The following is a 72,089-nucleotide window of genomic DNA, read 5'->3' on the forward strand; positions in this document are numbered from 1 at the left end:
ACGGACCTGAGACAGACCAGAGACAGACCAGAGACAGACCAGAGACAGGCTGGAGACGGACTGGAGACGGACCAGAGATGACCAGAGACAGACCAGAGACAGGCCAGAGACAGACCAGAGACAGACCGGAGACAGACCTGAGACGGACTGGAGACAGACCTGTGACAGACCTGAGACAGACCGGAGACAGACCTGTGACAGACCTGAGACAGGCCAGAGACAGACCAGAGACGGACCAGAGACAGACCGGAGACAGACCGGAGACAGACCTGAGATAGACCTGAGACAGACCAGAGACAGACCTGATTTTACAGATATATAAAACGGAAAAGAGTGACTAAAGTAAATGTTGGTCCCTTAGAAGATGTGAAGTGGGATTTAATAATGGGAAATGTGGAAATGGCTGAGACCTTAAACAATTATTTTGCTTTGGTCTTCATAGTGGAAGACACAAAAACCATGCTAAAAATTGCTGGTCACAGGAATGTGGGAAGGGAGAACCTTGAGACAATCACTATCGCTAGGTGGGTAGTGCTGGACAGGCTAATGGGACTCAAGGTAGACAAGTCCCCTGGTCCTGATGAAATGCATCCCAGGGTAGTAAAAGAGATGGCGGAAGTTATAGCAGATGCATTCGTTATAATCTACCAAAATTCTCTGGACTCTGGGGAGGTACCAGCGGATTGGAAAGCAGCTAATGTAACGCCTCTGTTTAAAAGAGGGGGCAGACAAAAGGCAGGTAACTATAGGCCGGTTAGTTTAATATCTGTAGTGGGGAAAATGCTTGAAACTATCATTAAGGAAGAAATAGCGGGACATCTAGATAGGAATAGTGCAATCAAGCAGACGCAGCATGGATTCATGAAGGGGAAATCATGTTCAACTAATTTACTGGAATTCTTTGAGGATATAATGAGCATGGTGGATAGAGGTGTACCGATGGATGTGGTGTATTTAGATTTTCAAAAGGCATTCGATAAGGTGCCACACAAAAGGTTACTGCAGAAGATAGAGGTACGCGAAGTCAGAGGAAATGTATTAGCATGGATAGAGAATTGGCTGGCGAACAGAAAGCAGAGAGTCGGGATAAATGGGTCCTTTTTGGGTTGGAAATGGGTGGTTAGTGGTGTACCACAGTGATCGGTGCTGGGACTACAACTGTTTACAATATACATAGATGACCTGGAAGAGGGGGCAGAGTGTAGTGGAACAAAATTTGCAGATGAAACAAAGATTAGTGGGAATGTGGGTTGTGTAGATGACACAGAGAGGCTGCAAAGAGATTGGATAGGTTAAGCGAATGGGCTAAGGTTTGGCAGATGGAATACAATGTCGGAAAGTGTGAGGTCATCCACCTTGGGAAAAAAAACAGCAAAAGGGAATATTATTTGAATGGGGAGAAATTACAACATGCTGCAGTGCAGAGGGACCTTGTGATGAATCCCAAAAAGTTAGTTTGCAGGTGCAGCAGGTAATCAGGAAGGCAGATGGAATGTTGGCCTTCATTGCGAGAGGGATGGAGTACAAAAGCAGGGAGGTCCTGCTGCAACTGTACAGGGTATTGGTGAGGCCACACCTGGAGTACTGCGTGCAGTTTTGGTCACCTTACTTAAGGAAGGATATACTGGCTTTGGAGAGGGTATAGAGACGATTCACGAGGCTGATTCCAGAGATGAGGGGGTTACTTTATGATGATAGATTGAGTAGACTGGGTCTTTACTCGTTGGAGTTCAGAAGGATGAGGGGTGATCTTATAGAAACATTTAAAATCATGAAAGGGATAGACAAGATAGAGGCAGAGAGGTTGTTTCCACTGGTCGGGGAGACTAGAACTCGGGGGCACAGCCTCAAAATACGGGGGAGCCAATTTAAAACCGAGTTGAGAAGGAATTTCTTCTCCCAGAGAGTTGTGAATCTGTGGAATTTTCTGCCCAAGGAAGCAGTTGAGGCTAGCTCATTGAATGTATTCAAGTCACAGGTAGATAGATTTTTAACCAATAAGGGAATTAAGGGTTACGGGGAGCGGGCGGGTAAGTGGAGCTGAGTTGACGGCCAGATCAGCCATGATCTTATTGAATGGTGGAGCAGGCTCGAGGGGCTAGATGGCCTACTCCTATTCCTAATTCTTATGTTCTTATGTTCTGAGACAGACCTGAGACAGACCTGAGACAGACCAGAGACAGGCCGGAGACAGACCTGAGACAGACCGGAGACAGACCTGAGACAGACCGGAGACAGACCTGAGACAAACCTGAGACAGACCAGAGACAGACCTGAGACAAACCTGAGACAGACCGGAGACAGACCTGAGACAGATTGGAGACAGACCGGAGACAGACTGGAGACTGACTGGAGACAGACCGGAGACAGAGCGGAGACAGACCTGAGACAGACCTGAGACAGACCGGAGACAGACTGGAGACAGACTGGAGACAGACCTGAGACAGACCGGAGACAGATTGGAGACAGACCTGAGACAGACCGGAGACAGACTGGAGACAGACCGGAGACAGACCGGAGACAGACCGGAGACAGATTGGAGACAGACCGGAGACAGACCGGAGACAGACCGGAGACAGACCGGAGACAGACCGGAGACAGACCGCCAGATTAGCCATGCGGCGCTGAATTCACTTCGCCCCACTCTCCTGCATCAATACCCCATTACCGCCCTCTGCAGGTTGTAACGGGAGGCGCTTACCGACCGAATCTTAACCCCATTGTGTTTTATTGTTAATAAGACCAATTGTTGGAAAAGTTTAAAGCCTTGGCTGCTCTTAGATGTGGATTACCCGCAAGAATAAAGATAGATTTGAAGAAAGCCGATGGGCTTGAGGGGCTGAATGGCCGACTCTGGTTCCTAACTAGTGGTTCCCAGAATTGTGTAAATATATGCATGTGGTCTTCAGATGGAATAGATTGTGTATGTTTGTCATAGAAGGACAGGATTCAGAAATGAGTGACCATTTCCCGAATCAACGGCTGAGAAATTGATTCTTGCTGGCCTAGCCAGCGCAAACTGCATTCAGGGAACAATCATTGACCACAATGGCTAGACCGGAAGCACAATCGATATTGGGGCTCAGGGGTTGTTTACAAGTGGTCAGCGAGCTACAGGCACCTTTTGGGCATCACCCAGGCAGCTAACCATCCTCTTGTGGGTGTGCATGCCACCCGCCATATTGGAAGCTTTTGCGCCCAATTGAACTCCTGTTTGTAAGGATTCAGCGAAAACATCAACAGCTAAAGCATAAACTTTTGGACTCAAACTTTTGAACTTTAAGTTTTTATACATTGCTTTAACTTGGCTGCAGAAAGGCAGACAGAATGATGTGGGACAGGTCTAACCATACACTTCAGGTGGGCAGGAATGGATCAGTGGCTGAAATGGCAGGAAGATGGATGATTGGGGGCCCTTTGTCATGTAATGGGAACCCATCAGTGAGAGATCAAGAAGATTTGTCGATGCTCAAGACATAAAGGAAGCTAATCGACCACCCAGACTTGTTGGAGCCTTATCCCTAGGAACAGGACAGTTGACAAAGCCACCCTCTGAAAAACTGTTTCATTTGCTCTTTCAGTTGGACTGCCTGAGGCGAAGGACTAACTTTTGGCATGAGAAGAAGCAATTTTGCAGGTATAAGAGAGGCATTTTTGGCTGCCATCTCTCTCTCTCTCTCTTCTATGCCTGCTTGCTTCATTCAACGCATTCAAAGGCCGAGCACTCCGTCTGGGATGGAGAGAAGAAACCACCATCTATGAGCAAAGTGAGCCTCGCTACTTCGACTGGGAAGCTGACCTTGAGACTGTGACTTGGAAACCAAAGATTGGTACAGGACCAGAAGATACGCCTCATTGGGAGAAGCAGCGAGTAAGCCAGAGGGGTAGTTGGTGAGCATTTATCCCAGCCCACACATCTTTAAGACCATCGCATAATGTGAAGGGGTGTCGTGTGTCCCAACCAAGCCTTAGGGGTTTAGTGGGGAGGTTTCTGCATGAATCATAGGCGTACGCACAGTCTGTTGGACAGATTCGGTGGTGCCCTATTGAGCCAAGCAGGGGTGTTTTAGTCATGGGTACTTTGCGATAGGGGCCTGTTTAGATGGGCCAGTGTTGTGTGTCGTACTGTGTTTGTTTTACACCACCAGGGTGTGTTTTAGTGGATGCAGGTGTGTGCTTTAACTTGAATAAAAGTGATACGTCCTTACTATACAGCATAAATGCACACGAGGCCCATGCTTGAGAGAAGGTCAGTCTGTGACCTGTCCTTTATTTCATAGCACTCAAGTGAAGGAAGTGGGTGGAGCTTCCCCTTTTATATCTGAAGGTCTAGGTTAGGAGTGTCTCCCACAAGTTCACCACCTAGTGGTCAGTGTTCTCACAGTGCACAACTTAGGTCAGATTATACATGGGTTACAATGCTGGTTGAATACATGACAAAAAGCATTGTTACGGTTGAGACCGAAAGATTTGTCTATAACTGTGTAATGCTGTTCACTACTATAATTCCGGTGGCTAGAACTGTTGCAAGGGGAGTAATTCGAAACTACCAAGGGCAAAACCACTTAAAGTTAAACAGGCACAGTGTCAACGAACATCAGGGCCAGTGAGCTCCTGGTTTTAGTCATGTCACAGTTGGCAGTTGCCATGTGTAGCCCAAATACTTCTCTATAGATAAAGAAGAGAAACATTTTCGTGCCAATGGTTCTTTATGTCACTAATATAAAGCATTTCCTTGCCTTAATTTTCTGGCATGCTAATAGAGGAGAAGGAGAGATTCTCAACCCCATCGCACAGTGAGCAGGTTGTTACTGCAGGCTCAGAAGGAGAAGAAGCATTAAGCCTACTGAGGATCATAGTCGATTAGGCAAATGGCCCAAGAACCACATTATAACCACAGGTCCTCTGCTACAAACGACAGCCACTCACACAACTACTGAGGGCTTATAGTGTGGCTAGGGCTTCATAGCCATAAAGGGCTGCCGGCTAATGCAATTTTATTCCTTCTAACACCATTTGCTTTTGATGTGCATCAATCAGGTAGAAGAAGTAATGTCTTAGTTTCAAGTGACATGCATATTCCTGGCTCATCTTTCAATGTTAACTGGAGTATGTATCTCTATCTCTGTAACCTCCTCTAGCCTGACAACCCTCCAAGATCTCTGCGCTCCTCCAATTCTGGCGCATCCCCTGATTTTAATCGCTCCACCATTGGCGGCCGTGCCTTCAGCTACCAAGGCCCTAAGCTCTGGAATTCCCTCCCTAGACCTCTCCGCCTCTCTCTCCTCCTTTAAGATGCCCCATAAAACCTACCTCTTTGAACAAGGTTTTGGTCGGGTCTCCTAAAATCTTTTTATGCAACTCGATGTCAAATTTTAATTGATAACGCTCCTGTGAGACACCATTACTGATAGGAACTTTTAAAAAACTTTTTACTGTGACTCAGTGAGGATTCTTCAATTTAATTTTTAAAACATTTGTTCACGGGATATGAGCGTTGCTGGCAAGGCCGGCATAAAAACATAAGAACATAAGAATTAGGAACAGGAGTAGGCCATCTAGCCCCTCGAGCCTGCTCCGCCATTTAACAAGATCATGGCTGATCTGGCCGTGGACTCAGCTCCACTTACCCACCCGCTCCCCGTAACCCTTAATTCCCTTATTGGTTAAAAATCTATCTATCTGTGACTTGAATATATTCAATGAGCTAGCCTCAACTGCTTCCTTGGGCAGAGAATTCCACAGATTCACAACCCTCTGGGAGAAGAAATTCCTTCTCAACTCGGTTTTAAATTGGCTCCCCCATATTTTGAGGCTGTGCCCCCTAGTTCTCGTCTCCCCGACCAGTGGAAACAACCTCTCTGCCTCTATCTTGTCTATCCCTTTCATTATTTTAAATGTTTCGATAAAATCACCCCTCATCCTTCTGAACTCCAACGAGTAAAGACCCAGTCTACTCAATCTATCATCATAAGGTAACCCCCTCATCTCCGGAATCAGCCTCGTGAATCATCTCTGTACCCCCTCCAAAGCTAGTATATCCTTCCTTAAGTAAGGTGACCAAAACTGCACGCAGTACTCCAGGTGCGGCCTCACCAATACCCTATACAGTTGCAGCAGGACCTCCCTGCTTTTGTACTCCATTCCTCTCATAATGAAGGCCAACATTCCATTCACCTTCCTGATTACCTGCTGCACCTGCAAACTAACTTTTTGGGATTCATGCACAAGGACCCCCAGATCCTTCTGCACCGCAGCATGTTGTAATTTCTCCCCATTCAAATAATATTCCCTTTTACTGTTTTTTTTCCCAAGGTGGATGACCTCACACTTTCCGACATTGTATTCCATCTGTCAAATCTTAGCCCATTCGCTTAACCTATCTAAATCTCTTTGCAGCCTTTCTGTGTCCTCTACACAACCCGCTTTCCCACTAATCGTTGTGTCATCTGCAAATTTTGTTACACTACACTCTGTCCCCTCTTCCAGGTTATCTATGTATATTGTAAACAGTTGTGGTCCCAGCACCGATCCCTGTGGCACACCACTAACCACCGATTTCCAACCCGAAAAGGACCCATTTATCCCAACTCTCTGCTTTCCGTTCGCCAGCCAATTCTCTATCCATGCTAATAAATTTTCTCTGACTCCGCGTACCTTTATCTTCTGCAGTAACCTTTTGTGTGGCACCTTATCGAATGCCTTTTGAAAATCTAAATACACCACATCCATCGGTACACCTCTATCCACCATGCTCGTTATATCCTCAAAAAATTCCAGTAAATTAGTTCAACATGATTTCCCCTTCATGAATCCATGTTGCGTCTGCTTGATTGCACTATTCCTATCTAGATGTCCCCCACTTCTTCCTTAATGATAGTTTCAAGCATTTTCCCCACTACAGATGTTAAACTAACATTTATTGCCCATCCCGAATTACTGTCGAGCAGGTGGTGATGAGCCACCTTCTTGATCCACTGCAGTCCGTCTGGTGAAGGTACTCCCACAGTGCTGACTTTGTCACAACTGAGTGTCTCGCTGGGCCATTTCAGAGGTCAGTTAAGAGTCAACCACATTGCTGTGGGTGGGTCTGCTGGTGTCACATATAGGCCAGACTGGGTAAGGGTGGCAGATTTCCTTCTCGACAGGACATTTGTGAATTGGTTGGGTTTTTCCTGACAATCCAGTAGTTTCATGACCACTATAACTGATATCCGCTTACTTCTTAATTCCAGATTTATTTCATTAACTGAATTTAAAACCCCCAGCTGCTGTGGTGGAATTTGAACTCATGTCTGGAATTATTAGTCGAGGCCTCTGAATTACTCGTCCAGTAACAATACCACTATGCTACCATTCCCAATCTGATTGGTTGAAAAAGAGACATTCTGTTACTTGCCCTGTTCACACAAACATCCCGGATTCTCTGTAGAGGCGCCGCACTGAAATGGCTCTCTAATAAGTGTAATTTGCCGCATATTCTGTCTGAGGCTGAACGAGATTGTTCACACCCTTAGTGTCAAATTTGACCCCGAAATGAGCTTTCAACCACATATACGCAGCATAACCAAGAGTGCCTGTTTCCACCTCTGTAACATCACCCATCTCCGCCCTGACCTCAGAACATCTGCTGCTGAAGCCCTCATCCATGCCTTTGTTACCTCTAGACTTGACTATTCCAAAGCACTCCTGACTGGCCTCCCACACCCTACCCTACGTAAACATAGAAACATTGAAACATAGAAAATAGGTGCAGAAGTAGGCCAATTCAGCCCTTCGAGCCTGCACCACCATTCAATAAGATCATGGCTGATCATTCACCTCAGTACCCCTTTTCTGCTTTCTCTCCATACCCCTTGATCCCCTTAGCCGTAAGGGCCATATCTAACTCCCTCTTGAATATATCCAACGAACTGGCATCAACAACTCTCTGCGGTAGGGAATTTCACAGGTTAACAACTCTCTGAGTGAAGAAGTTTCTCCTCGTCTCAGTCCTAAATGGCCTACCCCTTATCCTAAGACTATGTCCCCTGGTTCTGGACTTCCCCAACATCGGGAACATTCTTCCCACATCTAACCTGTCCAGTCCCGTCAAAATCTTAAACATTTCTATGAGATCCCCTCTCATCTTTCTAAACTCCAGTAAATAAAGGCCCAGTTGATCCAGTCTCTCCTCATATGACAGTCCCGCCATCCCCGGAATCAGTTTGGTGAACCTTCGCTGCACTCCCTCAATAGCAAGAACGTCCTTCCTCAGATTAGGAGACCAAAACTGCATACAATATTCCAGGTGAGGCCTCACTAAAGCCCTGTACAACTGCAGTAAGACCTCCCTGCCCCTATACTCAAATCCCCTAGCTATGAAACATAGAAACATCGAAAATAGGTGCAGGAGTAGGCCATTCGGCCCTTCGAGCCTGCACCGCCATTCAATGAGTTCATGGCTGAACATGCAACTTCAGTACCCCATTCCTGCTTTCTAGCCATACCCCTTGATCCCCCTCGTAGTAAGGACTACATCTAACTCCTTTTTGAATATATTTAGTGAATTGGCCTCAACAACTTTCTGTGGTAGAGAATTCCACAGGTTCACCACTCTCTGGGTGAAGAAGTTTATCCTTATCTTGGTCCTAAATGGCTTACCCCTTATCCTTAGACTATGACGCCTGGGTCTGGACTTCCCCAACATTGGGAACATTCTTCCTGCATCGAACCTGTCTAACCCTGTCAGAATTTTAAACGTTTCTATAAGATCCCCTCTTATTCTTCTGAACTCCAGTGAATACAAGCCCAGTTGATCCAGTCTTTCTTGATAGGTCAGTCCAGGCATCCTGGGAATCAGTCTGGTGAACTTTCGCTGCACTCCCTCAATAGCAAGAATGTCCTTTCTCATGTTAGGAGTCCAAAATTGTACACAATACTCAGGTGTGGCCTCACCAAGGCCCTGTACAACTGTAATAACACCTCCCTGCCCCTGTACTCAAATCCCCTCGCTATGAAGGCCAACATGCCATTTGCTTTCTTAACCGCCTGCTGTACTTGCATACCAACCTTCAGTGACTGTTGAATCATGACACCCAGGTCTCATTGCACCTCCCCTTTTCCTAATCTGCTGCCATCCAGATAATATTCTGCCTTCGTGTTTTTGCCCCCAAAATGGATAACCTCACATTTATCCACATTATACTGCATCTGTCATGCATTTGCCCACTCACCTAACCTGTCCAAGTCAACCTGCAGCCTCTTAGCGTCCTCCTCACAGCTCACACCGCCACCCAGTTTAGTGTCATCTGCAAACTTGGAAATATTACTCTAAATTCCTTCATCTAAATTGTTAATGTATATTGTAAAGAGCTGGGGTCCCAGCACTGAGCCCTGTGGCACTCCACTAGTCACTGCCTGACATTCTGAAAAGGACCCGTTTATCCCAACTCTCTGCTTCCTGTCTGCCAACCAGTTCTCTATCCACGTCAGTACATTACCATGCGCTTTGATTTTGCACACCAATCTCTTGTGTGGGACCTTGTCAAAAGCCTTTTGAAAGTCCAAATACACCACATCTACTGATTCTCCTTTGTCCACTCTGCTAGTTCCATCCTCAAAAAATTCTAGAAGATTCGTCAAGCATGATTTCCCTTTCGTAAATCCATGCTGACTTGGACCGATCCTGTCACTGCTTTCCAAATGCGCTGCTATTTCATCCTGAATGATTGATTCCAACATTTTCCCCACTACTGATGTCAGGCTGACCAGTCTATAATTACCCGTTTTCTCTCTCCCTCCCTTTTTAAAAAGTGGTGTTACATTAGCTACCCTCTAGTCCATAGGAACTGATCCAGAGTCGATAGACTGTTGGAAAATGATCACCAATGCATCCACTATTTCTCGGGCCACTTCCTTAAGCACTCAGGGATGCAGACTATCAGGTCCCGGGGATTTATCGGCCTCCAATCCCATCAATTTCCCTAACACAATTTCCCGCCTAAGAAGGATATCTTTCAATTCCTCCTTCTCACTAGACCTACTGTCCCCTAGTACAAACTAGAATGATCCAAAACTCGGCTGCCCGTGTCTTAACTCATACCAAGTCCTACTCACTCCTGTGCTCACTGACTGGCTTCCGGTTAAGCAATGCCTCAATTTTAAAATTCTCATCCTTATTTTCAAATCCATCCATGGCCTCACCCCTCCCTACCTCCAGCCCCACAACCCCACGAGAAGTCTGCGCTCCTCGAATTATGCCCTCCCGAGCATCCCTGATTATAATTGCTCAACCATTGGTGGCCATGCCTTCTGTTGCCTAGGCCCTAGGCTCTGGAACTCCCTACCTAAACATCTCCACCTCTCTACCTCTCTTTCCTCCTTCAAGACGCTCCTTTAAACTTGCCTCTTTGACCAAGCACCTGCGCTAATTTCTAATTATGCGGCTCGGTGTCAAATTGTTATTGCACAATGCTCCTCTGAAGCACTTTGGGATGGTTCACTAGCTTAAAGGCGCTGTACAAATACAAGTTGGTTTTGTTGCTGCTGGTTAATTGACACCTAGACCAATTCAGATTGCAGATTTCAATGAGTGGTTATAATTCATGCAGACAGCGATTCTGTGCTAACCAATGATTGACACTGTCATTAGGGCTTATTGTGATGAAGCTTAAGATGAGGGAAGGCTTTGTTTATGTTGAATACTTTCTGTTATACATATGTATGTATATATATATGGAGATAAAAGAGATTTGATTCGGCACTGGGTTGTCGCCGGGAGCAATAGCTATTGTTGAAAGGCAGTGCAGCCTTTTGAATGAAATGATTGCCATTTTGTTCCTGTTCCTGACTCACTAACCCGTGTTAAGCATGCATCAACATCCCCCCAATCTTGCAAAGGTCTATTAAAACTCACTTGGCAGAAGACGGGATTTGTTAGAAATGTTGTCCTTTCATCTCTGGAAGCCGAAAGCAAAGTCGAGCCTCGACCACTGAGATGATAGAACTCCTCTCGCTGACAGCAGTCCAAAGGGAAATGGGTTTGCTGCCCTTCTGAACCCATTTCCTGGTGATTGTGAGGCAAGAACTAATGCTGCCCACTGAATCTGCATTAACTGGGATTAGACCGGAGCCTTATTCGCAGCTCCCAGGAGGATAGCTGGCGGACGAAATGAAAACCGTGCCTCCTTGCCGAGTAAGTAGTGCGCTTCCAATACTGAGATTAAGATAAAGCACACAGAATTTTGGGCTGGATTGTCGGATTTGCTGATTTCGGGGCGGTAATGGCGGCGGGGCGGTAAAGTTTGCGCCCGGGAACAGTTTGAGCCTCAGTCAGCAAAATTCACCAGCTGGGCCCTGAGTGTGGGGTGGAGCGCTAAGGGGGGCGTTGTACACCTCTCTTAGGGCGCTAGGCCAGCTGAGCGACTGAAAATCCCGAGCTAAACAGCCGGCCTCGGAGCGCTCTGAGAGAGGCCTGGGGAGAAAAAAAAACCTGGAAAAAAATAACCAAAAACATTCCCAATACATAGCCCACGCCATGACTACATAAATCGCAAAAAAAAAACTAATCACACTTACCTGAGGTGGACATTACTTATCTCACAGCAACCGGTATAGGTCGGACCATCCGTTTTCTCAGGCGATCCCAGCAGGAGGCGCTGCAGGGCGCTACAGGTCGGGCGGGAGGCATAAATCGAGCCGGTGTCACAACCAGGGGCGTTGTCCACTGGCTTGCCTCTCCCGGACAGTAATGCTCCGCGGCCCTGCCGAAACCGGACCCGAAAACCCCAGCGTGGCGCTGGAAGCTGTCCGCCCGCCTGGAAGAGCTCACCGCCGCAATTGCCGCCACTCCGGGATAAAACAGAAGCAGACAAGACGGGAAAATCCGGCCCATGATCTTGCAACAAATTCGTATTGGGAGTCTTCCCGTTGTGGCTCACTTCGTAGCACTCGCGAGTCAGAAACTTGTGGGTTCATGGTCCACTCCAGAGGCTTGAGCACAAGAACCTAGGCTGACCCTCCAATGCAGTACCGAGGGAGTGCCGCACTATCGAAGGTGCCGGCTCCCTCTGATGAGCAGTGGTAGACATTTAAGGAGACATTTCATAACTCGCAACAAAAATATATTCCAATGAGAAGGAAAAACATTAAGAGAAGGGATAACCCTCCATGGTTAACTAACGAAAAAGGATGGCATCACATTGAAAACAGTGGCATACAAAGTGGCCAAGATTAGTGGGAGGCCAGAGGATTGGGAAACTTGTAATAACCAGCAAAGAACGACTAAAATAAATAATAAAGAGAGGGATGATAGATTATGAAAGAAAGCAGCAAGAAATATAAAAAGAGATAGTTAGAGTTTCTACAGGTATATAAAAAGGAAGAGAGTGGCTAAAGTAAATATTGGTCCCTTAGAGAATGACGGAGGACAGGGAAATGGCAGAGATATTGAACAAACATTTTGTATCGGTCTTCACTGTAGAAGACACTAAAAACATCCCAATAATGGATAATTAAGGGGCTAAAGGGAAGGATGAACTTAAAACATTCACAGTCAATAAAGAAGTATGTACTCAGAAGGCATTCGGTAAGGTGTCACATGAAAGGTGCTGACCCTGGGAGTCCCTGGCCCAAGACCACCCGAAGTAGATGAAGAATATCCGGGAGGGCGCTGAGCATCTCGAGTCTCGTCGCCGAGAGTATGCAGAAACCAAGCGCTGGCAGCGGAAGGAGCGTGCGGCAAACCAGACTCCCCACCCAACCTTTCCTTCAACGACTATCCGTCCCACCAGTGACAGAGACTGTAATTCCCGTTTGGACTGTACAGTCACCTGAGAACTCACTTCTGTTTTAAATGCGCAACCCCTTATTCTGAAACTATGCCCCCTAGTTCTAGATTCCCCATGAGGGGAAACATCCTTTCTACATCTACCCTGTCAAGCCCCCTCAGATTCTTATATGTTTCAAAAAGATCACCTCTCATTCTTCTAAACTCCAATGAGTATAGACCCAACCTGCTCAAGCTCTCTTCATATGACAACCTCCTCATCTGAGGAATCTACCTCGTGGACCCTCTCTGAACTGCCTCCAATACAAGTATATCCGTCCTTAAATAAGGAGACCAAAACTGTACGCAGTATTCCAGGTGTAGCCTCACCAATACCTTGTATAATTGTAGCAGGACTTCTCTGCTTTTATACTCCATCCCCCTCTGCAATAAAGGCCAACATTCCATTTGCCTTCCTGATTACTTGCTGTACCTGCATGATAAAAGGGGTCGGAGGGTCTAGTAAGGAGGAGGAACTGAGGGAAATCCTTATTAGTCGGGAAATTGTGTTGGGGAAATTGATGGGATTGAAGGCCGATAAATCCCCAGGGCCTGATGGACTGCATCCCAGAGTACTTAAGGAGGTGGCCTTGGAAATAGTGGATGCATTGACAGTCATTTTCCAACATTCCATTGACTCTGGATCAGTTCCTATGGAGTGGAGGGTAGCCAATGTAACCCCACTTTTTAAAAAAGGAGGGAGAGAGATAACAGGGAATTATAGACCGGTCAGCCTGACATCGGTAGTGGGTAAAATGATGGAATCAATTATTAAGAATGTCATAGCAGTGCATTTGGAAAGAGCTGATATGATAGGTCCAAGTCAGCATGGATTTGTGAAAGGGAAATCATGCTTGACAAATCTTCTGGAATTTTTTGAGGATGTTTCCAGTAGAGTGGACAAGGGAGAACCAGTTGATGTGGTATATTTGGACTTTCAGAAGGCTTTCGACAAGGTCCCACATAAGAGATTAATATGCAAAGTTAAAGCACATGGGATTGGGGGAAGTGTGCTAACGTGGATTGAGAACTGGTTGTCAGACAGGAAGCAAAGAGTCGGAGTAAATGGGGACTTTTCAGAATGGCAGGCAGTGACTAGTGGGGTACCGCAAGGTTCTGTGCTGAGGCCCCATCTGTTTACACTGTACATTAATGATTTAGACGAGGGGATTAAATGTAGTATCTCCAAATTTGCGGATGACACTAAGTTGGGTGGCAGTGTGAGCTGCGAAGAGGATGCTATGAGGATGCAGAGCGACGTGGATAGGTTAGGTGAGTGGGCAAATGCATGGCAGATGAAGTATAATGTGGATAAATGTGATGTTATCCACTTTGGTGGTAAAAACAGAGAGACAGACTATTATCTGAATGGTGACAGATTAGGAAAAGGGGAGGTGCAAAGAGACCTGGGTGTCATGGTACCTCAGTCATTGAAGGTTGGCATGCAGGTACAGCAGGCGGTTAAAAAAGCAAATGGCATGTTGGCCTTCATAGCGAGGGGATTTGAGTACAGGTGCAGGGAGGTGTTGCTACAGTTGTACAGGGCCTTGGTGAGGCCACACCTGGAGTATTGTGTACAGTTTTGGTCTCCTAACCTGAGGAAGGATATTCTTGCTATTGAGGGAGTGCAGCGAAGGTTCACCAGATTGATTCCCGGGATGGCGGGACTGACCTCTCAAAAAAGACTGGATCAACTGGGCTTGTATTCACTGGAGTTCAGAAGATTGAGAGGGGACCTCATAGAAACGTTTAAAATTCTGACGGGGTTAGACAGGTTAGATGCAGGAAGAATGTTCCCAATATTGGGGAAGTCCAGAACCAGGGGACACAGTCTAAGGATAAGGGGTAAGCCATTTAGGACCGAGATGAGGAGGAATTTCTTCACCCAGAGAGTGGTGAACCTGTGGAATTATCTACCACAGAAAGTTGTTAAGGCCAATTCACTAAATATATTCAAAAGGAGTTAGATGAAGTCCTTACTACTCGGGGGATCAAGGGGTATGGTGAGAAAGCAGGAATGGGGTACTGAAGTTGCATGTTCAGCCATGAACTCATTGAATGCCGGTGCAGGCTAGAAGGGCCGAATGGCCTACTCCTGCACCTATTTTCTATGTTTCTATGTTTCTATGATAACTTTTTCCTTTTCAGGTGCAAGAACCCCCAGATCCCTCTGTACGACAGCATTTCGTAATCGCTCCTCATTTAAATAATAATTTGCTTTTTTATTTTTCAGTTCCTCCATGGCAAGGAGACCAAAACTATATGAAAGTGAAAGAAAGACAGAGTGAGAGAAAGAAAATGACTTAAAATGTTGAGTGAAAGAGGGAGAGAAAGAGACAGAAAGGAAAAAAGATGAAGAGGACAGCAGAAAGGAGCAAAGCCCCAAGTTTAAACATGCCTGTGCAGCAGGAGCTAGGCAGGAAGGGTGTTAAAATGGCATCCGGATGCTACCCACTGCATTCCCGCCATGTTCGTGCCCTCCAGCCGTTCGATCATCCTGCCGGCTGCAGGGGTGTGTTTGTTTTACACTCTACCCTCATTCTTTGACCTCCGAACTTATAGGGAAAAAGGACAACACGTGGCATAAAATTTAGGCTTAACCCAGTGTCAGTTTTATTACGCAGAAAAACTAACCAAAACTACAGAACTGGACTTCTGGGAGAAATTGACTAGAGAAATACAATCACCCTTCCCGGTTGTAGCTTGTAAGTTTGTGGTCATTGGTTCCATGACTGGTTGATTATCTTCTGGCATTTCTCTGCAGTGCTGTTCCTTCCGTGTACATTCTTCTTACATGTCCTTCTGTGCGTGCACGCATCCTTCTACTTCTTCTGTCTCTTCCGACTTGTGTCCAACTGCTGTGTTGAGCTGCTTCAGCTCGCATATTTATATCCAGGTTTTTGACTGATCTCCCGCCACGGCTGATAACAATGTTTGTATCGATACGTTGCTTTGTGGTGACCCTGGTTGATTGACTGCAATAATGGACTCTTCTGTTCCCAGTTTGCACATGGAGTCTGCGAGACTCAAAATGACTCCTCATCTTAACACCTCATTGCCCAAAAATGTGCACCTGTGGTGAATCCCTTGTTGTCCGGTCTTTTTACAGACTTGGCGTCTCCTGTGAGCTTGTTTTCCCCACCTTGGTCAATCAGTTTCAGGGCCTCAGATAACAACTCATGTTGTTATGCATAAAGTCATTTTTGATCCCTGACCACAGAATGTTGTTAATTGGGGTGAGTCATCACCTGCTCTAAGGCTGGAGCCTTTTTGCTCCTACTGTCCAGTTTAATTCCAAAAGCTTGTATTAAAGTCCAAAAGCTTGTATTAAACACATTTTTAGTTCATGGACTCCTTCTGTGCCTTTTCTGAAGATTTATACACAGCTTCGGGCTTGAGTCAGTGTTGGGAAAATTAAATTCTGCCCGTGGATGAAAATTGCCCAGGCCTCATGCTGGCACCATCAATGGGTGCTTCCCATCTCTCTCCGGCCCCCACACGTCATACCCACACCTCAGGCTAAAATCATAGGCACAGGCCCCTCGAGCCTGTTCCACCGTTCAATTGGATCACGGCTGATCTGTACCTTAACTCCATCAACCCTCCCTCGGTTCCCTAGCCGTTAATACTCTTACCCAACAAAAAGATATCAATCTCAGTTTTGAAATTTACAATTGACCCCCCCCTCCGCCCCCCAGCCTCAACAGTTTTTTGGGGGGAGAGATTTCCAGATTTTAACTACCCTTCCTGACATCACCCCTAAATGGCCTGGCTCTAATTGTAATGTTTTGCCTCATTGTTTCTGGACTCTCCCCACCAGAGGAAATAGTTTCTCTCTATCTACCCAACAGATTCATTTAATCTTAAATATCTCAATTAGATAGAAACATAGAAACATAGAAAATAGGTGCAGGAGCAGGCCATTCAGCCCTTCTAGCCTGCACCGCCATTCAATGAGTTCATGGCTGAACATGAAACTTCAGTACCCCCTTCCTGCTTTCTCGCCATAACCCTTGATCCCCCGAGTAGTAAGGACTTCATCTAACTCCCTTTTGAATATATTTAGTGAATTGGCCTCAACTACTTTCTGTGGTAGAGAATTCCACAGGTTCACCACTCTCTGGGTGAAGAAGTTTCTCCTCATCTCGGTCCTAAATGGCTTACCCCTTATCCTCAGACTGTGACCCCTGGTTCTGGACTTCCCCAACATTGGGAACATTCTTTCTGCATCTAACCTGTCTAAACCCGTCAGAATTTTAAACGTTTCTATGAGGTCCCCTCTCATTCTTCTGAACTCCAGTGAATACAAGCCCAGTTGATCCAATCTTTCTTGATAGGTCAGTCCCGCCATCCCGGGAATCAGTCTGGTGAACCTTCGCTGCACTCCCTCAATAGCAAGAATGTCCTTCCTCAAGTTAGGAGACCAAAACTGTACACAATACTCCAGGTGTGGCCTCACCAAGGCCCTGTACAACTGTAGCAACACCTCCCTGCCCCTGTATTCAAATCCCCTCGCTATGAAGGCCAACATGCCATTTGCTTTCTTAACCGCCTGCTGTACCTGCATGCTCCCCTTAATCTATTCTCAAAGGAATATAAGCCTAGGGCCTAATTTTCCATCCGGGGCACTTTTAGAGCGTTGCACGATGATTGATGTCATGATCTCAGTGAAACTAGAAGGCGGGACGTTAAGTTTTTGAACCAAATTTGCCGACCGGGCAGTAAAAGCTAGCCGCCTGCCATTACGCCTTAAAAGACCCTTTAATGGGGCGCTAGCAGGGACGCAAGGGAGCCAAAAATCTGGCCCGAGCTAGTCTTTTATTTTACCCCTTTTAGCCCTGTGGCTCAAGAGAGAGAGACGCATACAGAGGAATGCGGAGAGGAAATTATTTTCTCTCATACTTCCACCGGGTCCCTCATCATACTGAAGCTAAATTACTCTCTCCAAATATCTGGAGCTTAACTCTCCAAAGGATGCACAATAGTTTCTATGTGCACAGATCCTCACTTCAGGAGAGCAGGTCACCTTGAGGGCGATTCTTAAGACTCATGGGATCAATGTTGCCCTTAATTTTGAACATACTAAGACATGATACGAGCAACTAAGGGCCTCTCGGTTCCATAAAGATGTCTGGGCTCCTGTGAGATTCAGTAGCTTTGTATGCTGCCGCGAAAATGTTATTAAGGCAATCTGGTGCGTAAAACGAAATCTGACTACAGGCAGCAGACTGCGACAGACTTAAGAAGAAATTTATAACCAGACTCGCACACAGAACAAGACATTTATGTCCTTTCTGCAAGGTACGCTCAGTTAAATGTATTATTTGTAGCTGACAACCTTCTGCAAGTTTAAAACTGGAGTGTTTCAGGGGGAAAGCACATACATACAGCACTCGCTGTACAAAGATATCTTGAAATTAGTGCGAGCATTAATGAGCACAGTAATGGCCCAGAAATCACGGTTTCTCCTTCCCGCGGGCGTTCGACTGGAATCTGGAAAAAAGATGCGCATCTACCTGCAGCTGTTGTACCCACGCGAGATCCTGGTCCGGAGGCCTTTCGTGACTGCGCGGCTCAGCACGTGCTCGTCGGGACGTGCGCAGGCCTGGAGCTGGAGTCACATGGCTCTGGGCAGCCAATCAGGTGCAGTATATTTTCATTCAGAGTAATAGGAGTTTCATAAGTCTGAAACTCCTATTACTATGAATGAGAAGCACCCCCAAACACCCAAACACTACATAAAACATTAAAAAAAACACGATAGAAATTAAAGTTTTTGAAAAAAAAAATATATGCCGACTTTTAAAAACAGTTTTAATTGTGGTTTAAAATAAAATTACCTGAGTGGGCAGGGTTTTTAACATACCAGGCGCAAGAGTTTTAAGGACATTCGCAGGGCAAGAGATGGGCAAATAGCCCAAACTTTGCCGTGGGAATGTCCTCGCTCCCGATATGCGCGAGATCTGTCAAGCCAGAAACTTGACAGATCGGAAAAGCTGGTTTTCAGCGCATGCACATTGCACGCTGAAAACCAGCTTTTCTTATGCCTTCCCGGGTCCGTAGAAACCGGGATTTCTGGGCCAATGTGTCCCGGTGAAGTTCCTCTGCTGGCTCTTAGTGGGAAGCACCTTTGAAACATAAAGGTTGATGCACTTCATCGACAAGGCAATTTCATACAAACACAATAATGCATTCATTGCCAATATTGCACAGCAGGATGACAATCCGAAAGATTGAAACCTCTTGCACTATATGTAAAATGTGGCTGCATTTCTTCTGGAGTTGCTCCATTCACATTGTGAGGCAGATTGACATGCTGCCTATGGCTTTGGCGGAACCGCCATATACCGACCTGCACACAGGCAATTGCTCACGTTCCGCACACGCAATGCCCTGGCCAACATCCCACCCTCAGCCACGACCACTGAACGCACATTGACGGGTCATTCAGCTCATTGCTGATTGTGGACTCTTGCTGTGCACATACCCGCTGCGGCGTTTGCCGACACTGATGTGAGTGCAATAACGCATGAATTTGTTTAAAGCACTTTGAGATGTTTCACTAGGAGTAGAGAGAATCAAGCCTATCTTCCCTTGTGCGTCAGGTTGTAGACCTTGGCGTGTCACAGGAGAAGACTTGTATGTTCACATTAACTCTACGGGACTCTCCATCAAGCGAACCATATTGTCCTAGTCCGGGGTAAACAAGCACACAGGAATGTGTAGGACCGAGAAAGACAATGCAATCCATCTGACTGAACGCAAAAACAATTACCTCGAGGAACGCATGAATTGCTATATGAAAAAAGACCAGAGGCCATCTAGTTTTCCTTCTACCATCCTGATAGTCATGTAATACAATGATAATGAGGTTGTTGACTAATCTTAGCAATCAATCACTGAGTCATCAATGAGTCTACAACAGACCCAGGCTTGCTGGAATATTTTATCAGGAGCTCATGCTTTGCTTATTCATTGATTTCTTTGAGGAGATGATAGTTATAGTAGATAGGGGAGAGACAAGGGATGTTATCCACTTGGATTTCAGGAAGGCATTTTACATTGTTCCACATAGTAGGTTTTTATGCATAAGGCCCAAGTCCATGGGATAGATGGGGAAGTATTAAAATGGATTATCAAATGGTTGGTTGGTAGACAACAATGAACAGCAGACAATGGGATGGTATCTGGTTGGCAAATTGTTACCAGTGGAGTGGCGCAAGGCTCAGTGTTGAGCCACTGTTGTTTATACCTTTCATAAATGATTTAGAGGAAGGAATGGCATCCCGTGTGTCCAAATTTGCAGACAATACCAAACTGTGAACAGTGGCAAAAATGATGAATATCAATGCACACAAATACAAATGCACCTTGATAAGCTCGATCAATGGGCAGACCAATGGAAGAACCAATTTAATACAGAGAAATGGAAGGTTACCAGATTTGGCAGAGGGGAGATTGATGTGAATTATGTTTTAAATGTCGAGCTGGTCTCCAGTCGTCTTGGTTAATCCTTGCCACTGGACCAAGACCTCGCTCTGTCAAGCCCGTGTGGTGGCTGGTGTGCAACGGCCACCACACGTTAAAAAAATCCACGCACAGGCATCTTCCACCCTTCGACATGTAGTTCGGGACCTGGAATATTAGGTCCTTCATTGAAACACCTGTGAACTCATCCCTTTTTGGCATGGAAGCAAGTCAACCTCGATACGAGGGACCGCCTATGAAGATGATCAAAATGTTAATGTACCTGAGGTATCGGAGCAGGAGAGAGATTTTATACATTTCCAGCAAGGGTGATGGAACAAGAAACCTTAATGGGTTTCAAAAAGGAACGAGACAGATTGTTCCCAACAAATGGGATTTAGGGTTATCAGAAATACACCAAAGGAATTCTATGGATCACTAAGACCCTGTCTTCTCTCTCTGGTGGATATAAAAGATCCCATGGCACTATTTTGCAGAGCAGGGAAGTTATCGCCGGTGCCCTGACCAATATTTATCCCACAATCAACATCACTACAACAGATTATCTGGTCATTATCACATTGTTGTTTTGTGGGAGCTTGCTGTGCACAAATAGGCTGCCGCGTTTCCCACATTACAACAGTGACCACACTTCATAAAGTGTTTCATTGGTCAGAAAGCGCTTTGGGACGTCATGAAAGGCTTTGTATAAACGCAAGTCTTTCTTTCTTTACATATGAATAATGACGGACAGGAAACGGCTCTCTCATCCATCCAACCTATCCCAACACAATTGTGATGCTTTCTGTATCACAACACATGCACGTGCCACCCAAAACCATGTGATCTCCTGGGAGAGGTGAACAAACAGTTAAAAATCTGACCAATTAGGGAAAGAAAATCTGGAAAATTTTTTCTGTTGAACAAAACTATTTCAGGAGATCACTATGGCCCTGATAATCCTATGCAATACTTCCTTCTTGTATATTATAGCAGAGCTGTTATTTATAAAGTGGTTTATTTACCTTGGTAGGTTTGAAAACACAGCAATGTGCCTGCTGCCTGAATATTATATCATCTATACTTCTATCTGCTCTCTCAGATGGACATGAAAGATTCCATGGCATTACTGCAAAGAAGAGCCTGGGAGTTCTCCCCGGTGTCCTGGTCAATATTGATTCCTCAACCATTTTCACTAAAATAGATATTCTATTCATTTTCAAGCACACGGACACAAGATGGCTCCTTCTACAGAAACTGCCATCATGTGACCTTACCACATAACCTTTTATTGTTATAACATCAGTAGTCCACCAGGTGGAACTCTGTTACAATTATCACATTGATTTTTGTGGGAGCTTTCTGCGCGCATTTGGTTGCTATGTCTCCTACATTATAACAGTGACTACACCTCAAAAAGTTTTACATTGGCTGCAAAGCACTTTGGGATATCCTGAGGTTGTGAAAGTCACTATATAAATGCAAGATCTTTCTTCTTGTGCTGCCAGTTCAGATTTTTAGAGTTTAAGTAAATTCTTCACAAAAAGGCCTCCAACGCCTCCAATCAATAAGGCCCTAAGTTTGATCCTAATCTGTGCGGAGCTAACTGCATTCAGCCGGGTTAGCATTGTGCCCTTGGCATCCTGGGTGAGGAATGGGAATAATCAGCTCTCCCATGAAGAGTTGCCACAGATTCATTCAGTCCCTGTTGGCCAATATTCAGGAGTATACGTACCAGAGGGTGCTCATTGCCAATGGAAATTTACCCTCGCTGGAGTTGGAGGGAATTATTTTACTTTTGGAATTAATGCAGCAGGATATACGAAAGGCTTGGATAGGGTAGACACAGAGAAGATGTTGCCACTGGCAGGCCAGACCATAAATATAAGATGATCACTAATAAATCCAATGAAGAATTCAGGAGAAACGTCTTTACCCAGAGAGTCGTGAGAATGTGGAAATTGCTACCATAGCGAGAGGTTGAGGCGATTAGCATCGGTGCATTTAAGGGGAAACTGGATAAACACAGGAGAGAGAAAGGAATAGAAGGATATGTTAATGGAATTAGATGAAGAGGGGTGAGAGCAGGCTCCTGTGGAGCACAAACACTGGCATAGACCAGTTGGGCTAAGTGGCATGCTTCTATGCTGTAAATCCTAGGGGGGGAGAAATTGGGATTGTTTGCGTCTCCTGTTAGTGCCCCCTGGGGGGCGCAAATGACATTTTGCCTGGGCACTGCGGCCGCTAAAAACTCCCGCTAATACCTGCTGGAGTTTAGCGCCGGCAGTAACCGGTAGTGCCCTGCTCCGCTGTGCCGGCGATGCCAATGTCATCACCGTGCGCAGCGACCGGTTTTCGCCCCGGAGTGAAGATGTGGGAGCGCCCCGTGAGGTTGCGCCGGGCGAGAACAGCGACAGATTCAGGGGATGCGTGCTGGTTTGTAGACCACTCCCGGGGTGCTGGTCAAAGGGGAGGAGCCGCTTGGAAAAAAGAATCTCCCGACTTACCAGTTACATCGTGGAACGCGGGGAGGGGGGGGGTCCGTGCCACGACCTGCCAGGCCAGCGCTCCACTTGAAAGCCGGGCTGTTGCCACGGCACCATGCTCCCCGGTGGTCACAGACAGAGTCGGCACCTTGGCCCTCGCATTTAAATGAAGGAGAGGGCCCCTTCTCTGCGGCAGCGCTATGCGACCAAACGCTCTCCCTGTGTTTCCACCCCGCTTGCGCCTCACAGAGCGAGTGACGCGCGTTATTTTGCGCTCCACTTGCTCTCGGGGGGGGGGGCAGTGACCCCAATTTGGTGAGCGGGGGCGGGACATCTGCGTCTGGGGCGGAAGCACCCGCTCGTTGCTATTGCCGCCCCAAAACAGGCGTTACGCAATATAACCCCCACCCCCCCCCCCTCCCCCGCCCCACCGCCTGCCATGTAAAACTTTGTATCTGAGCCAGGAGCTTCACGATGAAATGGCTGATTGGCAGCACGACAAAATGGAAAAGAAGCAATTTGAAGTCCACTGGCAGTAACTAGTCAGCTCGATGTGAAACCGCTGCCTCTCTCCACTCTGATTCAAAGACTCTGTGATCTGCCGAAGGTGCTGCACTCGTCGGATCATTGGCTTGACCTGAGAGTGACTTCCTCCCTGCCAAAGACACCGTTGTCATCCTCAGATTGACTGCTCCACCGATTGGGTTGACAGCAGTGAGAGAACGAATGCTTGAGAAGGCAGAATTCAGACTAGAAGCATTATGGCTGAAGGCACTGCCTCTGCATTAACCCTCCAGGTGCCACAGATTCATCTCGCTGATGTCAGTCTGTGTCAGATACTGAGAAGTAATACTTGCTGACAACAGGGATTCTGTTTTCCTCATAGTAAATGCCGAATCAGAGAAAGAAAGACTTGCATTCATACAGCGCCTTTCACGGCCTCAGGCTGTCACAAAGCGCTTTAGAGCCAATAAAACACTTTTGAAGTGCAGCCACTGTTGTCACCATCATAGGCAGTCCCTCGAGTCGAGGATGACTTGCTTCCACGCCAAAAAGTTCACAGGTGTTTCAATGAAGGACCTAATATTCCAGATCCCGAACCACATCCTGAAGGGTGGAAGATGCCTGCGCGTGGATTTTTTTAACGTGGGGTGGCCGTTGCACACCAGCCACCACACGGGCTTGACAGAGCGAGGTCTTGGTCCAGTGGCAAGGGTTATCCAAGACGACCAGCTCTACTGCACAGACCGAGTGCGCACACCATATCGCAGTGTGGGCTGGCCCGTACTGCCCCTGGGCCCTCGCCTCTTCTGGGCCCCGAACTCACGCCTCTCCTTGGCCCCGATCACGTCCCTCTACAATCTCTCTCTGCCGCTCCTGCAGTACCTGCCCACGCTCCAATCAGCACGTGCTGGAGCAGGAGAGCAACGGCAGCGAAGCGGGTGATTGGGTTGGACATCACCAAGATCCAGGTTGCCGATTGGAGCGTGGGCAGTCACTGTTGTAATGGCAGGAAAGCAGCAGCCAGTGCGCACAGTAAGATCCCACAAACAACAATGAAGTCATGACCAGATAAACTGTTTTAGCGATGTCTGTTGAAGGAATAATATCGGCCAGGACTCTGGTCTTCTTCAAAGAGTGCCACGGGATCCTTTACGCCCACCTGAGAGGGCAGATGGGGCTTCGGTTTAATGTTTCCTCTGAAAGATGGCACTTCCAACAGTGCAGCACTCCCTCAGCACTGCACTGAAGTGTCAGCCTAGATTTTAGTGCTCAGTGGAGCGGGGCTTGAACCCACAACTTTCTGACTCAGAGGTGAGCGTGCTATCCACTGTGCCACAACTGATGTATTTTGATTGCTTGATTAGCTGGAAAACTGGTGATTGAAGCCATTTTTCAGCCAATGAAAACTCAGTTTTTCTAAGCATGCTCCCACTTACAGAACAGATGGCGGGAACGAGGAGACTGAAAGAACAGCAGTTTGATTGGTTCAAAATTATTTGCGGTATGGATAAGTTAGAAAAGTAAAGATAGTTTAAACTGAACAGCTAAAGGAAAATTAATTAAAAAATTTTAAAACAGGACACTGTCATGTTTCTGGACTTATTCACCACTATTCCACAGAAAGGATTTGAAATTAACAATGACATTGTCTTTTAAAGCAAACTTTATTCACACAAGCCTAAAAGGACGCTGAAGAAAAAGGTGATTAAAATGCGAACAAGGTAAGCTTTCATGTTGGTTCCCCAAAGACTGCAAAACAATAAGCAATCTATTTGCCTATGTCAGCAATCGATAAATACCTTCCGCGCATTGTGTTATGATGTCCCAATCCCCGACGCTCGGCAGGGATTATGTGGCGTTAGCACTCCTTTTGGGCGATGAACCATATGGAGATTAAAACAAAGCCAGAAACCGAGACACAGGAGGTCAGTCAGGTATTTCAAAAGAAAATGATCAGCTTTTTCCCAGGCTCAGACATTTAGCATTCAGGAGTGTCATTGAGTTATTTTGCTTAAAGTAAGTATGATGACCCACTGATGTTGGGAAGCATAGCATAATCATTATTTTGCATTGTTGCATGAATAAACAGAGTCCAGTGGGAACAGTAGCATAGAGATTACATTAATGGACTAGCAACCCAGCCTGGACTAAAGATCCAGTGACATAATCCACCGTGGCAGCTGGGGAATTTAAACTCAGTTAATTAAATAAATTTGCAATAAAAAATTTGTGTCAGAAACATAGAAAATAGGTGCAGGAGTAGGGCATTCGGCCCTTCGAGCCTGCACCACCAACTGGTGACCATGGCCCCTATTTTCCACTTGCTGGATTTTTGCCGCTCGCGCATGTTAACGTACGATATTTTCGTTTCACTTTTGGGCCAGAAAAAAAAAGGCGGACTTTTGCCAAAGATATAATTGAATTTCGCATAGCGCTCTCCGAAGCTAGTCTGGGGGGTGGGGGGCGGAGCTTCAAATCTGCGCTAAAGAGACTCTGGGCACGTGCGAAAAGCTGCCGTTGCCAGGGCAACCAGAGACGCTGAAGCAAGCTTAAGCCCGCTCCGCCAAAAGGACTGCTACCCCAACGCTGACGAAAGGGCCACATAGGACCTCTCCCCCCCCCCCCCCCGGCTGGACCCACGGACACTGCGCCCACACCGCACCACCCCCGCTGGCTGGATCTGCTGCCAGCGCTCCCCCCTCCCCCCCCCCACCCCGGCTGGATCTGCTGCCAGCGCCCCACCCTGGCTGAACCCATAGCCACCGTTCCCCGGACCCACCACCGCTGGACCTACTGCAATCCCGGGCCGACTGGGCCTCCCGCTCCCGAACTTCAACTTGCAGGGGGGTCGGTGGTGGGGTGGGGGGGTGCGGGCGGGGAATCATTGGGCCCCGGGATTGCAGTGGGCAGGAGCAGTCCTTTTTGTCCGGAAATCTTCTTCCCTTGTTCCAAAAAGAGTTTCCTGTGGAAAAAAAAGAGGCATTTTATCGTGTATTCTTATTGCCTCGCCCCTGCCCTCTTGCGCGCTGCGCTGATTCCTTAAGTTAACGCGTGTTTCTTTTTTGTGGGGCTTTTTGGCAGTGTGTGCCCCGCTGAAAGAAATCGTGGTCGGCCAAATTCAATTAAGTCCACGAAAACGCCGCCGGATCCCATTTTGACTCTGGTCGCGCCAAAAAATGTTAAAACTGGTCCACATGGTCGGCGCCAGTGTCCAAACATTGGCGGAAGTTGGAAAGTGAGTATTTCATGCCGAAAAACATTTGGAAGCCAAAAAGCGGTGCACAATTGCGGCGAAAATAGGGGCCCATGAAACTACCGGATTGTTGTAAAAATTCATCTGGTTCACTAATGTCCTTTAGGGAAGGAAATCTGCCGTCCTTACCCGGTCTGGCCTATATGTGACTCTGGACACCCAGCAATGTGGTTGACACTTAACTGCCCTCTCAAATGGTCTAGCACGCCATTCAATTGTATCAAAGTACCACAAAGAACAGCAGTTCAAGAAGGCGGCTCGCCACCACCTTCTCAAGGGCAATTAGGGAAGGGCAATAAATGCTGGCCTTTCCAGCAATGTCCTCATCCCAGGAAAGAATAAATAAATATAAATTGCAACTGTTACTCTTCAGCAAGATAGGAGAGGCATGTGACAGCATATGATAAAGACACAAATATCTGGTTCAGACCACAAGGGGATCCAGTTATTACCATGCCTGGGCTGTGTAAGGGGAGCTTGAGGTGTGGGTTCGAATCCACACGCCCCTGGGGTTCTGTATGTGCGATTTATGAGGATGGGTGAGTAATGAGGCACCCGACACAGTGGGTAAGAGTACAAAATGGCTAATGTTGTTTATTTAGAATAGTAAACACCAGGATACAGGGCCTAGGAAGAGGTCATAAATAGCAGTAATGGCACAATCTCACTCAACAACACGAAAAAATCTCGCATCAGGGAAGGGGGAAATAAGAGGTTAAAACATTCCACTCACACACAACCGCACCTCCCACTTCCACCCTTCTTACCAATTCCTGCCCTAAATTGAGTCTGTGAGGGGGTTGGGGCTTTTCTCACAATACTATCAACTCCGGGGTTCTGGGGGCACTTATTTCAGCTCGGGGTCCCTCTGGGGTGGGTTTTACATTGTTGGTCGGTTCGGTTTTCCTCCTCGATGTTGCGTCGGTTTCTTCTCTTTGCCTTTCGGTTGGCTCCCGAGCAAAAAGCTGCTGGAGTTAAGCACACCTTCCCCAGAGCGAGGGCCCTGTGAAAAACTGACTCAACTCCCAAAAGCTGACTCCTACCTCCAACCTCTGGTTGGTTTCCTTGCTCAGCTCAGCTGTGGGAAGTCACTGCCACTGCCTGCTGGTTCTCAGTCTCGGTGGCTTCGTCTGCGGAACTGCTGCTTCTTCCTCTGGTGGAGTGAGAGCGAGAGGGAGAGAGAGCTCTCTCTGGATATAAGCTGCAAGCTGCCAGCTCCAAGCTCCAAGCTCTCCAACTTCCAAAACCTTCCCCACCTTCCAAAACCTCCAAGCTCTCCAGCTGCTTCCACACCCTGCTGCTTCTACCCCCCCGGTGGTTCTGTAGGTCCTATAACCAATTTAGTTTTGGCCTTTTCGCGCTGAAACTCAGTTGGTGGTCCATTGTGTAAGTTTGGGCGGGGAGATAGCTTTTAAATATTTAATCAGAAGATGTCACAGGTACCGCAGGGGTATTGTTTCAGTGCACATTGGTGCCTCAATGTCTGCTGGTCCATTGTCCACTGTCCATATTAATTAGGGAGATGATCCTCCACATTCATTAGGGATGAGTCATATTTTCAAACTGGGCCGGGTAGTCCCTATTGGTGGAGGATTTCCCCGCTTCAGGCCCGACTCGACCCCTGATTGGCCTGGCAGAATGCACTTTTCCCCCATTGGCCAGTACCTCTGTCTCGCTTGTGAGCCAGACTCCACAATGTCTGTATCCACCCACACGTTTCCCAGCCTGCCTGGTCTGAGGGTTTTACTTGGCCAAAAATGTTCATTTAAAATGTATCGGAAGATCCCATGGTAGTTTTCTTGTCCTTTGGTTGTTCCAATAAAATAAGATCACTTATAGGCCCCAAGTTTCCACACGTGGCAAAACAGGCGCCCCTCCGAGCTGGGCGCCCGTTTTTCACGCCGAAAACGGCGCCTGAAAAAAAACGCGGTATTCTCGAGCGCTTTGCAGCTCGATGGCTGCTTGGCGCGGCACACAGGGGGCGGAGCCTACCACTCGCGCCAATTTTGTAAGTAGGAGGGGGCGGGTACAATTTAAATGAGTTTTCTTCATGCCGGCAACCCTGCGCGTGCGCGTTGGAGCGTTCGCACACGCGCAGTCTGAAGGAAACATTGGCACTCGGCCATTTTAAAAAGTGCTGCAGAAAAAGTGAAAATTTGTTTATTGAACCCTTGCAAAGGCTTGTATTTTAATTTTCTTGATATTTCTGTGTGTGAAGGTGAGGGAGTGCATTCTGTAATTAAAGATAGACTGTGATAAACGGGACACATGCACTTGTTTGAGACGATTCAAATTCTTTGTAGCTGTTCAATTTTTAACATTTTTTAATAAAACCACATTGCCCTTCCATGATCAGCACTGAGGCTTCTTGCAGCTTTCTCCCCCTGCCATCGGTCGGTCCCGACGGCAAACCGCTGCCTGAAAGGCCTGCCTGAAGCACTTTCACACAGGTAGGAACATGGTTTATTTAATCTTTTCTTTGCTTATAAATTTTTATTCAGGTTGGTTTTATTTGTATAATATTTGTATAAGTATAACTAAGGATTTATTGTAGAATGTAATGACTTCCCTTCCCCCCCCTCGCCACCCCCCCCACCTCGTTCCGGACGCCTAATTTGTAACCTGCGCCTGATTTTTTAATGTGTCGACAAGGATTTTTCAAGCCTACAAAAATCTTCACTTGCTCCATTCTAAGTAAGTTTGGAGTACGTTTTCACTGTGGAAACTTTCAAATCAGGCGTCAGTGGCCGGACACGCTCCCTTTTGAAAAAAAAATTCTGTTCAAAAGTGAAACTGTTCGACCTAACTAGAACTGCAGAAAACTTAAATGTGGAGAATTGCGATTTCTAAGATACTCCGTTCACCACCAGTTGCTCCTAAAAATCAGGAGCAAATCATGTGGAAACTTGGGGCCATTAGTTGTAAAGTTACAAAACTAAACAAAACAGTTTCAATTTGAAAAATCTTGCACTCTCAAGAACACTTAAACTTCAGGATCACTTTTTAGGTGCAACATTAAATAAGATAGAAAATGTGAGAGCATTTACACTATAAGATCACTTAAAAACCCTAAGATCACTTATAAATTGTAAAGTTACAAAACTTTAAGGACAATTTCAATGTGAAAAACGCTACTACAGTTACATCAAGACCAAAAAACAAAAGCAGCAAAGAAAGCCTGCAACAATGTTTCATCCACACCTCAGTGAATGTTCACTTCACTTCTTCATGGGGGTGTCATTTGATTGGCGGGGCTGTGTGCCCTATTGCAGCAGCTACCTCTATGACGGCCTGTGCCGCCATTTGCATGCCTTCCCTGACGGCCTGTGCTGTCGATTGCACTCCCTCGGTCATTCCCTCCCTAAGTTCCCTTGTCATTACTGCTATTTCTCCCGTCAGGACCGTCACCTCTTCACCCACTGCGCTGACGCTACCGATGAGTGATCGGGTAAGCTCATTGGTCTCCATACCCAATGCCACAACCTGAGCCACATCTGTTGCACGCTGCATCTCAGGAGAGCGTGTCTCCAGTCTCTTTCTCCTCTGCCTGGGTCTGTCTTGTGGCACCACTACACTGGGAGGCGCGGGCACGGATGCTGGGACGCTCGGTGTTGCAAGCGGCACCACTACACAGGGAGGCGCGGGCTGGGACTGTGGGACGCTCTGTGTTCCAGACGGCAGAACTAGAGAGAGAGGCTTGGGCTGGAACGGTGGGATGCTCTGTGTTGCAGACGGCAGTACTCGAGAGCAAGGCACGGGCTGGGAAGGTGGGGCGCTCTGTGTTGCAGACGGCAGCACTCGAGTGCAAGCCGTGGGCTGGGATGGTGGGTGAATGGGTGTAAACTGCGCCATGATATCACCAGCAACACTGGGACCCGCAAAGTCGGAATCAAAACCATAGAAGGTGGAAGCAGAACCTATGCGAGTGAGAAGCACAGGCACGGACGGTAATACACTGACTGTAGACTGCTGCATTACACCAGCAGCACCACTGGGACCCGCAACATCGGAATCCAAACCATGGAAGGTAGAACCAAAACCTATGCTAGGGGTTGAAACTCTGATGCCCCTTGATGGGGGCTCATAAACATTTGGAAGCTCTCCCCTGCAGACATTTCAGTCATCGCTGCCATCATCCAGTCTGGTTCGTCTGCATCTGGTTGTACTGGTTCTTGTTCTGTACCCTCAGGATCCTCAGGGTTGGCAGCAGCAGCAGCATCATCATCATCATCATGTTCTGCAAAATATATCAGAACAGTCAAATGTTTAACAGCAAGGGAGGGGGCAGGATGGGTGGCATGAGTACTCTCACACATAGCAGGCCAGACAGCAGGTTGATTTAAAGGGCCACGATGCATTTTCAGGACTTACCCTCTTCCTCGGGTGCGGGCCCAGCTTGTGCTGTACTGATTGCTTTTCTCCATGTACGACTCATCATAGCAGCTACCCTCTGTTCCAAGGGTGTCAGTGGATGTAGATTGGGCATGCCTCCTCCTGTTCGAGTTGCTTCCCTTTGGTTGTGGGCCAATTTCTTCTGCAAAGAGTAAAATATAACTTTTTACAGAGTGCGTCTTTCTGCAAGGTGGGACATACAGATAGTCACTTTACAATTACGATTACATTAAAAATGGAAAATATCACTGACATTAACTACTTGACCAAGGTCGTGCCATTTCTTTTTACACTGGCTTCCAGATCTCCTGGTATGCACCACTGCGCAGTAATCTTCTGCAACTTGGTTCCAGCGATTCTTCATTTCTTTTGGTGGCACTTTTATGTGACCTCTGTTGCTAGTATCTAGCTCCTGCCATTTCTGCTCAATGACGTTGACTAATATCTCCACTTCCTCATGCAAGAAATTCTTTGTTCTTGGTGGATGTTGTTCCATTGCAAAGTTGAATTGACACTCTTATTTTTCAAAACACACAGTCCTTAATTTGCATTCACCAATGCAGCACCTGTTTTGCAAGTTAGCAGCGAAAAGCTGCACTCACTGATTTCAGCAGGTGATTTATTCAATAGTGTTGCTAGAAGCACTCCTTCAGACACAAAAAAAATCACCAAAATTCAATCCCAAGCCTTTCCTGGGGTCCACGAGACAAATCTTCACTTTTCCTCTAGTCCCTTTAAAAATGGCCGAGTGCCAACGTTTATGTGCCACTGCGCGTGCGCGCGCGCTCCAACGCGCATGCGCAGGGTTGCCGGCACGACGTTGCCTTATTTAAATTAGCCACGCCCCCCACTACTTGTAGAATCGGCGCGAGTCTGTTGCTCCGCCCCCCGCTGTTCTGTGCGCGCCGCGCCAAGCTGTTGAAGACCTGCAGGGAGCCGCAGAATATGCAAGTATTTTTTCGGCGCACTTTCCAGCGCGAAAAACGGGCGTCCAGGTCAGGGTTGCGCCATTCTAGGCATGGCCTTAAACTTGGGCCCATAGCAGGGAAATAATTTTATGCAAACACAGTAAACATTCATGTGCTAATATTGTATAATGCAAACTGGCCTCCAGTGCTTATTTCAAAATAACCACCAGGGAATAGGGATTAATGATTCCGAAACCAGGGAATCTTTGGAATTCTCTACCCCAGAGAGCTGTGAATGCTCAGCCGTTGTGTATTTTCGAGGCTGAGATCGATAGATTTTTGGATACTAAGGGAATCGAGGGATATGGGGATCAGGCGGGAAGGTGGAGTTGAGGTTGAATGGCGGAGCAGGGTCGAAGGGCCAAATGGCCTACTCCTGCTCCTATTTTTTATGTTCTAATGTTAAACATTGATGAGGCCAGTGGCAGATAGAACTATATTCCTGAAGTTCAACATGACTGATGTGTAAAAGGAAAAAAAATAAGATTTATATTTAAGCAGAGAATGATACTGAGGCTAAGAGGGTTAAATTATGAGGACAGGTTGCATAGACGAGTTTTATATTCCCTTGAGTTTAGCAGTTTAAATTGTTTAAGATGATTAAATAAGTTGATGGAGGTAAAATATAAGGGGCCAGGTTGCACAGACTACGCTTGTCGTCCCTTGAGAATAGATTAAAGGGTGATCTAATTAAGATGATTACAATTAAATGAATTGATAGGGTAGATAGAGAGAAGCGATTTCCTCTGGGAGTCCAGAACAAGGGGGCATAACCTTCAAATTAGAGCTCGTCCATTCAGGGGTGATGTTAGGAAGCACTTCTTCACACAAAGGGTAGTGGAAATCTGGAACTCTCTGCCCCAGAAAGCTGTTAAGGTCGAGGGTCAATTGAAAATTTCAAAACTGAGATTGAGAGGTTTTTGTTTGGCAAGAGTATTAAGGTGGGTTAAATAGAGTTAAGGCACAGGTCGGACATTCTCTAACTGAACAGGTAGAACAGGTTTGAGGAGCAAAGAGGCCGACAGTTCCTATGTTGCTCTTCTGTTCAATTTCAGGATTAAGCTGCACTGGCATGTTGGACAAAATTTAACTATATAGCCAATGCTACACTTGTTAGCTTGGTATCAAAAATTGAAAAGATCTCCTTTACCCAACACTCATATACTTTACCACAAAGTGCGAACTTCACTGAAATATATGAATAAAATATTCCGTTTGTCCACACAGACTAGTCCCACTGAAGCTTGGGAGAGCCAAGTACGCAGAGCTCACAGTTAGACGAATGATCAGGAGGGAGTTGGATCAGCTGCTTGCCTTCCTTTGCCGTAATTAGTATTCTGTAAACCGTTATCTATAGTGAGCGTGATCACACATCGCCTGTAGCCTCTTATCTTGTGTACAAGGGGAGACAACCTTCTCCGCATCCCTTATAGTCTATTGATTCATCAGCTGGACGATCCCATGCATTGGCGTTCTGCAGTTCCTAGTTCCTCGTTTATTGACTGAGGTGATGAAGCCATGAAGCAGCCTGAGCAATGCAGTCTCTCTGGCTGCCTCTTCCGCTACTTGTTTTTGTTGTGATGTGTGTTTCGAGATTTGTTCACCAATCGATTCCTCTGAACTCAGCAGTGGGTCGACAGTTCGCATCATGCTGTACCTGAGGGGATAAGAATAGAAATCAAATGTTTCTTTTAAGGTGGGAGAGGGGGATTTTGTAGTCTTTGAAGTGAGGGAATGCTGTGGAACTGAATCTATTTCTCTGCTTTTTCTATCCAATATAGTACGGCAGCTGGATGCGCTTGATGCGTCGGTAGTGGCACATGTGTCCACCATTGCCAGCTGTCAGTGGTGGCTCAGTGGGCAGCACTCTTGCCTTTGAATTAGAAGGTTGTGGGTTCAATTCCCACTCCAGAGACTAAAATACAAAAATCTATGCCGATGCTCCAGTGCAGTGCTGAGGGGGTGCTGCACTGTCAAATGGTACATTAAACCGAGGCCCTGTATGCTCTCTCAGGTGGATGTTGAAGATCCCATGGTACTATTGTGATGAAGAGCAGGGGCGTTATCCCTGGTGTCCTGGCCAATCGTTGTCCCTCAATCAACATCACTAAAAAAAAACAGATGATCTGGTCATTATGCCATTGCAGTTTATGAGAGCTTTGACTGCGATATTTCCTACATTACAACTGATGGGTTTTTGTTTTACACTCTACTCTGATTCATGCTTGACAAACCTTCTAGAATTTTTCAAGGATGTAACTAATAGAGTGGACAAGGGAGAACCAGTGGATGTGGTGTATTTGGACTTTCAAAAGGCTTTTGACAAGGTCCCACACAAGAGATTAGTGTACAAAATTAAAGCACATGATATTGGGGGTAATATAATGACGTGGATAGAGAACTGGTTGGCAGACAGGAATAGAGAGTAGGAATAAATGGGTCCTTTTCAGAATGGCAGGCAGTGACTAGTGGGATACCACAAGGTTCAGTGCTGGGACCTCAGCTATTTACAATATACGTTAATGATTTAGATGAAGGAATTGAGTGTAATATCTCCAAGTTTGCAGATGACACTAAGCTGGGTGGCGGTGTGAGCTGTGAGGAGGATGCTAAGAGGCTGCAGGATGACTTGGACAGGTTAGGTGAGTGGACAAATGAATGGCAGATGCAGTATAATGTGGATAAATGTGAGGTTATCCACTTTGGGGGCAAAAACAGGAAGGCAGAGTTTTATCTGAATGGTGGCAGATTAGTAAAAGGGGAGGTGCAACGAGACCTGGGTGTCATGGTACATCAGTCATTGAAAGATGGCATGCAGGTACAGCAGGCAGTGAAGAAGGCAAACAGCATGTTGGCTTTCATAGCGAGAGGATTTGAGTATTGAAGCAGGGAGGTCTTACTGCAGGTGTACAGGGCCTTGGTGAGGCCACACCTTGAATATTGTGTACAATTTTGGTCTGCTAATCTGAGGAAGGACATTCTTGCTATTGAGGGAGTGCAGCGAAGGTTCCCGGGATGGCAAGACTGACATATGAAGAAAGACTGGATCGACTAGGCTTATATTCACTGGAATTTAGAAGAATGAGAGGGGATCTCATAGAAATATATAAAATTCTGACGGGATTGGACAGGTTAGATGCAGGAAGAATGTTCCCGATTTTGGGGAAGTCCAGAACCAGGGGTCATAGTCTAAGGATAAAGGGTAAGCGATTTAGGACCGAGATGAGGAGAAACTTCTTCACTCAGAGAATTTCAAACCTGTGGAATTCTCTACCAGAGAAAGTTGTTGAGGCTAGTTTGTTGGATATATTCAAAAGGGAGTTAGATATGGCCCTTACAGCTAAAGGGATCAAGGGGTATGGAGAGAAAGCAGGAATGGGGTACTGAAGTTGCATGATCAACCATGATCATATTGAATGGTGGTGCCAGCTCGAAGGGCCGAATGGCTGACTACTGCAGCTATTTTCTATGTTTCTAAGGTTCTATGTTTCTTAGACCTCGGAACTTATATTGGGAAAGGACAAAACTTGGCACAAAACTTATGCTTAACCCAGTGTCAGTTTTATTACGTGATAAAAAACGACTAAAACTACAGGACTAGACTGCTGAGAGAAATTTGACTTGAGACATATAATCACCAGAGATTCATGGTCCTTGATTCCATAACCTGCTGTTTCTTCTTCTGGCCGTTCTCTGCAGCTTCTGTTCCTTTTCTGCCACTTCTTCTTGAGTTGCCTCCCTGTGTGTCTCTGTGTCCGTATATTTATATCCATAGTATGAATAAGTTTCTTGCTTCCGAGATCCGATTATCGAGGTGGTGGTCTGATTAACTGGTTGTGGTGATGAGTTTGAATGGCTACTAATTTGCACACGGAGTCGACAGTGCAAAAGATATTTCCTTATGCTGAATGCTGTTATCCAAAAACTTGCATTCCGTGGGGTCCTTTGTTGTCTGGTCTTTATACAGACTCGATGTCTCCAGTGGCTGTTTTCCCCACCCTTGTCAATCAAGTTCAGGGCCTCATGTAACAACTCCATTGTTATGCATGAAGTCAGTTTTATGTCCTTGACCACAGAATGTCCTTAATTGTCCAGCTTAATTCAAAAAGCTTGGATTAATCAATTTTTAGTTCATGGTCTCAGTTTTTCTGAAGATTAGTAACCTTACACAACAGTGACTACAATTCAAAGATACTTAATTGGCGGTAAAGCGGTTTGGCATTGTCTGAGGTCCTGAAACACACCATATGAATGCAAGTCTTTCCCTTTTTTTTAACGCCAACAAAGTGACACGGAAGTCAGCAGGCAAATAAAAAAAAAATGGCGACGGCAGCATTGGGCCCTCGCCTTTGATGGCCGCCACGCAGCCAGGGCTGACAGAGGGAACGAAAGGTGCACCGACAGAACCAGCTGTCGGGGGGCACCGCTCGGCGGGCATTCGATTTATTGGCCTGAATATTGACGGAGGGGTGTCCCGGCGGTGAGCGGACTGATGACGCACATACAGACGCTCGGCGGAAGTGGCGACCACCAGAAATCCCCTCCCCCTGCTGAATTTGGTCGGCGGCAGCCATTTGATCAGAAATTGGCAGCCCGCTCGCCTCCGCCGCCTGGCCGCCGCGGCAACGGGCCTCGTCGCGACCCTGAATTTCGGCCCCTATGATTCTCACCTTTCGCTTTTTGATTGATTTGCTCGCCCTAGACCGTGGCCCTTCACCTCGGTCTCTGAATTGAAATAAAAAACCTCAGCTTGCAAATTATATCAGCTGAGTCTTTGATGGGATGTCTGGCTTCACATCTCTCAAGTGCTCCGTAGAGAAATTTCGGGTCAGAGGCGGTCGTCTAAAAGAAGCCTCCGACAGAATTTCAGGGCCTTGATATTATGGGCATCGTACAGACCTGGGTAAACAATGACACAGAATAAGGGATAAATTTACACAAACATAGATGGATACTTCAGGCTGAAAAGAATAAACTGATGGGGGAAGGTGGACATCTTGATAAAGGAGTGAGACAAATTGGAAGAAGGTATTGATGAGGTGGACATAATCTGAAGGGGGCTCAATGTTATTAAAGGGAAGAAATTAATGAATGGAATGTGCTGCAGACCAGCAGCTCAAGAGGAAACATCAGATCTGACATTCAAATAAGGGAAGGTACATGAGGGATCGTACACAGTTGTGATGTGAGACGTCAACTTATCAGGGATCAAGTGGAAGGATTATAATGGGAGTAACAAGACAGAATGCACATCTCCGATAATGATAATGGACCGCTATGTGACCCAAATGATTAAGGAATCTACAAAGGGGATACTCGGCCTGATTCTGTCTAACAACCAAGCGACGTTGGAACATGCTATAGTTAGACAGATCCTTGGAAATAGTGAGCACCATGCGGAGAGGTTAACATCAGGCCTACAGTAGAGCAAGAGAGGAGTAATGCGCAAACCCACACTGTTCCAAAAGGGAAGGAAAGTAGGGCGAGGTGAGGAGGGTGACTAGATCAGATTATTGGAGGGGAGTATAGAGACAAAGTGAAACACTTTTAGAAATTGCACTATTGCCAATACACACCACAGCAATGAGATAAATGTTCAGTTAATCTGTTTTTCGTGATGTTGGTGGAGGGATAAATATTGGCCTGGCCACCGGGAAGAACTCTAATGCTCTTCTTCCAAATAGCGCCCTGGGATCTTGTACGTCCACCTGAGAGGGCAGACGGGGACCTTGGTTTAACATCTCATCCTCCATCAGTGCAGCATTACCTCAGTACGGCGTTGGAGTGTCAAACTTAGTTTTGTGCTCAAGTCTCTGGAGTGGGACTCAAACCCACAACCTTCTGCATCAGAAATGAGCCATGGCTAACATCTAAAATGATGAGATTCTAAGAAAAATGGAGGAAACTGATAAATAGGTGAAGGGCAGGCTAACGGCATTGAATGAAGTCAAGGCACCGGGTCTAGAATTGTATTTATGGAAATAGCTACTGAAATTGGACATGTTCCGGAAAGTATCTTTAAGGAATGCTTGGAAATGGGACTGTGCCTGAGGACTGGAGAAAGGGAACCATGATGCCAGTCTATAAAGAGGAACAAAGGGATAACTTCTTCCAATTTGTCTAACTCCTTTATCAAGATGTCCTCCCTCTCCCATCAGTTTATTCTTTTAACCCTGAAGGAACTATCTATGTTCATGTAAATTTATCCCCTCCTCTGTGTCATTGTTTATCGAATAGACTGGTCAGCTCTTTTTCGGCCGGCACAGAAACGATGGGTCGAATGGCATTCTTCTGCACAGTAAACTACAATGTTTCTAAGAACTATGAAGCTGCATGAGAGAGCCAGCATGCTTTTATGGGAGATCATATCTGGTGAATCTCTTGGCGATGTAAACTCTGTGGACAGGAAATGTTTATTTATTCAGATTTCAGCAAAGCTTTCTGATGAAGTGTCCCACTGGAGATTGGTAGTGCCTCTGAAATTGATTGAAAATTGGCCGAAACAGAGGCAGCAAAGGTTGGTTGTTACGTTGAGCTGGATTGGCAGGGAAGGGAGTAACTAGCGGAGGTAACTAGTTAAGGTAACTAATGTGGTAACGAGTGAAGTGTCTCACGGATCAGTGCTGGACTTGTTATTCGTTATAATGGAGATAATTTGAAAGTGAGGATAGTAATAAACTCTCCCAAGTTTGCAGGTGATAATAAGGAACCGGCAGTTCAAAGGCAGACCGGGGTGGGCAGTTTGGGGACAAAGACTAAATACTGCGGATGCTGGAAATCTGAAATGAAAACAAAAAATGCTGAAAGTACTCAGCGGGTCAGGCAGCTTCTGTGGGGAGAGAAACAGAGTTAATGTTTCAGGTCGATGAACTTTTCCAGATATTTGGGGAGCAGGGCTGATGGGTGGCAGATCTTAGTTGGACAATGCTCACAGGTTTGAAGAGCTGTTGCCCTGATCTTTGGGCACCCTGTGCGAAGGGGAGCGGGCAGGTCGGAAAGCCTCCTCGTAGGACTGCTCCTGGGAATGGCCAAGGGGGTCATCAGCCGGTCCAGGCAGCGGGCGGTCGAGGGGGTTGTTCAGCCCGACTGCCTACCTCTCTTCCGCGGTTACATCCGGGCCAGGGTGTCCCTGGAGATGGAGCACGCGGTGTCCATTGCTACGCTCGCGGCCTTCCGTGAGAGGTGGGCGCCGGAGGGACTGGAGTGCATCATCACCCCCAGCAATCAAATTTTAATTTGAGTTTTTTTTTTGTCTAAAGTTTTATTTGTTTAATTTGCCGGTTTTAGTGCCCCCCCCACCCCTTTTAGCCAGGGGGCACTTGTATAATTTGCGTTTTTAGTGCCCTCAAAAAAAAACAAGGGGGCACTTGTTTGAAGGTTTTTGGCATGTGCACCCCACTTTAACCAGGGCGTACTTGTTTATTGTCTACACAAATATCAATGTAGAGCTGTTGCCCTGATCTTTGGGCAGCCGGTGCAGAGGGTAGAGGGCAGGTCGGAAGGCCTCCTCATAGGATTGCTCTTGGGCATGGCCAAGGTGGCCATCAGCCGGTCCAGGCAGCGGGCGGTCGAGGGGGTCATTCAGCCCAACTGCCTGCCTCTCTTCTGCAGTTACATCCGAGCCAGGGTGTCCCTGGAGATGGAGCACGCGGTGTCCACCGGTACGCTCGCGGCCTTCCGCGAGAGGTGGGCACCGGAGGGACTGGAGAGCATCATCACCCCCGGCAACCGAATTTTTATTTGATTTGAGTTGTTGGTCAAAAGTTAATTTGTTTATTTGTCGGGTTTTACTGCCCCCTTTAATAAGGGGGCATTTGATTGATGGCTGCAACTAAAATAGTTATGGACCTGTTGATTGTGCCCTTAAAAATAGTTGTCGAGCTGTTGCTCTGATAGTTGGGCAGCCGCTGCGGAGGGGAGCGGGCAGGTCAGAGGGTCTCCTCGAAGGCCTGCTCCTGCGCATCGCCAAGGTGGCCATTACCATGTCCAGACAGCGGGCGGTCGAGGGGCTCATTCAGCCCGACTGCCTGCATCTCTTCCGCGGCTACGTTCACGCCAGGGTGTCCCTGGAGATGGAGTACGCGGTGTACACCGGTAGGCTCGCGAGAGGTGGTCGCGGCAAGAGTACTACCCACTGAGCCACAATGGACACATTAATCAGCATCGTATTGTGTTAAAATAGTGGCAGTGATTGCAGCATCAAAGGTTATTGTACCTTCCCTCCAGTTCAACAGCAGCCGCTGGATATGGAGCTGTGCCTGAGTTATTTCGGGAAGGTCATTTTTGCAGTTGCACAACACCCTATCCTGCTAACCGGTTTGGAAATCTTGCCATGACTGATGGATTAAATATGACCCAAGACCGCTCAAAGTGGAGGAGAAGCATCCGGGAAGGTGCCGGACGCCTCGAGTCTCTTCGTCGGGAGCACGCGGAAGCCGAGCGCAAACAGCGGAAGGAGCGCACGACAACCCAAGCCCCCCACCCACCCGTCCCTCCAACCACCACCTGCCCCACCTGTGACCGAGACTGTAGATCCCGTATTGGACTCATCAGCCACCTTAGAACTCATGGGAGTGTGGAAGCAAGTCATCCTCGACGCTGAGGGACTTCCTAAGAAGAGAAGAAGAAATGTGAGAGGTACCCTCCAAAGCTCCCCAGGTGACACGCCTGGGAAAGAGCGGTTGGAGCCGAGATCCTGCCCCATGGCAGGCTTCGTAATTAAGCTAGACTGGTCAGTCCCGCGGGGCTCTTGTAGATTGGCCTGCCCAGCGTGCCTCATTGATGGGGCCTGGAGGGGTGGACCTGCCACTAGGAGGTAGAAGAGCCGATAAATCGCTTTGGGGCATCCTGAGATTGTGAAAGGCGTGATAGAAATAAATGCAAATCTATCTTTCTTTCTATTTGTCAAAGTGTCTACCTGTTTGATATTCAGTTACAGTGCTGCCTTGCTTTCGATGAAACCACTTGCGAGGTTTTATAGAAGTAGTGGCGTTAACTACACCTGGCTGACTCAGATGCATCTGTGTGTGTGCGCGAGTGTGTGTGCGTGCGCGTGTGTGTGTGTGTGTGTGTGTGAGAGACAGCAAGGTTATTGATCTCAACAGAATAAAAACCAGGGAGGTGATCCACCGGCTTATCGCCAGTGCGGTAAAGACAAACATTAAGCCCCATCATTCTTTATGCTAACCCTAGTTCCCTGCACTTTTCTTCAATATGTCCTTTAACATTTTTCTTCTTCAAGTGTTTAATTAACTCCCTCTTAAATGTTGTGATTGAGCCTGCTTCTATGGCTGCCTATGCTAATGCATTCCATATGCTTTGCATGAAAAATTTCTTCCAATCTTCACCGTTCTGCTTCTGCTACCAATCATGAGTTCTTGCTCCCTTGTTACCAATTTACCAACGAGCAGGAATCATCTTCTGCTATATATCTATCAAACCCTTTCATAATGAACCTTCTGTTAGAGTCCCTCTTTAACATCCCTGCTTCACTGATTCCCACCCTGGTGATAGTTACTTTTCAACCAAACTGATTAATTTCAGGAGTATTGTAGAATGATACAGGACAGAAGGAGGCCATTCGGCCCATCATGCCTGCCCGGCTCTTTGAAAGAGCGATCCAATTCGTCCCACTCCCCCCTGCTCTTGCTCCATTTGCCCTACAAATGTTTCCTTTTACCTATTTCTGTCTTGCAAGTTACTATTGAATCTGCTTCCACCATCCTTTCAGTTAACACATTCCAGATAATAACAACTCGCTGCGTAAAAAAAAACTGCTCCTCATCTCCCCTTCCCCCGTATCTTTTGTCAGTAAAAATGTGCAAACTGAGAAATTGAGCGGGCTCACTGTTTTACAAAGGAGAAGGCCAATTGCAAATGCCTGAGCAACACTGTGAGTACAGAGCCTTTAAGGAGGGTCAATGGATTGCTGCCGATGTCACTGGAATGGAATGTCAGAAGGCGCTTCATAGGAACGTTATAAAACAAGGTTTGGCACCGAGGCACAGGAGGAGATAGTAGGAGAGGTGTCCTGGAGCCTGGTCAAATAGGGAGGTTTTAAGGGTCGGAGGTGAGAAAGGTGGAGAGGTTTAGGGAGAAGTTTCCAGAGCTTAAGATCTCGGCAGCTGAAGGTACGGCTGCTAATGGTGGAACAAAGAAAATCACTGATGCTCAAGAGGCCAGAATTGGAGCAGCGGAGAGATCTCGGAGGGTTGTAGGGCTGGACGATGTTACAGAGGGAGGAATCAGATAAGAAAGAAAAAAAGACTTGCATTTATATAGCGCCTTTCATGACCACCGGACGTGCCAAAGCACTTTACAGCCCATGAAGTACTTTTTGGAGTGTAGTCGCTGTTGTAATGTAGGAAACGAGGCAGCCAATTTGCGCACGGAAACTCCCACAAACAGCAATGTGATCAGATAATCTGTTTTTTTTGTTATGTCGATAAAGGGATAAATAATGTGCAGGACACCAGGGATAACTGCCCTGCTCTTCTTTGAAATAGTGTCATGGGATCTTTTATATCCACTTGAGAGAGCAGACGGGGCCTCGGTTTGATATCTCATCCGAAAAACAGCCCCTTCCAACAGTGCAGCACTGCACTGGAGTGTCAGTCAAGAACTTTTGCATTCAAGTCCCTGGAGTGGGACTTGAACCCACAACCTTCTGACTCAAAGGCAAGTGTGCTGCCCACTGAGCCACAGCTGACAGAAGGATGAGGGTGTTAAATCAAGGTGTTGTCGGACTGGAAGCCAATTTAAATGTTGCCCTGCTGAAGAGACTAAGGAGTTCATGAGCAGGGTAAGGAGTTCATGAGCAGGGCCGGGGTGGATTTTCTAGCTCTCATAGGAAGGCGGCGCCAGAGAGGAATCTGAAGCGACGTTTGCGCCTCCGAAAATGAGCTGCCCTCCAGCTGAAACCCAGCGGACTCTGGCCGGAGGGCGCAACAACAACAACAACAATTTGTTATTATATAGCACCTTTAACTTAGTAAAATGGCCCAAGGTGCTTCACAGCGGTGTTATAAGACCAAACAATAAATTTGACGCTTAAGAAGAAATTACGGTATATGAACAAAAGCTTGGACAAAGAGGTAGTTTTAAGGAGCATCTTAAAGGCGGACAGGTTTAGGAAGGGAGTTCCAGAGCTTGGGGCCCAGACAGCTGAAGGCACGGCCACCGATGGTTGAGCGATTACAATCAGGGATGCTCAAGAGGGCAGAATTTGAGGAGCGCAGACATCTCAGGGGGTTGTGGGGCTGGAGGAGTTTACAGAGATAGGGAGGGGCGAGGGACCCTGGAGGGATTTGTAATCAAGAATGAGAATTTTGAAATCGAGGCGTTGCTTAACCGGGAACCAATGTAGGTCAGCGAGCTCAGGGTGATGGGTGAACGGGACTTGGTGCGAGTTAGGACACGGGCAGCGAGTTTTGGATGAACTCAAGTTTATGTAGGGTGAAATGTGGGAGGCCAGCCAGGAGTGCATTGAAATAGTCAAGTCTAGAGGTAACAAAGGCATGGATGAAGGTTTCAGCAGCAGAAGAGCTGAGACAGGGGCAGAGGCAGGCAATGTTACGGAGGTGGAAATAGGCGGTTTTAGTTATGCCGCGGATATGTGACCGAAAGCTCATTTCAGGGTCAAATATGACACCAAGGTTGCGGACAGTCTGGTTCAGCCTCAGACAGATGCTAGGGAGAGGGGTGGAGTCAGTCGCTAGGGAATGCAGGGGACCAAAGACAATGGTTTCGTTCTTCCCAATATCTAATTGGAGAACATTTCTGCTCATCCAGAACTGGATGGCGGACAAGCAGTCTGACAATTTAGAGACCGTGGGGGGGGTTGAGAGAAGTGGTGGTGAGGTAGAGCTGGGTGTCGTCAGCGTACATGCAGCGGAGGCCCGGGAGTGGTATCGCTGTGATGGGGACCCGGGGCACTTCAAGGCCTTGTTGTTTCCCCGACTAATATCCTGATATTTCATTTCCTGCCTTCCCACTTATTCGGAATTGTTTAATTGCCAACCTGTGCACGAAAAACGAGAGGCACTTCTCAGTTGTGGCAACATCACCCTGTGATTCACAGCGGCTGAAATCCACTTGCCAATTAGCTGGTAAATACTCTCCTGAGGGCATAAGTCAAGGACTGAGGCACTTATTATCGCTATATCTGTTTTCAAGCACCCCTGGTCTAGACGGAAAAGCAAAATCCATTTTGAAGCTTAACCTTTCACTCCATTCATTTTTTTTTGGCTGTGTTTTGAATGCTCAACACTTTGTTGCTTTAATTCACCAAAAGACAATCGTACCTGTTGGAAAACAGGAGCCTGGTAGAATTAAAATGTATGAGTCTCTGGATGTACTGAGAAAACATTTTCACCGAATGTAGGCTTCCCACCAGGGTCCTTTTAAAGCAAGAGGCCCGGAATTTGGCATGTGGATAATGGCAGACTTGGCAGCTATCGCCACCATTCCACCGTTGAAACTGACCGTTACTTCGGGATTTGGAGCAGTGCGCAGAAGGAAATCCTGACGTTTCGGTCTGTCCTTCACTGCTCCAAAACAGGTCTCTGTGCCTCTGCGCCCCCCCCCGCACCATCCCCCAACCCCTTGGCCACACACCCCCCCCCCCTCCAACCACTCGGCCACCCCCTCCCTTCCGGATCCGGCAATCGGTGAAATCTCTCAAATCAGGGAAGCGGCCAAAAACGTTGGCTCTTCTGCAGTAATACCGCTGTTAAATATACCATTAAAGGATCAATCCAAAGGGATTATACGTAAACGGGGTTGTACCACAATATTGCCTGCGAAACAAAGGTTATGGGCCTGAAAAACTAATTTTCACTTTGTGCAGTGTCACATTTATCCATTTTAATAAAATTTTCAATTTTTAAGACACTTTGAAAAAAAAGTTAAGTTTGTAGATCTTTATTCCAGGTTTTCCTTTCTCCATGTGAGAGCTTTGATTTCCCTAAAACGTTAGAATTTTAAGAACTCAGCCACTTCCTGGTTCGCTGTCTGTGAGAATTCTGCCTTTTGATTGGCTGCTTAGACAGATTATTGATGTCACAGCAGCTCGCATCAGGGAATCCCCATTAACTTGCGCTGATTTCAGTTACCCATCGGCAAAGCCTAACTTCTCGACACAGAGATCGCGGGATCTTTGTGCGAAGCTTACTTCAAAGCCAATGGCGAACGCCTTTACTTCACCGCTGACCGCAGAGTCTCACTAGCAGGAGCCATTTAAATAGCAAGCAATAAGTCTGACTAACTTGAACAATCTTCTGTGTTCTGGTATAGACTGTTGAATTATTATTTTGTTTAACCATTGATGGAAGGTGGTGACAAGTAGAAACACTCTCCAATCACGCGCTCTCTGAATGGGACTATGTATCAGGGAGTCAGCACTACAGTATTTTTGGAAGGTATTCGGGAAGGCGCCGGACACTTTGAGTCTCTCTGTCGGGACCACGCTGAAGCCAAGTACAAATAGCGAAGGAGCGCACGGCAAACCAAGCCCCCTACCCAAACGTCCCTTCAACCATCATCTGCCCCACCTGTGACAGAGACTGTAGATCCCGCATTGGTCTCACTCGTCACCTTCGAACTCATGTTCGTGTGGAAGCAAGTCATCCTCGACTCCAAAGGGACTGCCTGAGAAGAAGAAGATTTTTGGCTCCCAAACGCCTTCGAGTTCAGCTCCCCAAAGGAGTGTGTACTCACTGCTGTAATGTAATCCAACATGGCAGCCCATGTACACACACTCACCAAGGTCCCACAAACAGCAGTGTGATAATGCCCAATTAATCTGTTTTCAACGTGTTGAGTGAAGGATAAATGTTGGCCAGGACATTGTGAGAACTTCCCTGCTCTTCTTCAAATAGTACCATGGGGTCTTTTACATTCACCTGAGAGGGCAGAGGGGGACTCGCTCATCCGAAAGACGGCACCTCCAACAGTGCAGCGTTCCCTCAGTACTGCACTGGATTATGTGCTGAAGTATTCAAGTGGGACTTGAATGCACAACCTTCTGAGTCAGAGGCACGAGTGCTACCAACAGAACCAAGCTGACAATTAAATTACATGTATTAAACCAATGGTGCAGTGTTGATAAATTGTTAACCAAATGGTAAGTGTTGGCAATGCTGCGCATTCTGTGTGAGGATGTTCTCCCCCTTTCTCAATGCTCGGTGTTTACATTTCTGTGATGTCACTGATGTCACATGTGACTCAGTGGGCAGCACACTTGCCTTTGAGTCAGAATGTTGTGGGTTCAAGTCCCACTCCAGAGACTTGAGAACATAAATCTAGGCTGACACTCCTAGTGCAGTGCTGAGGGAGTGCTGCACTGACTGAGGTTCCGTCTTTCAGATGAGATGTTAAACTGAAGGCCCTGTCTGCTCTCTCAGGTGGACGTAAAAGATCCCATGGCACTTTTTCGAAGAAGAGCAGGGGAATAATCCCCGGTGTCCTGGCCAATATATATCCCTCATTCATCATCACAAAAAACAGAATATTTGTTATCATCTTGCTGTTTGTGGGAGCTTGCTGTGCGCAAAATTGGCTATCGTGTTTTCCACATTACAACTCTGACTACACTTCAGAAAGTACTTCATTGGCTGTAAAGTGCTTTGAGACATCCGGTGGTAGTGAAAGGCACTATATAAATGCAATGTGAGGTTATCCACTTTGGGTGCAAAAACGCGAAGACAGAATATTATCTGAATGGTGGCAGATTAGGAAAAGGGGAGGTGCAATGAGACCTGGGTGTCATGGTTCATCAGTCATTGAAAGTTGGCATACAGGTGCAGCAGGCGGTAAAGAAGGGAAATGGTATGTTGGCCTTCATAGCTAGGGGATTTGAGTATAGGAGCAGGGAGGTCTTACTGCAGTTGTACAGGGCCTTGGTGAGGCCTCACCTGGAATATTGTGTTCAGTTTTCGTCTCCTAATCTGAGGAAGGACATTCTTGCTGTTGAGGGAGTGCAGCCAAGGTTCACCAGACTGATTCCCGGGATGGCTGGATTGACATATGAGGAGAGACTGGATCAACTGGGCCTTTATACATTGGAGTTTAGAAGGATGAGAGGGGATCTCATAGAAACATACAAGATTCTGACGGGACGGGACAGGTTAGATGCAAGTAGATTGTTGCCGATGTTGGGGAAGTCCAGAACCATGGGACACAATCTTAGGATAAGAGGTCGGCCATTTAGGACTGAGATGAGGAGAAACTTCTTCACTCAGCGAGTTGTTAACCTGTGGAATTCCCTGCCACAGAGAGTTGTTGATGCCAGTTCATTGGATATATTCAAGAGGGAGTTAGATATGGCCCCTACGGTTAAGGGGATCAAGGGGTATGGAGAGAAAGCAGGAAAGGGGTACTGAGGGAATGATCAGCCATGATCTTATCGAATGGTGGTGCAGGCTCGAAGAGCCAAATGGCCTATTCCTGCACCTATTTTCTATGTTTCTATGTTTCTAAGTTTTTCTTTCTCTTGTTTACAATACAGTGTGAGTCACTTTAATTGGCTTCGCTTGACCGCTGAAACTTCTGTCTTGTCAATCTCCAATCACAGCTACAGAAACCGCTTGTAAGTCTAGTTCATGTCCAGGTCACCAAATACTGAGCGGTATTAAGGTTCACTTAAAGACTAGGGCACGCGCTGAGGAACTTCCAACACTTTCTGCTACTCCAGTATTTTGCTAATAATTGAAGTCCTGCAGGGCAGCGAGCAGTATAATTGCTTCACCTATAATCTCGGCACCTCGAGACTCGGGTTCAATACAGTCCAGACTGAGGGAATGAAATTCTCCTTTCTCTCTCTCCCTGTGTCAACATGTGAGGGTCCTACATGGGCTGAGTTTTCCGCAGTTATAAGCTTGGTCCCCATTAAGTGTCAGTCCTCCACACAAAAGCTGACAACGGTTCAGTCATGTTTGCGGGGGTCTGGAACTCGCTGCCTGAAAGGGTGGAAGAGGCATGAAACCCTCACCACTTTTAAGAGATGGTTAGATGGGCACTTCAAGTGCAGTAACCTGCAGGACCTAGAGCTGGGATTAGACTGGATGATCTTTTGTTGGCTGACGCAGTATTAATGGTAAGTACTGCAGGGAATAGAATACGGCCAGGGTGATCTCCTGGACTAGTGTCGATCGCCTGGATGCGTCAGAGATGAATTTTCCCAGATTTTTTCTCCCTAAATTGGCCTGGGTCTTTATCTGGTTTTTGCCTCTCCCAGGAGATCACATGGTTCCGGTTGGGGTGGAGTGTAGAATGTTTCAGTATAAGTGGTGTCGCAGTTGTGGTGAGGCGGATTGGTTGGGCTGGGTGCTCTTTGCCTTTCCGTCATTGTTCATAGGTTTATATGTAACCTTTAGGGCTGCTGACCAAGGGCTGTGTGGCTCTTTGTCGGCCGGCGCGGACACGATGGGCCGAAATGGCCTCCTTCTGCGCTGTAAATTTCTATGTTTCTATGTTTTTACGTGCACTTGAAGAGCCGTAACCTACAGGGCTATGGACCTACTGCTGGAAGCTGGGATTAAGCTGGGCAGTCCCTTTTTTGACCGACATGGTCACAATGGGCCAAATGGCCTCCTTCTATGTCGTAATTTTCCGTGATTTTATGATTCTATCTTGGTGCGAAGCTTACTTCAGCAAATCTCATTCAGAGAGACGAAGAGAAGGGCTGGAGCCAACGATGCAATCGATTGAGACTTCGGAGGTTGAGGTTGAGATGCATTGTTGGGACACAATTGAGAAAATTAATTCACTCCACATTTGACTTATGCTCCCACCTCTGCGCCCCTTCCCCATGGAGCTGGGGTGAGGCACGGACATCCTTCAGTCCAATGTGGAAGGAAATTCACCAAAATTATAGGGGGTCATTCTCACTTTCTGGGCGGATCACCCACACATTACTGAACCTACCCGATTCTCATTTGAATTGAAAATAATGGAACAAAAGGCGGGCGAAGTCGCAGCCAGTGAAGGTGAAACTGACCCTCATATATTTTCAAAGTCCTGTCACATATGAACGGTTTACAAATGGACCTGTACTCCCTTTGCAATCACAAATTGTGCAGAGATGTGTTCAACCGTTCATGGGATGTGGGCATCGCTGGCAAGGCCAGCATTTATTGCCCATCCCTAATTGCCCTTGAGAAGACGGTGATGAACCGCGTTCTTGAACCGCTGCAGTCCGTGTGGTGAAGGTGCTCCCACAGTGCTGTTAGGGAGGGAGTTCCAGGATTTTGACCCAGCGACAATGAAGGAACAGCCGATATACTTCCAAGTCAGGTGGTGATGCTCCCATGATCCTGCTGCACTTGTCCTTCTCGGTGGTAGAGGTCGCGGGTTTGGGAGATGCTGCGGAAGAAGCCTTGGCGAGTTGCTGCAATGCATCATAGATGGTCTCTTGAGCGGGGATGACTTGCTTCCTTGAGAGTTCACAGATGTTTCAATGAAGGACCCGATGTTCCAGCCCTGAACTCCAGTTGAGGGGGTGGAAGATGCCTGTGCGTGGATTTATTTTTAACGTGTGGTGGCCATTGCACATTAGCCACCACACAGGCTTGACAGAGCTAGGCCTTTATCCAGTGGCAAGGGTTAACCAGGACAACAGGAGACCAGCTCTGCTGCACGGACCTAGTGCGCACACATATTGCAGTGTGGGCTGGTCCGTACTGCCCCTGGGCCCTCGGCTCTTCTGGGCATCGTACCTCATTCACTTCACCTCTGCCACGATGTTCCAGGGCCCAGCGCTCCAGCTCTATTTATAGCCCGATCTGCGGTGGTGTTCTCACACAGGTCGGCTGCAGTGCATCGTGTATCTGGTACACACTGCAGCCACAGTGATGGAGGGAGTGAATGTTTAAGGTGGTGGATGGCTTTGGTCTGGATGGTGTCAAGCTTCTTGAGTGTTGTTGGAGTATTCCATCACACTCCTGACTTGTGCCTTGTTGATGGTGGAAAGGCTTTGGGGAGTCAGGAGGTGAGGCACTTGCTGCAGAATACCCAGCCTCTGACCTGCTCTTGTTGTCACAGTATTTGAGTAGCTAGTCCAGTAGAGTTTCTGGTCAATGGTATGGAGTGCAATATTGCGGGGATTTGTAATGATTGATGGATTAAGATTGTGCTGTGCGTTATTAATAAAAAATATACGAAAGAATAACAGAGGAATGAATAGGATGGTTACTAATTTTACACAATGTGATTGCACCCATGGATGGTGGCAGACAGCAGGCCATGGATCTATCAAACAATGGCTGACTGACCCTTCGGGCTGCCATTGGGTTGCCAACCCTCCAGGATTGCCCAGGAGTCTCCAGGAATTAAAGATTGATCTCTATGACACTGCTACGAGCAAAGGCCGTGGAGAAAAATTATACGTGCTTTTAGAAATTGTGTGATTTTTATTCATTGTACACGTTGGTTTATTAGTTACAAAAAATATTGGATATGGGAAGAACTTAGGAACAGGAGAAGGTCATTCAGCCCCTCGAGCCTGTTCCGTCATTCAATTAGATCACGGTTGATCTGTATCTTAACTGCATTCGCGCGTCTTAGCTCCAATATCCCTTCATAACCTTGGCTGGCAAAAATCTATCGATCTCAGATTTAAAATTATTAAGTGAGCTACAGAAAGAAACAAAGACAGACTTGGATTTATATAGCGCCTTTCATGACCACCGGGTGTCTCAAAGTGCTGCACAGCCAATGAAGTACTTTTGTAGTGTAGTCACTGTTGTTATGTGGGAAACGCGGCAGCCAATTTGTGCACAGCAAGCTCCCACAAACAGCAACGTGATACTGACCAGACAATCTGTTTTTTTTGGATTGAGGGATAAATATTGGCCCAGGACATCGGGGATCACTCCCCTGCTCTGCTTCGAAATAGTGCCATGGGATCTTTTACATCCACCTGAGAGAGCAGACGGGGCCTCGGTTTAATGTCTCATGCGAAAGACGGCACCTCCGACAGTGCAGCACTCCCTCAGCACTGCACTGAAGTGTCAGCCTAGATTTTAGTGCTCAGTGGAGCGGGGCTTGAACCCACAACTTTCGGACTCAGAGGAGAGCTTGCTATCCACAACTGATGTATTTTGATTATTTTTGTGCACAAGTGCCTGGAATGGTGGAGTGACCCACCATTGGGTTGCCAAGCTTCCAGGATTGCCCAGGAGCGGAACTTGAACCCACAACCTTCGGACTCAGAGGCGAGTGTGCTGCCCACTGAGCCCCAGCAGACACTGAAAGCCTGTTTGACTGGGTGGGGTGGTTGGAGGTGGGAGGTCATGTGATGAAACCTGAGGAATACGTTCAACCAGAGTTGGCAATCCTCGGCCGCACAATGCGCACACCAAGGAGGTTCAGGGATACCACCACAGGGAGTAGTTGAGGCGAATAGCATAGATGCATTTAAGGGGTAGCTAGATATATAAATGAGGGAGGCAGGGTATGCTGATGGGGTGAGATGAAGTAGGGTGGGAGAAGGCTCGTGTGGAGCACAAACACCGGCTTCAACCAGTTGGGCCAAATGGATTGATTCTGAGCTGTACATTCAATGTAATATGTAATTCGATGTCATCATAGGCAGTCCCTCGGAATCGAGGAAGACTTGCTTCCACTCTGAACATGAATTCTTAGGTGGCTGAACAGTCCAATACGAGAGCCACAGTCCCTGACCCAGGTGGGACAGATAGTCGTTGAGGGTAAGGGAGGGTGGGACTGGTTTGCCGCACGCTCTTTCCGCTGCCTGCGCTTGATTTCTGTATGCTCTCGGCGACGAGACTCGAGGAGCTCAGCGCCTCCCGGCTGCTCTTCCTTCACTTAGGACGGTCTTTGGCCAGGGACTCCCAGGTGTCAATGGGGATGTTGCACTTTATCAGGGACGCTTTGAGGGTGTCCTTGTAACGTTTCCTCTGCCTTTGGCTCGTTTGCCATGGACGAATTCAATATTTATGTCTCACAGATTATTCACCTCGTTCTGTCTGTTGAATGTCACTGAGAGCGTGAGCTGAGAGGTCAGGGAACATTCCTTTATGCAGGGAGCTGTTGGACCATGGCATGTTGAGGCAAAGACCGCCCCCCCCAATGCCTCCCACCCAACCGGAAGTACGGCCCTGGTCTCACTGTTCGCGGCCGAGAGCGGCGACAGTACGAGAGGGCCCACGGGGGGTGGGGGGGTCGGGGCGAGAACGGCGGCGGGGGCCAAGAGGAGTGTGGAAGAGAGAGAGACTGGGGGAGAGAGAGACTAGGGAAGAGAGAGGGAGAGAGAGACTGGAGGAAGGAGAGGGAGAGAGAGACTGGGGGAGAGAGAGAGACTGAGGGAGAGAGAGAGTGGGGGAAGGAGAGAGAGAGAGACTGGGAGGAGAGAGGAGGAGAGACTGGGGGAAGAGAGAGAGACTGGGGAGAGAGAGCGAGACTGGGGAGGGAGAGAGAGACTGGGGGGGAGAGAGAGATACCGGGGGAGAGAAGGAGAGAGAGAGGCTGGGGCGAGAGAGAGTGAGAGAGAGAGGGGGGAGAGACAAAGGGGAGAGACACAGGTGTGGGGGGGGGGGGGTGCAGTGGTGCATCGGAGGGGAGAGAGGGAACTCAAGGAAGATGGATCATGTTCTTCCAACCCCCTACAAGGGACATCGTTGGAGTGGATGATATCCAGAAGTCACGACACTGTCACTATTCACTTCATACCCAATAAACCTGTTAACAATCCGCACACAATGCCCCATCTATGGTGGGGGTGGGGAGGGGGCGGGGCTGGTAAGGTGTAAGGAGGGACTTTGGCAAGGGGAGGGATACACTTGCGCTGAGGTTAGGCACTTTGGCTGGGGGAGGGATGTACTTGGACTGGCTAAGGCACTTCGGCTGGCTCTTGCTGTCGTCTGGGGAGCTCTGTCCTCTGTCGCTTCAGGAAGTCAAAGTGGATCGAGTTACAATTTACAAAGTCAGTGACCTTGGGATGAGCGGTTCCAGTTACACGTTCCAGTGAAACTTCAGGGTGTGGCTTATCCTCCAAGGGGACCAATCATCGACAAAGGGTGGAGCGTAGCGGACATTTTCACATTACCAATAAGCGCGTTCTATTATCAATGAAAATGCAGGAAAAGGCTTGAAGGATAAATATTGGCTAGGACACCAGGAAGAACTTCCCTGCTTTTCTTAGTAATGTTGCCATGGAACCATTTACGTCCACCTAAGAGAGCAGATGGGGCCTCGGTTTAACGTGTCATCCGAAAGACAGCACCTCCGACAGCGTAGCACTCCCTCAGCTCTGCACTGGAATGTCAGCCGAGAATTTGTGCTCAAATCCCTGGAGTGGGACTTGACATCCACATCCTTCATGTCTCAGAGACTGGCACAACTGAACAACCGGGTACCAAAAACACCGAAACGCTAAGGAGATTTTTTTCCTGGGTGCTTCAAGCCGCTAAATGTTGTTCAGCAACACTAATAGTAATCATTCCTCAATAGGTCATCAAAATCCCAGCAGCCATGAATTAGCAGCTATTGTGTTATACCCTAAAGACTTTTAATGAAGGTGGGTTTGAAGCCGCCAGTGTCCGACTGAATAAGTGATTCATTTCAAAAACCTCACAATCAATATTATATGCATTAGTCACTTCTCAGTGTGGGTGACAGGCTGGGCTTAAATAGCGTTCTGACTGTCAATGCTACACTTGTGTGCGGAAAGCCTTTAACAAGGAGAGAAAGAAGCAATTTAATCTTTTATTTCAAAAGGGCATAGGAGGGGCAAACTCAATTTACTGCAAAACATTAACCGCACAAATTCGCTCATGTCAAGTTGATCAAATTTAATTCAGGTAATTAATAAAGTGAACCGAAGTGGACGTGAGCATCGCAGAGAGAGTTCCATCATTACCACTATTCCCCGAATAGTCCTCTATCTCTGTCCTTTCTCTGTTGCTTCATTTTCTTCCTCTCCAAGTTTTATCTTACTTTTCCTCTCGCCAACTCATTTTCTTCCTCTCATCCCCTTTCTCATTCTGTCTCTCTGCTCTCCCTTGCCCTCTGTCTTTCAGCCCTCCTCTTCTCTTATGCCGTGTCAGCTGTGGCTCAGTGGGTAACTCATGCGAAGGTCGAAGGTTCAAGTCCCACTCCAGCGATTTGAATACATAAATCTAAGGTGACACTCCCAGTGCAGTGCTGAGGGAGCGCTGCACTGTCGGAGGTGCCGTCTTTCGGATGAGATGTTAAACCGAGGCCCCGTCTGCTCTCTCCAGTGGACATAAAAGACCCCGTGGCACTATTTCGAAGAAGAGCAGGGGAGTTATTCCGGTGTCCTGGCCAATATTTATCCTTCAATCAGCATAACAAAAAACAGATTATTTGGTCATTATTACATTGCTGTTTGTGGGAGCTTGCTGTGTGCAAGTTGGCTGCCGCGTTGCCTACATTACATGACTACACTCCAAAAGTACTTCATTGGCTGTAAAGTGCTTTGAGACATCCGATGGTTATGTAAGGCGCTATAGAAATGTAAGTCTTTCTCTCTCTCTATTCATCTCTTTTGGTTTTGAATATCTCTCCATCCCTTATCTTTTTTTCTCTTTCTCTCGCCCTCTCTTGCTCTCTCTCTCTTCACTCTCTGTATGTATATGCATGTGTGTGTGTGAATAATATTTAGTAAATATATATTAAAATAATCTATTACTAGCTCTGATACAATTAGTATGTCGGAACGAAAGGATTGGTTAAGCCTCTCAGGAGAACATACAAAAACAAACAGAAGCTTAAATAGGTCTCATTAGCTCAACACTGACGTACTCACTTCTGAGACAGCGGAGACTGTCCTATGGTTAGGATTAACTCCGCAGATTGTGACACAGCAACACGATTGCTAAATGACCCAGAAATTTCCCCAGGCAATCAGTTAGCATACAGTGGGAGATTTAGCCTGGCAACACCATCTCTCTTTCTCATTCCCCATCAACCCACATAGGTCTGTTTCTGTCGAGAATTTCAAACCATTTATCACCATCTGTGCTTGGAGAGAATTTTCGGACTCACTGAAAACATTATTAATCCAAGACGCATAACTTTTACTGTGGGCATCCACTTCCTTACTTTACACGTGGAGTTTAGGAAGATCTTAAGATATGCACTGACATGAACTGAGCCCAAACCACACACAACACAATCGGAAATAAAGCGCTCACTCCTGTTCCAGTGGAAACCCATCGTCTAATCATAGTCGCACTCTGTTAATGAGGCAAATACTTCAACTCTCGAGCAGATCGGTACAGAGGAGCAAGAGGTCCAATTAGCCCGTCGAGCCTGTTCCGCCATTCAATGAGTTCATGGCTGATCTGCGACCTAATTCCATTTACCCGCCTTTGGCCCACATCCCTTAATACCTTTTGTTAACAGAATTCTATCAATCTCCGGTTTAAAATGAATAATTATTCTAGCATCAATTGCTGTTTGCGGAAGAGAGTTCCAAGCGTCTAATACCATTTGCGTGTAGAAGTGTTTCCAAATTTCACCGCTGAAAGTTCTGACTCTAATTCTTAGACTACGCCCCTTAGTCCTCGACTCCCCAACCAACGGAAAAAGTTTCTCTCTATCTACCCTATCAGTTCCCCTTAATATCTTGAAAACGTTGATCAAATCACGATTTAACCTTCTGGAAACTGGAGATGTTATGAGATTTTTTGTGCCCTAATTGGCTGATCACTAAGATACCAAGGTCGGGCCTCTCATGTACCCATTTCTCTCATTAAAAGCATATTGACTGAAGAGTTTAAGTGTATACACACACAATCGTGTCAGCTCGGTGATCTGGTTCAGAATCCGTTCAAAAGCTCGCAATGAAAATTTGCCAGCCACTATGGTACTAAGTGAAATGAGTTGTTGACGCGGATTTACACTCCATCCTCACAGCCACCAATGACTCAGTTGCGAAAGGGTTTGTCTCGAGTAGAAATGAGTCATTCAGGGAGCAGCACTTAGCTGAACTCAGTGTGGGGAAGTTCTGTGATTGGTGCCTAACAACCAGAGTACTTAAGGAAGTGGTCCTAGAAATAGTGGATGCATTGGTGGTCATTTTCCAACAGTCTATCGACTCTGGATCAGTTCCTATGGACTGGAGGGTAGCTAATGTAACACCACTTTTTAAAAAAGGAGGGTGGGAGAAAATGGGTAATTATAGACTGGTTAGCTTGACATCAGTAGTGGGGAAAATGTTGGAATCAATTATTAAAGATGAAATAGCAGCACATTTGGAAAGCAGTGACAGGATCGGTCCAAGTCAGCATGGATTTATGAAAGGGAAATCGAGCTTGACAAATCTTTTAGAATTTTTTGAGGATATAACTAGTAGAGTGGACAAGGGACAACCAGTGGATGTGGTGTATTTGGACTTTCAAAAGGCTTTTGACAAGGTCCCACACAAGGGATTGGTGTGCAAAATTGAAGCACTTGGTATTGGGGGTAATGTACTGACGTGGATAGAGAACTGGTTGGCAGACAGGCAGCAGAGAGTCGGGATAAACGGGTCCTTTTCAGAATGGCAGGCAGTGACTAGTGAGGTGCCGCAGGGCTCAGTGCTGGGACCACAGCTATTTACAATATACAAAATGATTTAGATGAAGGAATTGAGAGTAATATCTCCAAGTTTGCAGATGACACTAAGCTGGGTAGCAGTGTGAACTGTGAGGAGGACGCTAAGAGGCTGCAGGGTGACTTAGACAGGTTAGGTGAGTGGGCAAATGCATGGCAGATGCAGTATAATGTGGATAAATGTGAGGTCATCCACTTTGGTTGCAAAAACACGAAGGCAGAATATTATCTGAATGGCGGCAGATTAGGAAAACGGGAGGTGCAACGAGACCTGGGTGTCATGGTGCATCAGTCATTGAAGGTTGGCATGCAGGTACAGCAGGTGGTGAAGAAGGCAAATGGCATGTTGGCCTTCATAGCTCGGGGATTTGTGTATAGGAGCAGGGAAGTCTTGCTGCAGCTGTACAGGGCCTTGGTGAGGCATCACCTGGAATATTGCGTTCAGTTTTGGTCTCCTAATCTGAGGAAGGACATCCTTGCTATTGAGGGAGTGAAGCAAAGGTTCACCAGACTGATTCCCGGGATGGCAGGACTGACATAAGAGGAGAGACTGGATCGACTGGGCATGTATTCACTGGAGTTTAGAAGAATGAGAGGGGATCTCATAGAAACATAAAATTCTGATGGGACTGGACAGGTTAGATGCAGGAAGAATATTCCTGATGTTGGGGGAGTCCAGAACCGGGGTCACAGTCTAAGGCTAAGGGGTAAGCCATTTAGGATCGAGATGAGAAGGAACTTCTTTACTCAGAGATTTGTTAACCTGTGGAATCCTCTTCTGCAGATAGTTGTTGATGCCAGTTCATTAGATATATTTAAGAGGGAGTTGGATGTGGCCCTTATGGTTGAAGGGATCAAGGGGTATGGAGAGAAAGCAGGAAAGGGGTATTGAGGTGAATGATCAGCCATGATCATATGGAATGGTGGTGCCGGTTCGAAGGGCCGAAAGGCCTATTCCTGCACCTATTTTTCTATGTTTTTATGTTTCGATAAAAACTGATAAAAGAGTTAGCTTGATTCTCATCCTTGTGTTCAAACACCGAAATGGCCTTCTTGCTCCACATCTGTAAGCTCCTCCAGCCTAACAACCCTCTGAGAACTTGTTTCCCTGAAATTCTGGCTTCTTATGCATCTCCGATTCATTGACGCAGTGCTTTCAGCTGCCTGGGACCTAAGCTCTGAAATTCCCTCCCTGAACCTCTCCCTCTCTCTCTCTCATCCTTTAAGACCGACCTCTTTGACCTGTCCTCAAATCTCCTTGTGTGACTCGGTGTTAACTTTTGACTAATTACGCTCCTGTAAATACCTTGGGACATTTTCTTATGTTAAAGGTGTCATATAAATGAAAGTTGTTATTATTTGATGATGTGTATAGAAATTAAAGGATAATATAATTGAGATGTTTAAGATGATTAAAGAGTTAATAGCAGATAGAGAGAAACGATTTCCTTTGGTGGGGGAATCCAGAACAAGGGGGCACAACCTTAGAGCTAGTCCGTTCAGGGGTGATATCATGAAGCACTTCTTCACACAAAGTGTATTGGAAATCTGGAACTCTCTCCCCAAAAGGATGTTGCAGCTGGAGTCGATTGAAATGTCAAAATCTGAGATTGATAGAATTTTTTAATTTATCATGGATGTGGGTGTCGCTGGCAAGGCCAGCATTTATTGCCCATCCCGAATTGCCCTCGAGAAGGTGGTGGTGAGCTGCCTTCTTGAACCGCTGCAGTCCGTGTGGTGAAGGTACTCCCACAGTGCTATTAGGGAGGGAGTTCCAGGATTTTGACACAGTGACGATGAAGGAACGGCCGATATATTTCTAATTCAGGGAGGTGTATGACTTCGAGGGGAACTTGGAGGTTGCAGTATTCCCCTGCGCCTGCTGCCCTTGTCCTTCTAGATGGCAGAGGTCACAGATTTGGGATATTCCAGTTAGGCAAAGAATATTAAGGGTTACAGAACCAAGGAGGGTAGATGGAGGTAAGATACAGTACAGCCATGATTGAATGGAATGGCAGAACAGGTGCTGAATGGTCAGTTGCTGTCCCGATGTCACTATGAGTTAGACGTGGATAGAGAACTGGTTGACAGACAGGAAGCAGAGAGTCGGGATAAACGTGTCCTTTTCAGAATGGCAGGCAGTGACTAGTGGGGTGCCGCAGGGCTCCGTGCTGGGACCCCAGCTATTTACAATATACATTAATGATTTGGATGTGGGAATTGAGTGTAATATCTCCAAGTTTGCAGATGACACTAAGCTGGGTGGTGGTGTGAGCTGTGAGGAGGACGCTAAGAGACTGCAGGGTGACTTGGACAGGTTAGGTGAGTGGACAAACGCGTGGCAGATGTAGTATAATGTGGATAAATGTGAGGTTATCCACTTGGGTGGCAAAAACACGAAGGCAGAATATTATCTGAATGGTGGCAGATTAGGAAAAGGGGAGGTGCAACGAGACCTGGGTGTCATGGTACATCAGTCATTGAAAGTTGGCATGCAGGTACAGCAGGCACTGACGAAGGCAAATGGTATGTTGGCCTTCATAGCTAGGGGATCTGAGTATAGGAGCAGGAAGGTCTTACTGCAGTTGTACAGGGCCTTAGTGAGGCCTCACCTGGAATATTGTGTTCAGTTTTGGTCTCCTAATCTGAAGAAGGAATTTCTTGCTATTGAGGGAGTGCAGCGAAGGTTCACCAGACTGATTCCCGGGATGGCAGGACTGACATATGAGGAGAGACTGGATCGACTGGGCTTGTATTCACTGGAGTTTAGAAGGATGAGAGGGGATCTCATAGAAACATATAAAATTCTGATGGGACTGGACAGGTTCGATGCAGGAAGAATGTTCCCGATGTTGGGAAAGTCCAGAACCAGGGAACATAGTCTAAGGATAAAGGGTAAACCATTTAGGACTGAGATGAGGAGAAACTTCTTCACTCAGAAAGTTGTTAACGTGTGGAATTCCCTACCGCACAGAATTGTTGATGCCAGTTTATTGGATATATTCAAGAGGGAATTAGATATGGCCCTTATGGCTAAAGGGATCACGGGGTATGGAGAGAAAGCAGGAAAGAGGTACTGAGGTGAATGATCAGCCGTGATCTTCTTGAATGGTGGTGCAGGCTCGAAGGCCGAATGGCCTACTCCTGCATCTATTTTCTATGTTTCCATGTTTCTATCCTTCAGAGACACAACTTGCTTTAACAAAAATAGCCAATTAAAAGAAAGAAAGCTTGCATTTATATCATCATCAACATAGGCAGTCCCACGAAATCGAGGAAGAATTGCTTCCACTCTAAAAATGATTTCTCACATGACTGTACAGTCCAATACGGGAATTATAGTCTCTGTCACAGGTGGGCAAGACAGTGGTTGAAGGAATGGGTGCATGGGAGTCTGGTTTGCCGCACGCTCCTTCTGCTGCCGGTGTTTAGTTTCTGCATGCTCTCGGCGACAAGACTTCCTCCACTTAGGGCGGTCTTGGGCCAGGGATTCCCAGGTTCCGGTGGGCATGTTGCATTTTATCAAGGAGGCTTGGTGAGTGTCCTTGAAATGTTTCTTCTGCCCACCTGGGGCTCGCTTGCCGTGTAGGAGTTCCGAGTAGGGAGCTTGCTTTGGGAGTCTCGTGTCAGGCATGCAAACAATGTGGTCTGCACAACAGAGCTGGTCGAGTGTGGTTAGTGCTTTGATGCTGGGGATGTTGGCCTGGGCAAGAACACTGATGTTGGCGCGTCATTCCTCCCAGTGGATTTGCAGGATCTTGCGTGGGCAGCACTGGTGATTTGAGGTGTCTGCTGTATGTAGTCCACTTCTCTGAGCCATATAGGAGGGCGGGTATCACTACTGCCTTGTAAACCATAAGCTTGGTGCCAGATTTGAGGTCCTGGTCTTCAAACAGTCTCTTCCTCAGGTGACCGAAGGCTGCGCTGGCACACTGGAGGCGGTATTGGACCGGGTCATCAATGTCTGCCCTTGCTGATAGTAGGCTTCCGAGGGATGGAAAATGGTCCACGTTGTCCAAGACCGCACCATGGATTTTGATGACCGGGGGCAGTGCTGTATGACGGGGTCAGGTTGGTGGAGGACCTATGTCTTACGGGTGTTTAGCGTAAGGCCCATGCTTTCGTATGCGTTGGTTAAGGTGTTGAAAAAGGGTTGGAGTTCGACCTCTGAGTGTGCACAGACATAAGCATCATCCATGTACTATAGTTCGATGACAGAAGATGGGACGACCTTGAATCTAGCCTGGAGGCGATGAAGGTTGAACAGGTTCCCATTGGTTCTATAGCTTACTTCCACTCCAGCGGAGAGCTTGTTGAGAGTGAGATGGAGCATTGCAGCAAGGAAGATCGCGAAGAGTGTTGGTGCGATGACGCAGCCCTGCTTGACATGGATTGGGTCTGTAATGGATCCATTGGTCAGGAGCATGGCTTGCATGTCGCCGTGGAGCAGGTGGAGGGTGGTGACAAACTTTTGGGGGCAGCTGAAATTGAGGGGGATGCTCCATTAGCCCTCATGGTTGACGGTGTCAAAGGCCTTAGTGAGGTCAAAGAAGACCATGTACAAGAGTTGGTGCTGTTCCATGCATTTATCTTCTAGTTGTCGCGCGGTGAAGATCATGTCTGTTGTGCCCCTGAGTGAATGAAGTCTGCTTTGTGACTCTCGGAGCAGCTCTTGATCCACAGGGAGAAGACCATTGAGGAGGATTCTTGCGATGACTTCCCCAATGGCTGAGAGCAGGGAGGTACCTTTGTAGGTGCCACAGTCAGATGTCCCCTTTTTTGTAGATGGTCAAGATTGCGGCATCTCTGAGATGTCCCAGCATGCACTCCTCCTTCCAGATAAACGAGCTGAGGTCATGCATTCGTGCCATGGGCGCTTCACCATCATACTTTAGTGCCTCAGCGGGGATTCCATCTGCTCCTGATGCCTTGTGGTACTTGAGCTGATGGATGGCCTTTTCTACCTCGTGCAGGACTGGGGTTTTGCTGAGATGGGTAGCATGCTGTGGGATGGATTCGAGGACACTCATGTCAAATTCTTCAGCGCAGACAAGACCACCTACAGCCCAAGCATCCCAGGCCCCACCCCACTGCTGGACAAGAATGGAGAGGCACTCATTAAGGACACTGAGGCAGTCAAGGCCCGCTGGAAGGAGCATTTTGAAGATCTCCTTTACCGAGACACTGCATTTATACAGCACCTTTCACAACCACCAGATGTCCCTAAACATTTTACAACCAATGCATACTTTGTGAAGCGTAGTCACTGTTGTAACGTGAGAAACGCAGCAGCCCATTTGCAAACAGCAAGCTCCCACAAACAGCAATGTGATAATGACTCGATAATCTATCCACCTGAGAGAGCAGACGGGGTATCGGTTTAGCATCTTATGCGAAAGAGGCAGCACCTCCGACAGTGCAGCACTCCATCAGTACTGCACTGGGAGTGTCAGCCTAGATTGTGCTACACGTCTCTGGAATGGGATTTCGAACCCACGATGTTTTGACTCTAAGACGATGGTGCTTCACACTGAGCCAAGGCTGACACCAATACATAGCGATAGCGACGGATAATCAGTGCGCATGCCTGGTATAATGGTACAAATCTGATATCATAGCTTGATTATATGCACAACAAAGTTTCACTAAACTGATTCTTGAGATGGGGAGATTGTCCTATGAGGAGAGATTTAGTAGACTGGGCCTTGAGTTTAGAAGAATGTCAGGCGATTTCATTGAAACATATAAAATTCTTAAAGGTCTTGACAGGGTAGATGATGGGAGGATGTTTCCCATGGTTATGGAGTCTTGAACTAGAAGTCACAGTCTCACAATAAGACATCGGCCATTTAGGGCTGAGACGAGGAGAAATTTCTTCACTCAGATTGTGTTAAATCTTTGTAATTCTCTACCCCAGAGGGCTGCCGATGATCAGTTGTTGCATATTCAAGATAGAGATCGATAGATTTTTGGATATTAAGGGACTCAAGGGATATGGGGCTAGTGCAGGAAAGTGGAGTTAGAATATAAGAACATAAGAAATAGGAGCAGGAGTGGGCCATACGTCCCCTCGAGCCTGCTCCGCCATTTAATACGATCATGACTGATCCAATCATGGACTCAGGTCCACTTCCCTGCCCGCTCCCCATGACCCCTTATCTCCTTATCGTTTAAGAAACTGTCTATTTCTGTCGTAAATTTATTCAATGTCCCAGCTTCCACAGCTCTGTGAGGCAGCAAATTCCACAGATTTACAGCCCTCTGAGAGAAGAAATTCCTCCTCATCGCAGTTTTAAATGGGCAGTCACTTATGCTAAGATTATGCTCTCTGGTTCTCGTCTCCCCCATCAGTGGAAACATCCTCTCTGCATCCACCTTGTCAAGCCCCCTCATAATCTTATATGTCTCTCATCCTTCTGAATTCGAATGAGTAGAGGCCCAACCTACTCAACTTTTCCGCATAAGAAGATTAACCATGATCTTGCTGAATGGCGGAGCAGGCTCGAGGGGCCGATTGGCCTACTCCTGCTCCTAAGTCTTATGCTCTTATATCAAAAATGGAGGAGGCCATGTTCCTAAATGAAATGGAGGTCTGCTCCAACAGCTCACTGAAGCTGATAAATGTTTGGGATATTTATTGTTTGTGCTAAACCAAGCAGGCCTGTCAAATATGTTAAACATGCTCAACTAATTGGAGGAGGACTGTCATATTGTGTTAGACCAAATTTACACAATACGATTCTCAGCTTGTAGCTAATTTGATACAAATGGCAAGAATGCAGCAGGGAGTTGGAATTTGTTAAATAGAATATAAATGATAAATGCTCCTCCTTATTCCTGAGAGTGTAAACTTCCTCTGTAGCATGACTTGAATTGCTTTGCATCTATCTAAACCACAACTCGGCTCTTTATAAATAGCAAATATGGAAGGACAAAAACCTCCAAGAGAATTTAAAATTGCAGACCAGATATATTTAAGAAACTAATATTTTTCAATACAAAGATTACTTCTACAACGGCGAAGAACCAACTTCCTGCTAACAAAGCTCTCCTTTCGCACCACGAGTATTTTCTGGTCTAATTTTGTATAATTAATATCTCCTGTTTCTCCAACATTGCACATTGCTCTAATTTGTTTATTGTGTTTAAGTAAGGTCTGTTGTTGGTATATGGGCAACATTGGCAAGGCAGTGGCCCTGAAATCCATTCGTCTGCTTCTCACCCTCCTGTATGGCTCAGAGACATGGACCATGTACAGTAAACACCTCAAGCCACTGCAGAAATACTACCAACCATGTCTCCGCAAGATCCTACAAATCCCCTGGGAGGACAGACGCACCAACATTAGCGTCCTCGGCCAGGCCAACATCCCCAGCATTGAAGCACTGACCACATTCGATCAGCTCTGTGGGCAGGCCACATTGTCCGCATGCCAGACACGAGACTCCAAGAGCAAGCGCTCTACTCCTTCACGGCAAACGAGCCAAAGGTGGGCAGAGGAAACGTTACAAGGACAACCTCAAAGCCTCCCTGATAAAGTGCAACATCCCCACTGACACCTGGGAGTCCCTGGCCAAAGACCGCCCTAAGTGGAGGAAGTGCATCCGGGAGGGCGCTGAGCACCTTGAGTCTCATCGCTGAGAGCATGCAGAAATCAAGCACATGCAGTGGAAGGAGCATGCGGCAAACCAGTCTCACCCTCCCTTTCCCACAACGACTGTCTGTCCCACCTGTGACAGGGACTGTGTTTCTCGTATTGGACTGTTCAGTCACCTAAGGACTCATTTTAAGAGTGGAAACAACTCTTCCTCGATTCCGAGAGACTGCCTATGATGATGACGATTGGCCCTGAAATCCCGGTCCTCTGCTTCCTGCTCACTAGAAAATGGCTAAAAAGATCCACATCGACCTTTTCCTGCTACGCCCACCAGAGATCCCGGTCCCGAGGCCTCCTCTCCTTGCGCATCGGAGCACATGCATGTCTGGACGTCTGTAAGAATCACGTTGGCCTGGGCACCCAATCACGGTAAAGTAGTTTCTCATTCATAGTAATAGGAGTTTTCTAAGTCCGAAACTCCTGTTACCACAAATGAGAAACACCCCCAAACATCTAAACACTATATAAAAATTAAATAAACACCTCACATAAATACATTATAGAAATTAAAGTTGACATAAATGGTTTTGAAAAAAATAATATTTGCCGATTTTTTAAAAAAGCTTTAATTATGGCTTAAAATAAACTTACCTTAGTGGGCAGGGATTTTAACATTACAATGTGATTTTTAAATTTTATTTTTATATGCGTTTGGATGAGTTTTAAGGACATTCGCAGGGCAAGAGATGGGCAAATAGCCCAATCTTTTCCGTGGGAATATCCTTCTCCCCAAGATGCGGAGGATCTGTCAAGCCAGATATTGACAGATCGGGAAAAGCCGGTTTTCAGCGCATGCACATTACGTGTCGAAAATTGGCTTTTGCGCTGCCTTCCCAGCTCCGTACACACTCCATACGCAGCCGCAGGGGCTGGGATTTCACCGCCAGTATTTATTGTTCAATCCTAGTTACTCCTGAGGGCATTAACACAAGCACATTTTTGGCCGATTTTAACTCTGTCCCTGCTCAAGCCTGAGTTAAAATTACAGTCAGGTCTCAATGATGTCAGCTGTGGCTCGGTGGGTAGCACACACGCCTCTGCATCAGAAGGTAGCAGGTTCAATTCCCACTCCAGGGACTTGAGCACATAAATCTAAGCTGATGCTTCAGTGCAGTACTGATGGAGAGCTGTACTGTGAGAGGCACCGTCTCCCGCCTCCTCGAGCAGTCAGTCGAGGAGGCGGGAGCTCGGAGCAGCGCGAGTCCGGGGTCGGCGAGAGGCCTATAAAGGCCAGCGGGAGTCGAGCAGTTCGAGCAGTCAGTCGAGGAGGCGGGAGCTCGGAGCAGCGCGAGTCCGGGGTCGGCAAGAGGCCTATAAAGGCCAGCGGGAGTCAAGCAGTTCGAGCAGTCAGTCGAGGAGGCGGGAGCTCGGAGCAGCGCGAGTCCGGGGTCGGCGAGAGGCGTACCGGTGCAGCTACAGGGAGAAGGCAAAGATACAAAGGTGACGTCACAGCCTAGGGGGTAAGTGATTGGCTGGTGATTGGTGAGTAGTTTTTCTTTTTTCTTCTTATATTGGTCAGTAACTTTAGCACTGTTATTACCAGTTTAAGTGTATCTAAGGGTTAAGTCATGGCAGGAGAGCTCGGTCGGGTGTTATGCTCCTCCTGTACCATGTGGGAACTCAGGGACACTTCCGGTGTCCCTGACGACTACGTGTGCGGGAAGTGTGTCCACCTCCGGCTCCTGATGGTCCGCGTTACGGAATTGGAGCTGAGGGTGGATTTACTCTGGAGCATCCACGATGCTGAGAATGACGTGAGTATCACGTGTAGTGAGTTGGTCTTACCGCAGGGAAAGGGTCCACAGCCAGATAGGGAATGGAAGACCAGCAGGAAGAGTAGTGCAAGGAAGGTAGTGCAGGGGTCCCCTGTGGTCATCCCCCTGCAAAACAGATACACCGCTTTGGGTACTGTTGAGGGGAATGACTCATCAGGGGAGGGCAGCAGCAGCCAAGTTCATGGCACCGTGGCTGGCTCTGCTGCACAGGAGGGCAAGAAAAAGAGTGGGAGAGTGATAGTGATAGGGGATTCGATTGTGAGGGGAATAGATAGGCGTTTCTGCGGCCGCAACCGAGACTCCAGGATGGTATGTTGCCTCCCTGGTGCAAGGGTCAAGGATGTCTCGGAGCGGGTGCAGGACATTCTGAAATGGGAGGGAGAACAGCCAGTTGTCGTGGTGCACATTGGTACCAACGACATAGGTAAAAAAAGGGATGAGGTCCTACGAAACGAATTTAAGGAGCTAGGAGCTAAATTAAAAAGTAGGACCTCAAAAGTAGTAATCTCGGGATTGCTACCAGTGCCACGTGATAGTCAGAGTAGGAATCGCAGGATAGCGCAGATGAATACGTGGCTTGAGCAGTGGTGCAGCAGGGAGGGATTCAAATTCCTGGGGCATTGGGACCGGTTCTGGGGGAGGTGGGACCAGTACAAACCGGACGGTCTGCACCTGGGCAGGACGGGAACCAATGTCCTAGGGGGAGTGTTTACTAGTGCTGTTGGGGAGGATTTAAACTAATATGGCAGGGGGATGGGAACCAATGCAGGGAGACAGAGGGAAACAAAAAGGAGACAAAAGCAAAAGACAGAAAGGAGATGAGGAAAAGTGGAGGGCAGAGAAACCCAAGGCAAAGAACAAAAAGGGCCACTGTACAGCAAAATTCTAAAAGGACAAAGGGTGTTAATAAAACAAGCCTGAAGGCTTTGTGTCTTAATGCAAGGAGTATCCGCAATAAGGTGGATGAATTAATTGTGCAAATAGATGTTAACAAATATGATGTGATTGGGATTACGGAGACGTGGCTCCAGGATGATCAGGGCTGGGAACTCAACATTCAGGGCTATTCAACATTCAGGAAGGATAGAATAAAAGGAAAAGGAGGTGGGGTAGCATTGCTGGTTAAAGAGGAGATTAATGCAATAGTTAGGAAAGACAGTAGCTTGGATGATGTGGAATCTATATGGGTAGAGCTGCAGAACACCAAAGGGCAAAAAACGTTAGTAGGAGTTGTGTACAGACCTCCAAACAGTAATAGGGATGTTGGGGAGGGCATCAAACAGGAAATTAGGGGTGCATGCAATAAAGGTGTAGCAGTTATAATGGGTGACTTTAATATGCACATAGATTGGGCTAGCCAAACTGGAAGCAATACGGTGGAGGAGGATTTCCTGGAGTGCATAAGGGATGGTTTTCTAGACCAATATGTTGAGGAACCAACTAGGGGGGAGGCCATCTTAGACTGGGTGTTGTGTAATGAGAGAGGATTAATTAGCAATCTCATTGTGCGAGGCCCCTTGGGGAAGAGTGACCATAATATGGTGGAATTCTGCATTAGGATGGAGAATGAAACAGTAATTTCAGAGACCATGGTCCAGAACTTAAAGAAGGGTAACTTTGAAGGTATGAGGCGTGAATTGGCTAGGATAGATTGGCGAATGATACTTAGGGGGTTGACTGTGGATGGGCAATGGCAGACATTTAGAGACCGCATGGATGAATTACAACAATTGTACATTCCTGTCTGGCGTAAAAATAAAAAAGGGAAGGTGGCTCAACCGTGGCTATCTAGGGAAATCAGGGATAGTATTAAAGCCAAGGAAGTGGCATACAAATTGGCCAGAAATAGCAGCGAACCTGGGGACTGGGAGAAATTTAGAACTCAGCAGAGGAGGACAAAGGGTTTGATTAGGGCAGGGAAAATGGAGTACGAGAAGAAGCTTGCAGGGAACATTAAGGCGGATTGCAAAAGTTTCTATAGGTATGTAAAGAGAAAAAGGTTGGTGAAGACAAACGTAGGTCCCCTGCAGTCAGAATCAGGGGAAGTCATTACGGGGAACAAAGAAATGGCAGACCAATTGAACAAGTACTTTGGTTCAGTATTCACTAAGGAGGACACAAACAACCTTCCGGATATAAAAGGGGTCAGAGGGTCTAGTAAGGAGGGGGAACTGAGGGAAATCTTTATTAGTCGGGAAATTGTGTTGGGGAAATTGATGGGATTGAAGGCCGATAAATCCCCAGGGCATGATGGACTGCATCCTAGAGTACTTAAGGAGGTGGCCTTGGAAATAGCGGATGCATTGACAGTCATTTTCCAACATTCCATTGACTCTGGATCAGTTCCTATGGAGTGGAGGGTAGCCAATGTAACCCCACTTTTTAAAAAAGGAGGGAGAGAGAAAACAGGGAATTATAGACCGGTCAGCCTGACCTCAGTAGTGGGTAAAATGATGGAATCAATTATTAAGGATGTCATAGCAGTGCATCTGGAAAATGGTGACATGATAGGTCCAAGTCAGCATGGATTTGTGAAAGGGAAATCATGCTTGACAAATCTTCTGGAATTTTTTGAGGATGTTTCCAGTAAAGTGGACAAAGGAGAACCAGTTGATGTGGTATATTTGGACTTTCAGAAGGCTTTCGACAAGGTCCCACACAAGAGATTAATGTGCAAAGTTAAAGCACATGGGATTGGGGGTAGTGTGCTGACGTGGATTGAGAACTGGTTGTCAGACAGGAAGCAAAGAGTAGGAGTAAACGGGTACTTTTCAGAATGGCAGGCAGTGACTAGTGGAGTGCCGAAAGGTTCTGTGCTGGGGCCCCAGCTGTTTACATTGTACATTAATGATTTAGACGAGGGGATTAAATGCAGTATCTCCAAATTTGCGGATGATACTAAGTTGGGTGGCAGTGTGAGCTGCGAGGAGGATGCTATTAGGCTGCAGAGTGACTTGGATAGGTTAGGTAAGTGGGCAAATGCATGGCAGATGAAGTATAATGTGGATAAATGTGAGGTTATCCACTTTGGTGGTAAAAACAGAGAGACAGACTATTATCTGAATGGTGACAGATTAGGAAAAGGGAATGTGCAACGAGACCTGGGTGTCATGGTACATCAGTCATTGAAGGTTAGCATGCAGGTACAGCAGGCGGTTAAGAAAGCAAATGGCATGTTGGCCTTCATAGCGAGGGGATTTGAATACAGGGGCAGGGAGGTGTTGCTACAGTTGTACAGGGCCTTGGTGAGGCCACACCTGGAGTATTGTGTACAGTTTTGGTCTCCTAACTTGAGGAAGGACATTCTTGCTATTGAGGGAGTGCAGCGAAGGTTCACCAGACTGATTCCCGGGATGGCGGGACTGACCTATCAAGAAAGATTGGATCAACTGGGCTTGTATTCACTGGAGTTCAGAAGAATGAGAGGGGACCTCATAGAAACGTTCAAAATTCTGACGGGTTTAGACAGGTTAGATGCAGAAAGAATGTTCCCAATGTTGGGGAAGTCCAGAACCAGGGGTCACAGTCTGAGGATAAGGGGTAAGCCATTTAGGACCGAGATGAGGAGAAACTTCTTCACCCAGAGAGTGGTGAACCTGTGGAATTCTCTACCACAGAAAGTAGTTGAGGCCAATTCACTAAATATATTCAAAAGGGAGTTAGATGAAGTCCTTACTACTCGGGGGATCAAGGGTTATGGCGAGAAAGCAGGAAGGGGGTACTGAAGTTTCATGTTCAGCCATGAACTCATTGAATGGTGGTGCAGGCTAGAAGGGCTGAATGGCCTGCTCCTGCACCTATTTTCTATGTTTCTATGTTTCTATGTCTTTCAGATGAGATGTTAAACCGAGGCCCCGTCTGCTCTCTCAGGTGGACATAAAAGATACCATGGTACTATTTCAAAGACGAGAAGGGGAGTTATCCCCAGTGTCCTGGCCAATGTTATCTTCAATCAACAAAACAAAAACAGATTATCTGGTCATTATCAGCTTGTTTGTGTGCAATTTGGCTGCCGCGTTTCCTACATTATAACACTGACTACACTCCAAAAGTACTTCATTGGCCGTAAAGCGCTTTGAGACATCCAGTGGTTGTGAAAGGCGCTATATAAATTCAAGTCATTCTTTCTTTCATCGGGCAGCAACTTGTATAAAGAAGGACCCTGTTGGCTCCGAGAGTGGTTAAAATTGCAGATGGTGCAATCTTGACGGCTTTTGGACAGGAAAGAGCCAGGGCAATTTTAACTGCCTACCTATCAGGTTTCTGCTGCGCGAGTAGGGTTTAAATCACCCTCTGTAGATCAAGGCAGGAACGGCAGGTTCCCTTCCCTGAATGACGTGAGTGAACTGGTTGGGTTTTATGTCATCCAGCAGTATTCCTGGTCATTTTACGATGCCGTGATGGGATTTAGACTCAAAACCTCTGCATTGCTAGTTTAGTACCCTAACCACTAAGCTACTATATACAATATTTTTCTTCTCACTGTTCTCCAATCAATAATATACTCTCAGTAATGTGACTGATCCCTTGCTAGTCCTCTACTTAATCCAAAGGGCTTCAATCTGCATCACTTCTCTCGCTTTAAAAACTTCCGCTCCAGTATCATGATATGGTCTATAATTGTAACCACTAGCCCATCTCCCTTCCTTGCCTCCTAGTCTATCCTGAAGATTTTGCAGTTTGGAATATTCAATTACTAATCATGACCTAGCTTAATCACGTTACTGCTGTTATATCATTTTCTATTTTAATCAATGGCTCTAACTCTCCGGTTTTGTTCCTTATACTCATTGAATTGCATACGTTTAAGTTTGAATCCCCTTGGAGTTTCGATTTTTCCTTTCATTGTCTTCCCACATCCTGATTTATCTTTCTCTGTTTGACTATTTTGTCCTTGTTCGACATTCTAGCTCCTCATTACCTTCCACTAAATGTACTAACTGTGGGGATCATCTTTTTTTTTGAGGGAATCGGAAGACTTGAATAATTAGAACAGTCGCCATTCCTTGTGTGCAATGCCTCATTTTCTTTAATATTTCATAAACTATTCTTAACTGGAGTATACACAAGAGGAGTCTGTACCAAGCGTATTGGAGCCCAAATTCATAATTTATTGAAATGAATTCTTTTAGATTTATCACAAGTGGGAAAGCTTCAGAGAACTTAGACGCTTATCGCGGAAGAGAAGGAAACCGCTGAAGAAGAATGGGGTGTTAGCTTGACCTATTTACAGCAAATGAGAAAAAGGCATTTCATCAGGGAGAGAATGGGGCCATTAATTGCTACTTATGTGTAAGAAGTTTATAAATTAAACTTACGCACTTGCCAGAAATGTTGTTATCCCCTTCTTTTGGAAGGGAAAGGGAATTATATCTGGAGATACAGATTCCAAGAGTTTTAGGTAACTGGATGACAATCAGTAGAGGTAGTCAGTGGGTTTTTATCTATTTTTTTTGCCTCTCCCAGGAGATCACATGGCTCCGGTTGGGGTGGAGTGTAGAATGTTTCAGTATAAGGGGTGTCACAGTTGTGTGAGGCGGGCTGGTTGGGCTGGGTGCTCTTTGCCTTTCTGTCATTCTTCATAGGTTTATATGTAACCTTTAGAGCTGCTGATCAAGTGCCGTGCGGCTCTTTGTGGGCCGGCGCGGACATGGTGGGCCGAAATGGCCTCCTTCTGCTCTGTAAATTTCTATGTTTCTATGTAACGCAAGGTGCTGGCTGGAGAAGTGAGGGACTCGGACAGTGTAGGCTGCTGACTTACTATCAGAAGACATAAATGGTCATGCGTTTTTTATTCATTATTCATATACACCCATCAACAAAAATAGAAACGGGTACATTTTAGACTGATTAGTCTGACTTCAGCTATTGAAAAGCTATTGGAGTCGATTATACGGCAGGAAATTAGCATGTGGAAAAATATGAACAATTGTTCTTAGAATGTGGGCGTCGTTTGCTCAGCAGGCATTTATTGCCCATCCTTAGTTGTCCTGGAGAAAATGGCGGTGAAACTTCTTGAACCGCTGTTGCCCACGTGGCGATGGTGATCCCACAATGGTGTGGTACAAAGGGCATTCTAATACATTGATTCATGACAGTAAAGAAATGGTGTTATATATCTAAGACAAAATGATGTATGACCTGGAAGGTGTAATATATAGCGCCAGCAACATGGCAAAATAAGTCCATATCTTTTGTCGTAT

The sequence above is a fragment of the Pristiophorus japonicus genome, chromosome 13, assembly GCF_044704955.1.
Source record: "Pristiophorus japonicus isolate sPriJap1 chromosome 13, sPriJap1.hap1, whole genome shotgun sequence".
Taxonomy (NCBI): Eukaryota; Metazoa; Chordata; class Chondrichthyes; family Pristiophoridae; genus Pristiophorus; species Pristiophorus japonicus.